This window comes from Cygnus atratus, chromosome 2, assembly GCF_013377495.2.
Source record: "Cygnus atratus isolate AKBS03 ecotype Queensland, Australia chromosome 2, CAtr_DNAZoo_HiC_assembly, whole genome shotgun sequence".
Classification (NCBI taxonomy): domain Eukaryota; kingdom Metazoa; phylum Chordata; class Aves; order Anseriformes; family Anatidae; genus Cygnus; species Cygnus atratus.
In genome coordinates, this window is record NC_066363.1 from 4214539 (window position 1) to 4286627 (window position 72089).

At 38.8% G+C, this 72089-nt stretch overlaps 1 protein-coding gene across 2 annotated transcripts; it reads right to left on the minus strand.

Annotated features, from left to right (window-relative positions):
• Positions 1-16510: 16510 nt before the first annotated feature.
• Positions 16511-41290, minus strand: GHRHR (growth hormone releasing hormone receptor). Of its 2 annotated transcripts, XM_035554424.1 has the most exons (13): positions 41246-41290; positions 34377-34479; positions 32757-32864; positions 31466-31566; positions 28271-28368; positions 26412-26541; positions 25427-25580; positions 24414-24474; positions 23595-23664; positions 21926-22017; positions 21166-21295; positions 20271-20312; positions 16511-16633 (listed from the first exon to the last, which is right to left on the minus strand). In XM_035554424.1, exons 1-13 carry the CDS (start codon positions 41288-41290, stop codon positions 16511-16513), a joined length of 1257 nt encoding a protein of 418 aa, XP_035410317.1. The 2 variants fall into 2 exon arrangements, with proteins under 2 accessions (XP_035410317.1, XP_035410318.1); XM_035554425.1 differs by lacking the exon at positions 32757-32864.
• Between the last annotated feature and the right edge of the window lie 30799 nt (positions 41291-72089).

The window sequence follows — 72089 nt, forward strand, 5'->3', positions numbered from 1 at the left end:
GTCATTTAAGAGGCCTCTGTCATTTAAGAGGACTAGACACTGCAGTGATGCTCTATGGGACCATGAATTTTGATTAATTCTTCTGCAATTTGCATGCATAATTAAACAGCTTGCCTTCATTGTCTAAGCATTGTCATCAGTGTTTGGGTTTATGTTAAGTTCCCTTACAAAGCTGCATTTTGTTTGCACGGATTTTAAATGGAATACCTCATAAAACAAGATTCTGCTGTTTCAACTTCTGCTTCTCTTATTCTCTCAGTCTTTGCTTTTCCTCAGTCTCTGAAATGCTTTCATCTTCATCCTCTTGAGAGTGAGAGACTAGAATGAAGTCTTGCTTGTTGCTTCTAACCTCCAGAAAGACATTAAAAATAAAATTATATTTTCTCATCTGTAACAATAGAAAAACATGTTTCCATAGTAGCAACAATACCATTGGAAAAGTCCTCACAGATCCCATTCAGCTCAGTTGGTTGAGCCCTGCCTTATCCTATGGCATGGCTGGAGATCACAAACACCTACATCTTTGTCATCCAGCAAAGGGGCAATAGTCCCAGTCAGTAATTTCAGTCTCTCCTAGGATGAAGTTTTCAGAATTAACCAGGAGATCAAAAAAAGACCAAACACCTAAATTAGTGATCGAGAATGGTAATTATATCTAAGTCAGTATGATCCAAAGAACAAGCTGTCATACTCTCTGGCAGCTTGTGAAAACTGTGTTAAGTCTTTCATCTTCCTTACTAAACTCTTACTCCCCTGGACATCTAGTAACTGGTTCATATCTACCACCTTGAGTAATCCAAGGCATCTCAAGTGACACAGAGGCCTCTGTGTAGACAAGCGGATCAAGTCCTTGACATTAATCTTACTTTTAGAGGTAGGATTTAGATCTAAATACAGACATCTAAATATAAGTGTCTACAATACATGCTAGTGTACTGGGTTTACACAGCAAGGTTTTAGCAGTGAGAAGCTGCAGGTGTGGCCTCTGTGGTCTGTCACAGCCAGCTCCAACCAGCTCCAAAAGGGACCCACTGCTAGCCAGCGCCGAGCAGCAAGTGGTGCTGGTTGGGCCTCTGGGAGAGCAGATTTAAGGAAGGGGAAAAAACAAACACAGAGAGCAGATCTCCATGCTGCAGCCCATGGAGAGCCCCCGTAGGAGCAGGCCCCGGGCCAGAGCTGCGGCCCGTGGAGAGGAGCCCACGCAGGAGCAGGGGGTTCTGGGGGTAGCTGCCGCCCGTGGGGGACCCGTGCTGGAGCAGTTTGCTCCTGGGGGATGGACCCCGTGGTACGGAGCCGTGTGGGAGCAGTTCTTGAAGAGCTGCTGCCTGTGGGCAGCCCCCGCAGGCTCAGTTCGGGAAGGACGGCATCCTGTGGGAGGGACCCCGCGTGGAGCAGGGGCAGAGAGGGACCGTGAGGGAGCAGCGGGGACGAAGTGTCAGGGACTGACTGCAGCCCCCATTCCGCTGTGCTGCTCATAGGGAGGAAGGAGAAGAGGGCATATGAGGAGGAGGGTGTTTTTAGTTTGCTTTTAGTTTCTCACTGTTCTGGTCTGCTCGTGTTAGATAATAAATTATATTAATCTCCCTTATGCTGAGTCTTTTTTTGCCAATGACAGTAACTGGAGAGGGTTGTCCCTTTCCTTATCTCAATATATGAGTTTTTTACTCATCATATACTCTTCCCGTTTTTTTTAGGAGGAGGAGTGAGAGTGGCATGGTGGAGCTTAGCTAGTCACCAGCATGAAAACACCACAGATAATTGTAGGGCTCAAGTCAGCTGCTTGTGCAAATTAAAAATATTCCAGAACAGTTAGTTGTCTCTTTTCTGACCTAGGTCCCATCAATCAGTCCCATAAAACTGTTCTGGAAACCCTAAAGCATCTCATATGATGAGCATCTTATATAATATTCGTGTAATAGATGACTATACTTGGGCAACTGAATCACATCTTTAGACACCACCTACTTAGCTCCCCCCATGACACATAACTCCACTCACACTTCTTGTCAGGCCACAGGTTTCATGCAGCTCCTGTGTGGTATTTGTGAACACATCTATTTGTAAATATTTTAATCATGCTGTTTGTGTATGAATTTTACAAGGTTAGGTTTAGCTGATACTAGTCCCATCTCTAGATAATATAAGAACATTTACACTCTTTTATGAAGCTCGATATAAGTGCTAATAACTACAAATTATTATTAATGGATTAGTAAGAAGAAAATTCTCTGCAGTAGTAGAATGCAGGAAGACAGAATTATTCTCCATCTCCTTTAACAAAGTATTTAAAGATTGGTTCTCTTGGTCTGACACAGGCGTCCACTTGGTTGCATTTATGAGCTTAGAGAGACAGGCATCTCCAAAGCACAATTTCTTTCTTTTCAGGATGCTACACCTAAGATCAGAACTGCTGGAAGATGCCTTCTTCTCTCCTCATCTATCCCTGCAGCCTTTTTTGACTAGTGGAGATTTAGAAGTCTAATCTTAAATTGTCTAAGGCATGTCCTACCCAGTGTGTTTGAAATGCTTATGCAAATTACATGAATATGGTTCAATACAGTTCATACTTGAAATACAATAGAAAGCTACGAAGAAAAAAGCTTGCCCTAAGGCAGCTTCAGTGTGGAGCAAAATAGAAGCCATAGAGCTGCAAATCTGACACTTTTTTTGTATATATTTTGAAACTGAACTCTTGAAGAAATATTAGAAGAGTTGATAAGGTTGTTTTTTTCTTTTTTTTTGTTTATCTTTTTAATGTAAAAAATGTAAAACTTCTTTTGATCAACACTGTCCAAGCAGAGCTGTATTGAAGAGCAGATATGAAAAATCACTTCTAAGGACCATATTTCAGATCCAACTGATATTTTTAGTTTGTTCTCTGGAAAGAAAATCAGAGCATACAGCAGTAGAGTTCTCCTCTTCAAAGTCCTAACATCTTAGGAGAGAAAGGAATAAATTAAATATCTTACACGTTGAAAGTGTTCAGGGTGGTCTCCCGCGACTTCTGCAGAGGACTGTCAAGTGAGCAGTGAGGCAAATGAGAGACAATTGAAGAGGCTTTGACACTTTTCAGGAAGTTCCCTTTGTTTCACCTGATACAGAGCAATTGCCTTGACCTTCTGTCTAATGCGTAGCATTTGTGCCTTCTGATTCTCCTTTGTGGGCAATGCCACTTACCTTCTTTCCAATGTTTTGTTGTTGTTTTGTTTTGTTTTTTCCTACTTCTCTATCTGCAATGTCTCACAAAGTACCTCTGTGCATTAGTCTGTTCTCCTTTAACTTTCGTTCTCATGCTCATTATCATACGCGCCTTGTTTATCAGAGATTGATGTGATGTTGAAAAACATTCGGCCCTCTTCCAGCTGAAGTTTAGTGAAAACAACAATAACAACAACAACAACAACAACAAATCATATAAATATAGGCAGTAGAGACAGAAGTAAACTTTGATTCCTGAATTGGGATACATATGGTGTAATTTAGATATTTAAAATTACATACCTAAAAATTAAATACCTAAATTAGTGGTAGAACCCTTTTAAAGCCACTGGTGAGTAAGAACCATGACAGCAGCATTGTTCATCTCACTGTCTTACATGTTTTGCTTAGGAAAAAAAAAACATACTCTGGAGCTACCTGTATAGCCTGTTGATTACAAAGGATGCCTGTGATACACACTTTGCTTTGGATCAGATGAAACCCAACTACATGTAACAGGATTTCTGATCCAAGATTTTATTTTTTTTAATGATTGTTTCAATTATTTCTGATTATCTTATCGAAGCTTAACAATTTTAATTTAAATTGGCCAGAACATTGAAAAGAGATTCAGAAAGGGAAATGCATGAGTCAGGATGGCTTAGGTGACATTTTAAAATTTACACACCTACAAAATGAAGAATAGCATGTATTTTTCCAGCTGTATTTTCAATCTGACTTTAACCACGAAGAGGCTAAGGCTTAAGCTTGATCTCATTTGTACTTCAAGCATTGTCTGAAAGCTCAAAACTGAAACTTTGCATTTAATTCATGTGGTTTCCAATGCACAAATAGGCAAAGGCAGTTTTCTTCAGACTTGGATTTTATCCTAGATGTCTTGGTGACATACCTCAGGCAGTATTTTAGGTCATATTGTCATCCCTTGTGGAAGGGAACACCTCACCAGCACCCACCCCATGTCGTCAGCTGCTGCTGGGGCTGATACCTGCTCCCCAGCTGAGCATCTCCAGCACAGCAGTTCATGACTGCTCACTGTGCTTGGCGGCCTTATTGTGCACACCCCTGGCAACAGGATCTTACAGCTTGTTTTCACCTGGTACATGTCAATTCCCGCAATTCCTTCACTTACAAGGTAAACACAGACTGACCATAAAGGCTAGGCACCCCCCTGCTGCCTTTTCCTCTGCACGTTTACCCAGTGTGAAATCAGCTACCTGGTGTTCGTCCTATTTTGCTGGTAAAAGCCCTGTTTTTTTCTCAATAAAAAAAAAAAAAAAAAAGCTTTATAGCACTCCAAAAAAGCTGGTTTGAGATTTTTATGAGAATCTCTTATCAAACTGTATTCCAGTGTTGCCTATATCCCCTCCTGCTGATGCTGCATACTGTCACAGCCTCTGGCTACAATTTCTTTATTGAGATATTTCCAGTGGTTACATTGTCTGGAGCTATTTTGTAAGTGCTCAGGTAAATAGACATGCAGAGGAACAGTAATTTTGAAGAGGTGAAGCTGTATGAGTACAGGAAAGAAAGCATCTCTATATAGGAAAAAACAGTAAGGTATTGAGTGAGGCAATTCTGGAAGAAGTGTGTGTGGATGCACTGTACAATTTTTATATACTGCTAAAATATAAGCCCCATTTTTTTTCCCCTTGAGGAAAAGAAAATGAAGAACTGAATATTTCTCCAAAAGTCTTTTCCTTGAATTTAAGTTTCAGTTCCATGTTTTCAAATGGTTTAAGATTAACCTGTGTTTGTGAACAGTCACTATGGCATAAACAAGGCTATATCAAGCAAATGCTTATTCCAGTAGCTCATGAGAGCCCTAAGGAAGATGCAAAAGTAAAATATTCAAAATTATTTCATGGAAGGAAATTGTATTTAGATAGTCTGATATTTGGGTCTGTTTTTTACTTTTTCAGACTGATCAAACATTTCAGCATGAATTCAAAAATCCTTCTCCAAAATCAGTAGTCTGTACAAAACATCTTTTGGATCAGGAAGGAAATCAGGAAGGATTTTTGGCACATGTACTGACCTCCAAAACCAACCAAGAAATCATTAAAAAATGTTCCAGCCAGCTCCGATGGAAAAATATTACTTCATTTTTCTTTCTGCTATTTTAATGCCATTGTTCAAATGTGTAGCTATAAAGAAAGAAAAGTGTAGTGCTGATAGAAATGTAGTACATGACCAAATCCTGAGCAGTCACCTGTGAAGCAAAAGAGCAGAAAAATTAGAGGAATTTAGCTTCCTTTTGTCTCAGTGTGTCATTATATGACTCACCAAATGTTCCCCTCCATCACATATCAGAAGTGGAGGTACCAATGTTCTGGCAGTTTTCTTGCTGGGTACAGAGGTAACCACTTCCTGCTAAAAGCATCTGAATTGTTTTCAAATAGCTGATAAGTGCAAGTGCCAAGAGGAAAGTAGGGGGGAAAGAAAGAGAAAAAAAAAAATATATATATATATATATATAAGGAGGAAAAATAAGAGAACCCGATAATTTAAATATGAGACGTGGATTAATCAAATTAAATTATATTCTCCTTTGTGTCTCTGGGAGGAAAGAAAATTACTGGTGTTCCAGTAGTTGCTACTTTATTAAAAGCTACTCTATTTTTTTTTCCCAAAGCTTTTAAAGCAGAGACCAAGATTAAAATCTGACCAGTAGTTAAAAGCTACTTTCCTTTTTTTACCAAGGTTCTGAAAGGGTACTCAGGAAAACATGCATTAAAAGCTGAGGGATGAGGATAGACAATGCAGGTACCTTTTTGCTTCAGCGTATTATGTCCCATATCCAGGCTAATGCCAGAAACAGCAATACAAAGCAAAAGCCACATGTCGGCAAAACAGGCAAGCACCTGCTTAGCTTAAGTTCTGAAAAACAAACAAACAAAAACAACAAACCTAAAACCTTTGAGATTCACGGGGTAGTTCAAAGAGAAATTTTGATATTGAAAGGCATAGGGTGTATTTATGCTTATAATAAGTCCATAATGGCACTGGAGATCTATTGACTTTCTCAACCAAGACTGGGCTATAACTTCATTTTTAGCATGAACGGGAAACCTTCTGCAATACCAGGAGCAGACTACAGAGAGCGATGGGCTATCACTTTGCTGGTCAAACGCTGTCACACGCAGTGATTGGTGAGCAACAGTCTCAGCACAGTGAGGGCAGGGTATCCTCGCTACTTGCTGCCACATGTTTGTATGCAGAAGAGCATGGTGGGAGGTATCATCTGGTTAAACTTCAGTACAGCTGATGCAAGTGGGATCATTTTATAAACCATGGTCTAGTGAGGGAAGTCTGAGATGAAGAAGGAAAGTCTTTATAAACCATGGTCTAGATCTAGTGTGGGAAATCTGTGGTGAGATTCATCTCATCTTATAGCAGAATATCTAAAACAGATCACATCTCAAAATGATCTTTTGTGACTATAAAAAGAAATGAAGTCACCAGGCCTGGATTTAGGGAGCGACCCTTTTGGTGATTAAATAATGTCAGATGAATCCCATCTCTGAAGCTGACCAAATGATCCCACTGGGATTGCTTCTCTAAAAATGAAAGGTTTATTCTCCCATTATTGACATCCAGATCCCAAAGCACACACATCTTCAGCAGGAAAAAAAAAAAAAAAAAAAGTCATCAAAATGTAACCCCATAATACACTTCTTAGGTTGATAGGTGTTTTATTTTTCATGGTGGTAGCATTGGTTGTATGCATTGTTGTATGCATTGGTTGTATGTATTGGTTGTATGCATGGTTGTATGCATTTCCTTCTCAAAGTTACAAGAGCCATTTTTTACATCAACAAAGATACACACACACAAAAAATAAATAAACTAAACAAGCAGACAGACAAACAAACAAGCAAACAAAGACCATGCTCTTTGAATTAATATAGCAGTCCCTGTTCCAGGAACAGATTTAAGCATGTGTGCCACATTAACCATGTGAGTAGGTCTGGTTGTTTTCCACAACTGGTGTGGACTTCTATACAAGGATCCAAGAACACCAAGAAATGTTACAGAGACTGTAAAATAAGTAGGAAAAAAAAAAATACTTCATCTTTCAATAAAACATTGACATTTCCAAAATTGTCCATCTAGCCCTGGTTATGAAGTAAGTAAGTAAATTAATGTTTCCAATACCTTCATAGTTGCAACCTTTTCTGTATCAGAAGTAAAAAAAAAAAACAAAACTTTTTCAGCCAGAAATTGAATGATTTTCTTTTTTTAATCCCCTGCAGAAAATATAACAGCTTTGTAATCTGTGATGGTGACGTGGAAAATAATTCTATTAACACTCATCTAGGTATAACATTTACTTGTTATTGCTTTTTTCTCCTGCATCTACCCACAAACATCCAAAATACATGTTTTTAAAATGAACTCCACAATTAAACAATTGCCTGCTGGAATCAGAATCCACCCACATTGCAGGTCTAGCCCTGTCACCAAAACCGACCCACACAGAGCACACTACAAGCCTACATTTTTTTTTTCTAAAATCCATTAAAATCTATTGAAAGAACACAAATGTACTAGTAAAACAAAATACAGACAAGGGACTAGTGAGATTTTGACACAAAGCTAGAAAAAGGGGCACCATGTGATTTTTGGACCTGACAAATGTGGATGCAAATTCATCCACTGCTGTCCCAACCAGGTGACTGAGCCACCATGGGTACACCTATGAGGTAGTTTCCTATCCACTGTAAACAGACAAACTCCTGCAGCACTAAGCCCAGGTCAGCTGTTAATATACATATATTTATTTTTCCTTGCCATTTAAGGTGGATTTTATGGCTTGAACTGAGCTCTGTCCAACTACAGCAACACTACTGGCTGTACCTGTGGTGCAGGTTTTTGTACTAAATCCACACTTGCTGTTTGGTGGGGTAGACCTAAGTGAGTCCTGCTTCTGGCAGGAGTTGTTTGCTCCCAAACACTAGCTCTGAGGCACTGATTGATGCATTCAAGTGATTCAGCCTTTGCTTTGTCAACTTTGCCATCTGCTTGCTTCTCCATTGTCTGCCCAAATGGGAGGGAATAGCCTTGCAGAATTCCTTCTCCCAGACACAACCACCAGCAATACAAGGAGTCTTGGCAGTCCCCAGAGGGATTGTAATGTGTTCCTTTCATGCCTGGAGATGTCTATAGGGTGGAATGGAAATTCACTATGGCCCGGACTGGTCTCCAGTGTGGCTGTGAACATAAAGTGATATATATTGTGCTTAGACGCCAGCCAATGGTGGCCTTGCAAAGAATTTGCAGGATGCTTTTGTCATGTTTGGTGGTCCAGGAGCCTGCAGACCATGCTCAGGGGTGAATACAAGCTTCAGCCACAGCTGGATCCACACTTGCAGTCTGAGAACCTGTTGAAGGGGCATCCTTGGTTGAGATGCTTTCCTCAGGGGCATTTCTGGCTTGCTCTACAAAGGGAAGTCTAGTGCAAACACATTGTACTACTCTGCGGACAGCCCTCCAGGTGCCTCTATGATCGTTTCTGGGATCTAGGGCAAGCAGAAGGGGAAAGAAAGGTGTAATATCCTGGCTGTAGGATGGATAGTGGAGTCCACTGGTGCTGTACTGATTGCCATGAGTCTCACTGGAAAGATGGTAAAATAATTCATCCATTCATTAGAACATCTTAATTGGTAGGTGCCAAGGGAACTCTCAAACTGTAATCTGGTTTTAGTGGGATCAGACCTATAAAGGTCCCGGCTGCCATCTAGTGGAACTGTGATGTGTCTATAGACTAAAATAAATATATAAATAGTACATGTGGGAATAATAGAGATTTTACCTGTAGGTGAAATATCTTTGTTACGTGAGAAAAAAAAAAAAAAAAAAAGTAGCTAAAAGGATGTCTAGACACCAATGAAACTGAGGACAGAATCACATCATAATCACAGAAAATGGTGGATAAGGGAATGCCAAGGCCATCTTGCCCAGTACTTCTGAAACAGTTTGAGTCTTCCCTGTCACCTCTATGGAAGAACGCACAGTTGGGTCTTCATTCCCAACTAAAGAAAAGCTGGGCTGCTTCCAGAGTGATTGTATGGTGCTTCCCTAGCTTGTTTTGTAGCTTGTTCTAATTGCAATCACAGCTGTACTTGTTTTGCTAGAGAGGGTGGCCGACATTTTCACTGAAAGCTCACTTTGCAACTTTCTGAATAGTGATGCTTGTTGAAAAACACCAATCCTTTTCATTCTCATAACAGACCAGATTGAATACTCCCCTAGTTTGTAAGTCATCACTGACAGTGGCCAGAACTCACACCTAGAAAAAAAGTGCAAGCACGGAGCAGGCACATACACTGCTTCCCTGATAACCTCCTTGACTCCAGCCTACTCACAGCTCTGGCATTTCCCAAGTTTCGAATAAAGAATTTCTCTTCCACTCATTTGTCCAATCTTGTCTTAAACACACAAAGACTTTGAATAATCTGACATAGCTTTGTAGAATAGAGTTGTACACAGGGTGAGTGAAATTTTCAGGAAAGAAACCTCTCACTTCCACACTGCGACATCATCACTGCTCATTTTCCTTTAATGTACTTTTATGTTCCCTTGCAAAAATTTTCTGTGTTTCTGTAGACCCTGTAGTTCTTGTCTAGAAACCAATCTGAGTGATTAAAACAAAACTTGTGCTTGGGCAGAGCAGGAGAGGCACTACTGCACCCTCTCATCCTTTCCTACCCTTAGTTTGGCTACAGCAGCTAGAGTGGAATCCCATTCCTATTTTAATACTGTGGTTATAGCTGTTTGTCCTGCACACGGGGAATCCAAGCTAAAGATTAGTAATTTTAGCTTCACACATTCTTTTAGGAGAAAGGGAAATGGACCGCTGCAGAGTGCTTCTTTCCACCTCCCTAACACAGCTCCATCAAATTGTAAGGTGAGTACTTGCTGTTTGTAACATAAAATATAGTTGGTGGAAGAAAGGGAAATTTTTGCTAATGTTTTAAACATGCAAAAAGCATGGAGAGATCATTCTGACTCAAGTCAAATTTGGGAAAAGGAAATGGATACCTATAGCCCTTCAGCTTTGAAGTGTTTCGACCAGAAAAAAGGACCATATAAACTAAGCTTGGAGCAGGGAATATCATCATCATCTTCTAGATAGCTCTGCATACAACTGACTACAGCATAGACAATACAATGTGTCAAGTTAAATGAGTGAAATAGGGGAAATAAGGAAATATTTATTGCAGACATTTCCGTGTACACTACAATATTATGGATTTTCTATATGTGTTCCTGTAAATAAAATAAATAAATAAATAAATAAATAAATGTAACCACTGTTTACTTTCATACATGGATTTTATACCTGGACAAGCTAGAAAAGTGGGCCCACGTGAACCTAATGAGGTTCAACAAGTCTAAGTGCAAGGTGCTGCACCTGGATCAGGGCAATCCCAGACACGAGCGCAGACTGTGAGAAGAGCTCATCGGGAGCAGCCCTGCAGAGAAGGACTTGGGGGTTCTGGAGGACAAAAATTTGACATGAGCCAGCACTGTGCGCTTGCAGCCCAGAAGGCCAACTGCATCCTGGCTGCATCACCAGAGAAGTGGCCAGCAGGTGGAGTGAGGTGATTGTCCCCCTCTGCTCTGATTTTGTGAAGCTTCACTTGGAGTACTGTGTTCATCTCCCCAGCACAAGAAGGATGTGGAGCTGCTAGAGTGGGTTCAGAGGAGGGCTGCAAAGTTGATCAGAGGGCTGGAGCACCTCTCCTGTGATGAAAGGCTGAGAGAGCTGGGGACATTCAGCCTGGAGAAGGGAAAGCACCAGTGTGACCTTATTGCAGCTTTTCAATACTTAAAGGGAGTTCATAAAATAGATGGAGAACAACTTTTTGCTCAGGCAGACAATGACAGGACGAGGGGGAATGATTTTAAACTAAAAGAGGGAAGATTTAGATTAGATTTTAGGAGAGTGCCTCACCACTCAGAGGGTGGTAAGGCACTGGCACAGGTTGCCCAGAGAAGTTGTGGATGCCCCATCCCTGGAAGTGCCTAAGACCAGGCTGGATGGGGCCCTGGGCAACCTGATCTAGTGGTTGGCGTCCCTGCCCATAGCAGGGGGGTTGGAACTGGGTGATCTTTAAGGTCCCTTCCAACCCAAGCTGTTCTAAGCTTCTATGATTCTATGGTACATCAGTTTTGTTCAATCATACATAAAATGACAGAAAGATACTATTGCTATGTAAAATTGCAAATAATCTTTTGACTTTCTTTTCTTATATTATAAAATATAAGAATTGGTTGGAATTAGATGATTTTTAAAGTCATTTCCAACTCAAACCATTCTATGATATGATTCTATGATACAATAAATATTAATATATATTAAAAATTGATAGCAATTGAGCCAAAATGTAGTACAAATAAACATTTCCAGTCATTTAATATGAGGATGTGTAATATGAACATGATGTATTTTTATTTGCTACTAAATAACTTTGATATTATGCAAGCATATAAATAATGAAATATTCATATAAAGTGAAATTCTCTTTTAAGCTCTTCAGTTATTAGATTTTCACAGTATTTTATAAAATCATGTCTGCCAAGCAAAAAAACCACCATCATTCTGTTTGAATATGCTTTGCAGTAGGCAAACTGATTAAAAGCTTTATTCTTGGTGGAATCATTGCAAGAGTTCTACCTTAAGGACACCATGCTAATATCTTAATTTGATAATATGAGAGCGCAACTCAAGCTAGACAGTGATTGCAAAGATGTGATAGTCTCTCTTGTAATCAAAGCTGGTATAGATTGCACGTCTGATCTCAGTTTTAATTTTCAGACCTCTCCCCAGTCATCAGGGAACAGCGCCATTATAATTAAAAGCCTTTTCGTGCTTGTGCCCAATCTATTGAAGATAGACAGAGACAGCTCTTTTCCGACAGATATATACAAGCAACACAAAAGATATGCAGTATCTTTTGGAACATGGAAGAGTTTCAGGCTCTGGATATTGTGTAAGGGAAAAATGTTATTAGTAGAGTTTTTAATAATAAATCTAAAGCTCACTAAACATATTGGGCTGCTTCTATGTTTTTATGTTTGTTGTTCTCTACAATGTCTTATTGCAAGGTCAATGTCCTTATAAATGCTGGGCATCCCTTGGTAGAGGTGGTAAGCATTTAATGTATTACAGTTTGAATCGTAACTTAAATAAAGCAAAACACTGAAAAGCCACATAGAATTAGAGAATCATACAATTATAGAATATCCCAAGTTAGAAGGGACATCCAAAGATCACTGAGTCCAACACTGTTCTCTCAAATCTGAAATTATTCAGATAACATCTGATAAAAACAAATATCTACCTTGATGTTAGATAAAGCCAGAAGAACCAAGGTTGTTAACTGGCAGTCATGATATAATGCATCAGTTCATTTTTTAATATAAAATATAGACTGCTAGTAGGAGGCACTTTGCCATTTCTGTTGATCTCTGTTGAGGTTATTAGTAGTTTATACACTGTTTTGAAGCAACATAAGGAACTAAGCTACACAGTTCCTATGATAAACAGTGTTAAAGGGTGATTGCCTGCCTGAGAAAATATAAAAAAAATTGAGGACAATACAGACAAAAAAATGGACAAAAGCCTAATGGAAACTATTACCTGAATGTGTAATGTAGAAGAAACTAATCACATACTCTACAATGGCATATTTCTGGTCATATAATTACATGGAAGATGAAGTCTTTAGTGATGCCATGCTGTCAAAAACAGTGTTTATTTTGGGGAAGCTGGTAGGTGTCTTTGAGGGCAGAAGGATAAAAGTTAATCAATGTTATACAATTGGTTGTGATACAACATAAAAGCCAAGTCCGAATGACTTAAGTCATTTGGCAGTGGCAGAAACTGCCATTTTGTTTGCTGCACCCTGTAGTGAGATGACCTCAGCCATCATGCCTGGGAGCTCTGTTTTACTTCTGTCTTTACCCATTACAGTGTAAACCCTGCAGCAATTTCCATACCCTGAGCATGATCCTCTCTCTTCAGGTCAATTTTTCATTGTTCTGGCCCTACTCCAAGTGAAAACAAATCATACTTAGCATAATTTATTCTTCAAAGGTCAAGGAGTTTCTGTTACTCACACTTTTCATACCTATTTTATCAAAGTTTGCATGTGACAGACAGGAACTTGCAGAAACAAACTTATGCAATAAGTGTGCACATGTTCCTAAGGTAGGGTTAAGCTAGGTGAAAATTATCTAAAGTCAATGCAATTCCCTTCCTGAAAAATTAAAAATTGATTGTTTTTTAATTTTGTCTAACACTTCATAATCAAGATTGAATTTTCTAATAATATAATGTAACCTTAATATCTATGCCATGATTAGTCATAGCTGATATTACTATTCTAATTAAATAGTAGGAGTCATATCTTCTGATTTTAGCCATTTCTGTGTCCAGTTTCAGCTATCCCACAGGAAAGTATTCCCTCTATGTTACCTATTTATTTTAGGAAGGAATGAAGTACTCTCTGAAGATTCACATTTCTGTTCATGTTAGAAAAAGTTAAAAGACTAGAAAAGGGCAAAGGTCTAGTTTTTAATGGCCAAATTTAGGTGTGAATGAATGTTGCAAATACTTGAATGCAGCCAAATATCCTCCCTATTAAATATAGTACAATACAAATCAGAATTGTTTGGACAGATTGCTGGTATACTTGATTCAGAGGGATTTGGGTCCAAACCTTTAATGCAGGCTTCTATAGAAGCAGAGGACAAGAGCCCTAAAAAATCCATGTATTCATGTGCCGCCTTATTGTTGGAGTTTAACCCGGCAGGCAGCTAAGCACCACACAGCCATTTTCTCATTCCTCCTCCAACCCCTACACTAGGATGGGGGAGAGAATGGATGGAAAAAAAAAATATATATATATATATATAAAACAGAATATAAAAAGCAATGCAATTGTTCATCACCCACTGACCAGACCATCCCTGAACAGTGCCCCCCACCCTAGCCAACCACCCCAGTTTATTGTTCAGCATAACACCTTATGGTACGGAATATCCCTTTGGCCAGTTTGGGTCACCTGTCCTGGTTCTTGTGCCTGGTTCTTGTCCTCTCCCAGCTTCTTGTGCAACCCCAGCCTCCTTGCTGGCAGGACGGTATGGGAAGATGAAAATTCCTTGACTTAATGTGAGCAATGCTCTGTAACAGCTAAAATATCAGTGTACTATCAGCATTATTATCATCCTACATCCAGAACACAGCACTATGGCAGATACTAGGAAGAAAATTATCTCAGCCAAAACCAGGACAATATCTGTAACAAAGGTGTTATTTTTAATATAATATTAATTACTGATATTAATTTAATATCAGTATCATCATGGTAACATCATTTCAGAGTTTTAGGACTTAACTGCAAGTCAGAAAATCCAATCAATATAGCCAAGACTTACAAGAGATTTAATATGACATGTTATACCTCTGGCTGAGACATGGAGAAAAGCAGAATGCCATCACACATTCAGAAACTGGGTGAGCCAGACAATGACTGACCTGTTTATTAGAAGAAAGAATTTTGTTTGCCTTTTATCTCTTCTTCTTTTATCTTCCAGTTAGACATCATGATGGTCTTCAGGGGAAATTTGCTACTTCACAGCTAGATATACAACAACAAAAATGCAGAAGCTGTAGGAAATTTTCTGTCTAAATGTCTATGGAAAGATATGGGTAAAATTTAGACTTTTTACTCTGACCTATTACTCTGGGCTTTCTTTCTAGCTGATAGAGACCGTGATCTGCTAAGGCTGAAAAAAAAAAATCTATCTCCAGGGAAGAAGACTCATTCAAATAACTTGACATTCATGCCTCTTTTTCACATTAGCAGAACGCTATATACAAACTCATCTTTCTGTTAGTCTCTTTAAACAGATCATCAGCTGCTCGACACATTTCCATCTAGCTCACCTTGAATCCCTCTGGAAATGCGAAGAAAACCAACATAAACATCTTAGGCCACACATTGCAATCTGTGTTCTAAGGAGTCACTGAAGAAGTGGAAATGAAAACCTTCCTCCCCCTGCTCTTTCAGACTCTTCTCCCACCCTCAGGTATGAATTCAGACATTGCTGTGTTTTTTCACAGACTGAAGAAAAAACAAGGAGAAAAAAAATGTAAATGGAAAGGAAGGAAGACATGCTTTGGCATCTAATTTTTATATGAAAACTAGCTAGCATAACATCTCACTTCTTTCAGTTAGCTATAATTACACTAGCTGTAATTACCTGGATACAGCAAAGCAGAAAGGAAGGCAATTCCATGTTTCTATATTACCATTTCTGTTGTTTAATAGGACTTAGCAGCTCACTGGAATGTCCTGAAGAGCAGAGTGAAAATGTATTGGCCTGAAGGTCCTCACTGTTCAGTACAGTTTAGGTTTTCTCACTCCTTTCCAAACTCTGATATTCCCAGCAAAGAAATTAATCAATCTGTCCATCTACAGATTACAACAGCCATTTGGAAAAATAAAAAATAATTAAAAAAAATTAATCTCAAGCACAAACACTGGAAATACAAGTTTATTCCCAAGCTTCTGAATATTTTACAATGCTGGAGAGCAAAAACAGTCAGACATGAGAAAATACTTAGCAGTGTTCCTAATGCTCCCCTAGCCCTTCTCCTGTAGGTCTCATTCTTTTTCTGTGCAGAACAAATTTACTGCTTTTCTTTTTAACTTGCTTGCAACTTTGAGTCTTTTTGCTTCTAAAGAGCGAATATAAGAAGATGAAAATATAAGCAAAGAATATAAGATGACTTTTTAGTCATGTGTTACAGTTTGACAATGCATTTGGTTTCCTATTTGCATCTCTACTGAATCAAAACAAGGAACAAAGCTTGAACGAGCTGGATAGATTCCAGTTCCCATTGTGTAAAGATTGAATAACAGTTTCCAGAGGTCATCTATAGTGTCACTGAAGGGTACTACTGGTGTCCACTCCCCAGACACATTATGCTCATATGTTCATTAGTAAAAGAGTGTAGATAGGGAACCAAAAAGAGGTGATATTTGTGTTTGCTGTTTATCCATGAGAAGGCTATTTTGATCAGCCAGTCAGTCTTTAATACATCACTGCAGTGCTTGTTCTGCAAGAGATAGCTGGTGGGCAGAATTTCTGCAGAAGTGGATTCTCCTCCAGTTTGCTCAGAGTAAGCTGTAATCCTCAGAGTTTTTTATTGTTGTTTATTGGTTTGATTTTCGTAATCAGGCTTCTATACATGATTACTCCAGCTTCTGAGGCTGCCTTAGCACACAGATGTAGTCATTTTTACTCCAGAACTGGTTGGCACAGTCCATCTTGTCCTTCTCCAAACTGGAATAAGTCCGTATCTCTTACCATGCCACCTCCGACCGATTTCCGTTTGCACCTCAAAAAGAAAGGAGAATGTTATTAACAAACACTGTTCAAGGAGGACATTGGTGAGAAACAGGAATGACACAAATGGTGGTTAGAGAAGGGTAAAGTATTATTCTTCCCATTTCAGAACAAGCTAGCTCCTCTGGGCTTCCTTTCTATGTGATGCAGAAAATTAGGATAGTACAAAGAGTGGTTCAGCTGGCCTGTCCCAGACTTCTGACAAAAATTCTAACGTGGCTAGCTCAGAGTTGGTCTCCTATGTTGAAAACAGTAAACAACTCCAACTCTAGCATTCAAGAATTAAGGACACACTCTCTCCTGTGTTTCTCCATAACAATTATGGGCCCAACAATTAAAGGCTGTTATTAGAGCTGTCACACGGAAGGAGGGAAGGAAGGAAGGAAGGAAGGAAGGAAGGAAGGAACTTCTTTCTCCCATCAAAGTAATTATACTTTGGTGTACTCTCTAGCACTGAAAAAGATTTTCTCCACCAACAGAATATTTTCTCAGCTTTTTTCAGTATCTTCTTTCTGCTTTTTTTTTTTTTTAATATCCCGTTGGAAATTTATTCCAGCGTTACCAACACTTCCTACACAATTAAACACATTGTCTCCACATTGCTTGCTCTTCCCAATTGCTAAGAGATGTCTTCTTGTTCCCATCTGTTTCTAGAACAGTAACATTTCCAGCAAGTTCCTTAATCTACACTCACCAATTTGTGGCTAAGAAATAATGCTACTTTGATATTTAAGATAGCAAGAGGAAAAAGACACCAGCAATCATTTTCTTTCTGTTGTTGAGAAGCATGCATGCCATGCCTTGTCATGTTCACAGAAACACACACTGGGTCCAGACTGGCAACTAAGGCCTGCTTTAGCATCTGATTCTTATTAGAAATGTGCCTTCCCAGATGCTTGATAGGAAGGAAATACCTACATTGGAGTGCTGTATGTCTGGGACAACAATCTGGATGTAAAACTGTGGAGACTATCATCAGAAGAGACTAGAGATTATTAATACACCGGTAAAGTAAACTTAAAAAGTAAACTTTAAATTGGAAAATGGAGATCTAGTCAATAAAACCAGGGGGATCTAAAAGCTGGTCAGCTCTCTCTAACACAGATGATTGATTGCACTTTGTAATTTGAATCTTTCTCTAAGTTGCACTGACTGTGATGATTAGGAATAGGATTCACCTCCTAAACACACCTTGACATCCTAGGGGGTATGTCTGTGGGAGCAAAAACAGTCTCACCCCTGTGGGGTGGCATACATGAATCAAACTCTCCTTTCTTAGGAGCAACAGGTAGAAAGTGTATGTAGAAGAGTGCTCCTTTAAGGGTAACTCATCAAGGACCTTTTCCAAGGCAACAAGGGATAATAAGAAAGGGAGGAAGTGATGGGACATGATGGTCAGTCACATTAATTTATGAGAGCATGTGAGAATGTAGGAAAGTTTACTCCAGCAGAGTTATCTGATTGAAGACTTCTAAGCTGGGAAACAAACACAAGAAACAAGCCTCCCTGTCATGCTGGTCGGTGAGCTAACAAGCTGCAGGTGCCACTTCTGGGAAGGATGAACCTTGCAGCTGATAAGATGTGAACCAAGAGTGCCCAGACTGGGAGGGGGGCAGAAAGTGTGGAGCACTGCAAATTCATGATGGTTGTGCATGGGAAAAGGGGAGCAGGAGGAGTGAAGAGTGGGGATAGATAGAAAAGGGTAGGATAAGCGCTGGCTGCATGTAGAACAGGGAGGGCCAGTGTACATGTCTGGCCAAGCCCAGTGCTTCTTAAATTTCCTCATTAAATGTTTTCTTAACTTTCACTTTGTTCATTTGCACTCTCTCCTGAGTGTATGTGTACTGCAAGTACTCTATGCCAGCTACAGGTAAGACCTGTGTGTGTGTGTCAGTGAAAGTTTGTGCCAACTACTGGAGTCACGCCAGGGGTGTAGGCCCTGCAGACTGTGGTGCCAGCTACTGAAGCAAATAAGGACCCAGCCTCACCTACTGGAGTAACTGGGGGTCTTCTGCTCCATGCCACTGGGGCAGGAGCAGTGTGTGTTCCCAAACCAGCTACTGGTTTGGTCACAGCCCGTGCACCTAGTGCTGGCTGCTGGGCATCGGGGTATGGCCAAGTGTCTGTCTTTCACAAACCTGGACTAGCCTGTGAGTAGCTGAGGACTCAGGTCCAGCCCAGAGTATCAGGCGTGTGTAAGGTCAGTGCTGGAACAAGGAAGGGAACTTGTGAGCATGGGGTGTATGAGGGATAAGTGTGTGAGTACTGCATGTTTGCAGTGAACTTCAAGCTGGACTAGCCAGTGATTAGGCAGCCTGTGAAGCAAGTAAGGGGCCTAGGATCCATGCAGGGGTGCTGTGTGGACAGAGGGGCCGCAATAGTACTCGAGGAACCCATGAACTTCAAGCTGGACTACCTGGGGATAGGTGACCTGTATAGTGGGAAAGGAGGCTTGGGATCGGTGCAGGGGTACTGGACAGACAGAAGCGCAGTATCTGCAAATAGGTGTGTGCTTGTGAACCTAGAGAGTGCTGAGTGTGTGCCTGAACTAGAGAACTTTTGTCTTTACCAGCCCAAGAGGAGGAGGGGGACTCATCTGTCTATGTCTATGGATTGTGTGAGTGTTGTGCGTCACTGCTACTGAAGGCAGCCCTTGGCTGGGGCAGCCTGTGTGACCGGTTGTGTCAGTGTCTGGTCTCTGTGTGTGTCCGTTTGTCTCCAGGATGTGTGCCCAGCTTTGCTATGGGTTGGGCCTGCAAAGGGGAAAGCAGCAGCCGTGTCCTCCAGCCTGGGCAGAGATCCCAGGTCCCCAGGCACCAGGCTGGGTCCAGCAGCCATGCAGGAGTAGTACTGGGCCCAGCAGCTGGAGGAGAAGGCCTTGCTCTTTACCTCACTTAACAGAAACCAGCAGACTTTTAGTGGAGTCTGAAACTGAATCTCATTCGCGGTTTAAAATAGCCATCTCAGCTATCGTGTATTATGAAAAGAGGGGAAAATTCCAGGTTTTCAATTTCTTCTAAAATAGGGAAGATAAATGAATTTTGTAGGCAACAGAAGAGTTCAAGATGCATCCTTATTACAATGTCTAGACTATAGAAATGGAATTGGATACTAAACTAAGTGGAACAATACTTGTCCCATTAACAATAAAGTTCTGGATTAAATATTCTACATGGAAAAACATATTTATCAATGCGAGGAAATACTGGGGAGTTTCATGAGCATATTAAAATACTAGAAAATAATATTTTGGTACTTGGCAATCTGTATAAATTTAACATTATTTACAGTTTAGTCACTTAGAAACTGGAGGTCACATTGCTTCACTGCAGCAGCTTGTACTGTCAGGTCTGGACCTAGAATGGGTTTCCCAAGCTCCACTATAGTACAAAAGCATGCAGAAATGATTTAAAAAAAAAAAAAAAGCTTGATGGAATAGCTCATTTCTCCACTAGATGGCTTCATTCACATGAAGATAATGTAAATGAAATTCATCTTCACTGATTCCCATGTTAACAGACAATCCTGCAAAACTGAAAGATTTGATTATGCTAGCTTGCATGACACTAATTATTAAGTCTATAAACCTATCAGTGAAATCAATATTGTAAAGAATATAGTTCCCTTACCTCTTGGTTCAGGAAACAGTAAAGAACTGCTACAATAAACCCCTGAGGAAACACACAAACAAACAAAAAACAACAGTTAAGTGTTAGCACAGCTTGAAAAAGCCACTTGCACTATCTGAATCCATGATAGTAGTGTGTATGTGAATCAATTTAGTCAGAGTATTTTTACAAATTTCTTATGTATCAGCAATAAAGCTAGTCAGATAATCAGCTAGCTAATGGCATTTCACCCAAGTCAGAAAGGCCATAGGAATTCACAAGAACAGGTGATATGACAAACTCCCAGGTTATGTTTACAAAAGCATGTCCATTCTACAGCTAAGAAGCTCCTACAGCTTTTAAGTCAAGTTTTGTGCCGTTATATCAGGTGAGATAAAATTCTGGCCTGCTGAATATATTTTTTAAGTTTCTGAACTGAGATAAAGCCAAGAAAATCCTAGGAGGTCAATGGACCTATGTGGTCAGATACTCACTAAACACCCAATCATTTTATTCAGTTTACCACCTTCTTACATTATTGGTTAACAATGAAGAACAGATCCAAGTATGGAGGCTCAAGAATAAGTTGTGTGGGATGGATTGTATGGGATTGACACAGTGAATTAACTGATGTTAAAAACTGAACTGAAATGTCTGAAGTTAACCCAATGTCAAGCTTACACATGAATATGAAAGGCTTGGCCTTGTATTGACAAAACCTGCAAACATACAGTCTAACCTACAGCCAGGTAGGATGTGGGTCACATCTTCAAATTTGTAACACAGAAAAGAACGTTGAGGAGACATTATTATCGGTATATAATTATTTTTTTGTTTGCTGCTATTTGTCATACAGAAACTAGATTAAATGAGAAAATCTGCTACGAAGGAACTGAAGATTCCTCTGTGATTTTACCTGAAAAGATCCAATGCAGAGCTCTAAATAAAGCCGAACCCCCAGGCTGGTATATTCCGGAAGAAAATTGAAGACGATATAATGGGTTCCAAATAAAGGAATTAGAAGCAGAGTTGACCTTGAGAGACGTCTAGCACGGGGCATGAGAAGAAGTAAGGTAATATTATTTTTCCAGACTAAAGACCAATGCATGCAATACATAATAGTGATGAACAGAAGTTAATAATGGGATCTAAATGTCTAGGTGTGAAGTTCTTATCTCTTGGTATGACAGTGCTGGAAAGCATGATGAGAAAATATCTGGAAAAAGTTTTCTCATGCTTATTACCTTATTGGCAATACTATGTTCATGACTTTTTTTTACTGTATTAAGTATTAAGAATTATAAGTATTATGAATTATTATAATTCACTCTTTCTGAATGTGATTGTAGTTCAGAAAGACAGAAGCAGTAGAATATATTTTGAACTATCTGAGCCGTTGAAAATTTGACATTTGTTTGTAGACAGATACAGAGGAAGTAATATGCAGGCTCCTTGTATAGTCCATGTCCAGAGAAAGACACCTCTAGAAAACAATTTACTCCTTTGACTAGTTTCCTTAGGAATGGGGTAACATTGGGAATTTCTAAAATTAAATGCCAGTCAAACAGCCTGGTTTTGGCACTGGATCTGTGCTTCTGTTTAGAAAAGATGATATAAACTTTTGTGACTTAAATCAATGATAAATTCTTTTTTGTTGTTGTTGTTCCATACGCTACCTGTACTGAGATGAGTTATTGAAGTTGATTTGTCTAGGGTCTAGTTTTTTCAGCAAAATTCTGATGATGTTGATAAATAGGACAAAATTGACCTGTTTAAAATATTTTTGGGGAAAAAAAAAGGTTACTTTCTCATATGAAACTTTTCAATTACAATCATTATTTGACTTTATTATGTAATTTGTACCATTTCAATGAGACCTGTGTGTAAGATGATTAATATAATCCCTGCTGGCAGCATTCAAGCCTCTCAATAGGTTGCATTCCTTCTTAAAGAAATAGATCAGGCTGAGAGCTTGAGAATTTAACTCTGTTAAGCAAACTATTTTTGTCAATATCTTGTGTGATTTTTTTTTTTTTTGTAGCTCATATCTTTTTCATTCTTCTCATTTGAGATGGCTATTGCATTAAATTTTGGCTAATATCTTTAGACATTATTAGTAGAATCATCTGGTTAAATATAGATATCTCCAATGACATGGCTGCATCTGGTCCGATCACCCTGTTCTCCCTTTGTAGTCCATGGAGTGTGAGCCAATCAATAGAGCCTCAGGTGGATTTGGGGATGTCATCTCCTCTGAACATCAACATCTATTGTTAGGTGAGTCACATACCAAAAGTGCCTGTTTGTCTTTGTTGACTCCAAAAAAAGCTGAGGAGCATTAGCTCAGCTCCAAAGCTAGCTAGGGTCAATCCTAACCTGCAAAGATAATTTTCTCCAGTTGCATTTTGACACAGCTGTACTAATGTCTACGGAGCTGCTTAGTGCTCCACAGTCAAAGAGTTTCTCCACATGCGTTTTGTGTCCATAGACACCAGATTTTGTTTAGGTGAGGCTAAATGCTTAATTTTGCCTAAGAATGTACATATTTCACCAGAAGGTCTCATTTTATCCATGAGTGATATGTTAAGTACATTCCAGCAGAAATATCATCAGTATGATCCCCTGAATCCTCTTAACTCCAAAAGTGAATGTGAGGTGGGCATTAGTAAGCAGAAAACTAATGGAGGTAGAAAGAAATGCAATATTTTATTGAAACACAGTAAATTATGACCAGAATTCACCGTGAGATTCTCCATGCTTGTTGTTTACCTATATATGCCTTATTTGTATGCATCTGTCCTCCAATTAAATTAATCTTGTGATAGATGGTCTTAAGGCTGTCCACTAGCTGCTATCTCACACATTTCTTGGGCTTAATGATATGTGGGAGTAATCATGCCATAATCATTTAAGGCCCATCAATTTATTCAATATCCGTCAAGCTCAAGAACTATTATTATCACCTGTGAAAAGAACTATTGCTTTTGAAATTTTATATTGAAATTTGTCTGATTCTGGACTCGTAGGCAAAAATTCTGTTATCATATACTATAAGAATCGTTTAACCCCACATCTGCCATTAATTTCAATCAGACTGAAAATTCTATGAAAACTTCCATTTCTTTGAACAGTGTTTGCTATGGGTGATAGGGAGAGGGCTGTTCTCTGCCTCCTTTTGGCCTACATTGTTTGTAGGTAAGTGATAAAATATTTTTACAGAACAAATTCTACCATTCCTCTTCCTTATTAAAAAAAAAAAAAAAGTTTAGCAAACAGTAACTTTTTTTTTGCATTTGAAAGTCATTTTTTCTTATAACTGTTGTTGGCAGAGTTAGAAGTACCTACCCCAACAGAAATTATAATAGGTCCTTTGATTAGCCACCAGTAAGGAGAGCCCTGATTAATATCCCAGCATCTGAGAAAATAACAGCAAATTTAGAAGAGAGGTATGTGTAATCACTACAATCAAGACACCACACAGCAGTGCCAGTAAAATTCTTAAAAGATACATTTTCATGGAAGTGTCAGTATAGTGCAAGTATATAGATATTTAAGTTCTGCTTTGTACAGGACCTGCTTTTTATAGATTATTCTGCCCTTTTCAAAAGGATATAGAGCTTTCTCGAAGTGTTAAGTGAGACATGGATGAAACAATTCCAACAAAAGTTTTGAACAGGTGATGCCATGACTGATAGAAAGATATAGCTTTGTTCTTCATAGACACTTATTTAAGACATGAAAAACGTTTTGTCTGTGTAAAGTAATGAGCACTCCAGCCTTCAAAAATATCAGAAGGTATTTTGTATCAGAAGCTCCAAAAGTTTTGCTTTCTCACTCTGTTTATCTGATTGGAGTCCCTTTTTCTTTTGCAGCTGAAATAAATATTTCAGCTTCCTGAGAAGCATGCCCTGCACAATTACAATACCACTGCCATATTATTCTCTAGTGGACACTGTAAATCCCTATTCACTATGTCTATACTGAAATGGAAATTCAGAACTCCACCTCGGGCACTTATCTAAATGGTAATGTAGGAATAGGAAAGGTGTGTAATATACTGATATTATTTTCCCATGTCATTGAAATGGCATGAGCCTTCATCACTATCATTATTTTAAATATATAATTTATGTATGTAGAATAATGTAAGAAACAATGACTTACTCCGTGTCTTCAAAGTAGAATTTTGCTAATATCCATATAAGGGTGAAAAGTGTTGGAAAACCTGTCAGACAATTAAACAAAAAAACTTTTGTTGTCTAGTTTCATCAGATAATCCAAATCTTTTCCACTGAAATTCAACTATGATGTTGCAGGTCACCTTTTTTCAGAACTGGGATTATCCTTTGTGGTCTACTAATACCCATGATGAAATGAAGCACGTTGTAGCATTGACTATTTGGTGATTATGCATCAGTGTGAAGATGTAAAGGGATACAGAAGCTACTTCGCACATGATGCAGTGCTGCCAGGAAGGCCTGAGCTTGCATCTTCCTACCTTCGTGAGTGCAATTCACATGAGTGATTTTACCTGAAGTTAGCACTTGAATGCAGATAGTACGTTAAAACCCAGATTTTTGTTGTGTGCTTTTTGCATGACAAAATATTAGTGAGTATTGTTTATCAAATCCTCAAGTAATAGCAATATGAGCAGCTTATGAATGCAGACTGTGATACCTTAACTTTCATAAGATGGCACCTAAAATCTCCTAAAACACAAAGAGCAATTCAGTCTTCTTAGTTGTAATGCCTACCTTAACCTTAGTGTCAACATGCATGGATTGCCTTCCTGAACTGAACAAAAATTCCCCCTGGGCAAGTACATTCACCTGCCATATATCCTCAGGGAGGAGTACTCTGATTTTTCCTTTACACAGCAGGTTTATATTGGCAGTCACTTGGTTTGGATCATCAAGTGTACTTAGTTTTCTACATATTTCACAGGGACTTTAATGCTATACTTTTAAAATCTTGATTGCTCTTCAATACTCCATGTGTAAAAATAAAAGCAAAATCAATGCTTTGCTTTTTTATTTTTATTTTCATTTTTATTTTTTATTTTTTGCTAGCTACTTCAGTTAGGCAAACTCAGTTCCACATCTAGGATATTTTACTGGGTGGATAAAGCCTTTAGTAACATCTTGCCTTTATTCATTTCATGTAAAATCCTTACTTACCCCAGCCAAAGAGAACCAGCCACCAAAAATATCTTTTTCCATGAGAAAGGGATGAGAGTAGTAGACAGTTTAGGTAAAGAGCCTCTACCAGCAGCCACATGAAATTGGTCATCATGAAGTAGTGACAGAAAACAACTGAGATCTTGCATTCAGTCTATAGATCAAGAAAGTCATAGTTTTGGCATTACATGTGCATACATATTTTTGATTTGCAGATGTAGTAAGCATCTGTAATTCTGGCTGAGATCTAAAAAGAATAAGATCTCACAATTACAGGCATGTTTAAAGGGAGATCATCAAATGTAATGTGGCTTTCTGAATAATAAGACTTCAACCATCATAGTAGCTTGGAATCTCTGTATTTTGCTTTATATCTCTGCTAGAAATACAAGCATACAATTTCTCCCATAAATGCACCACTTTCAGTGTAGTATATACAAGTAGACTCAAATGCTCAATAGCCTTTGGACAAAAGTGTGTTCTAGGACCCATCATATTTCACTTTGCCTCCTTATGCTCAGTTTTAAGTTTTTGTGTGGCCACGAGCAATGCAGAAGAATCAGCTGATAAACTGTCTGAAAACCTCTTTATTGCCAATATATGTGGGTGAACCAAAGCTAAGTTGATTGCCTAGTATCTTGCATATCCAGTGCTCTACAATTCAGAGCTTCTGGTGAAATCCAGAATTTCCAAAAGAAACATCTTTAAAAAAAGATGTTACAAGATATTCAGAGATCTTTGGTTTTAGGCTTTAGGTCATAGAAGGGTAACAGCATAATGATACTACTTTTTTTTTTTTTTTTTTTTAAATATAGCATGGTCTAAATATGATTCAGACTACTGCATTAATTAGTGTTCACTACCACATCAGAAAAAAAAAAAAAAAGGTAGTAAAAAGTAGAAGGAACAATGAAAAGTGAATCCGTATATAGATGACATGTAAAAACATCTAGTACCAGAGTATCATGCCTTTTCATGTGCTTACTGTAGAGAAGCTGCAATGGTCAATGTCTTCTTGAAAAAGGACAGAATCCTTAATGAAAATGGCAATAGCTTTTAAGATAAAAGTGAAAAAGAGCTGTATGTGGATATAATTTCTGGGACAGCGAAGCCTCCTGGAAGAAAAGAAGAAAGGTTCTTCTGAGGTAATTCATTGACTTGTGCTGGCAATAATTCAGATATGCAATAAAGCCTTATTTCATCTCAGGTACTCCCAGGTACGTATAGAAAGTAAACTTTAATTCACTGAGCTCTTTCTGCTAAACAGGCAGAGACAGAAACCTTCCTCATGTAAAGCAATTCACCCACAGTCTGCATTTTAATCTCTTCTCTTGTTAGGTGGGGTTTCCTTATTGGCCTGATGTCGCTTCTGGTCTGCCAGATTCCAAGAATCTCAGCTTTGTTATGTGTTCAGTGTGCCTGAGCTGAGATGTCTTTTAGTTGGCATTATTTTGGGGCAAAAAGAAACTTCCATTTGAAGAATCATTTCCATCAATATAATTATGACTGTAGCTAAATCACTCCCAAGAAAAGAATGCAGAGATATTCTGGACTAACTAGAAAGTTTTCTCAATGCACAGGGTAATGATTAGCAAGATTTCTACACATCAAAATACTGTGGTTGAGTTAAATTGCATTAAATGTCTGTGTAGGCTGCCTTATCCAGAATTAAAGAATACTTCCCTAGATTACCAAAGTTATTCTTATGAATTAAATGAATAATTGCTTTAAAACAGTTTGGCACATCTTTAAATTTTTAGATTCAGATTTTTTTTCTTATTGTTATTATATACAGACTTTTGGAGGGAGTTATGCAATTTCAAGTTTTCATTTGGAGCTGAAGACTTTAGATAATTAGCAAAGAGCCCCGTTAAAAGCTGAATTCCCTCCAGATCCAGTAATCTCAGGGTCACCTAATCTAAAAGCTCAGTTAGTGTGCAGAGTTTTACTACTGAACTGAAATGCCAACCCCATTGTTGAACTGTAACTCTCCTCCCTATTGCTAAGTTGTTTTCTGTCAATTGTTTCTTTCTTTCCCCTTATTTGAGTTGGTTTGTTTTCTCAAGGTCAGAGTAGATGTCAATACACATAATCTGTTGACTTCCAGACGTGAGTTAGGAAGCTGCAGAGGTCAAGAAACTTTCCCCACAGAAAGCTGATTCTTACAGCATAATAATAATATATATATTTTGTACTTTTTTTTCAGTTTTGCACAAATGCAAGAAATATAGATTCATAAAATAAATCTTACATCAGCAAACATCAAATCTACATTAAATAAGAAAACAATTTTTACTCAAAATTCTGTACATTATACATGAGAGCATCTAGTAGATGGGCAATTCAATGGGCAAGAGATCTTACCAAACTTGCCAAATTCAGACCCTAACTTTCAAAGTATGTTTTTTGTTGTAAATGTTTCAATAGTCATATATACAGTGCCATAGGAGCACTGACTCAGAATTGAGGTCTCTTATATTCTTCTTATTAATATAAAATTTACTGAGTCCACATATGGCAAGAATACATGTTTTTTTCAAAAATTAACTTGATTCCAGCTAAAGCAAGCAAATATATGTATTGGTTGTTAGGATCTGAGTTGATGACTTCTGCCAGCAAACAGCCAAGGTTTATTTCACAGTTCTGATTCTTCTTATTTCTGTGTTTCTCTGATAATCTTTCATTTGTAGCCCTCAGTTTAATATGATTAAACCAATACTGCCTGAAAGTTTTATTTTTATTCTTCTGAATTTCTGTCTCTTATTACTTTATGTCTAATGTCTCATACAAACTAAGATATGAAGAACTTTTAAATGAATCAAGTTAGAAGATAACTTCACATACCTGAATGTAATAAGAACTGCCACAGCAATAATAAGTGAGGTGATAGATACACTGTATCCTACAGTATAGATGATCTTTATGGTAGAAAAGTAGGATTGCTATAAAAGAAGAGAATGATCCATCATAAATTGCAGCCAAATGACAGCTATTTAAATGACTTTGGCAGTTTTGCTTTATTTGATGCTTCCAATCTGTTCACACCCCTGAGTGCCTCTTTTGTTCCTTTTAATTCCGCAGCAAATTTCAGCTGAAATTAATCATTAATGCTTCTTTTATGAAGACCCATTCTATGGGTACGTGGATATTGCCCAGTTTGATAAAGAACCATTTATTGTTTAAGATGGTTTCAAGCTCATTCATAAAACCCTGAAAGACTAAGTGAGTTTTTCAAGAAAACATTGTAAAAACTCATGCATTTTTTTAAGCATTTTATTTCACATTCTGTTTCTGCACAGCAGTAGTGGAAGCATAATCCTTCTGGCAGCTGGCTACATGATGAATACAGAATGCTGTAAGCCTTTCCTTATGCCTCTCCACTTTCTTTTTCTGTTTTCTTACTTAGAATTTTGCCATCTATTGTCTTTTCCATTTTTTTTAAATTCTTATTGTTAGCTTTATATTTTTTCCTGGGGTTGTATTATTTCCTCTTTCTGCTTGCTTCCATATTCAACTTTTACTTGAGTGTCAATCACAATCCATTTCCATTTAAATGGAACCTCTATCAGACATGATCTCTGAGTAAGGGTTATCTGACTTCAACTATTATGGATGGAAGCAGAAAACAAAATGAATAAGCTCTAGGCTGCAGATCTTTCCCTTTGAACTCATGTGATGTGTCTCTTGAGCCCCAGCTCAATATTTTGATGTCCTAACATCCATGCGGCTATTCCATGCAATCAGCTTCACTGTGAGGAAGAACACATTTGTTTTGAGCCTTAAGTATCACCAAGGTCATTATAAGGCTGCAACTGGGTAGGATTTATTTCATTTGTTTTAGGTACTTAAAAGTTAACTTTCTAAGTATAAGCAGCTGAGTCTATAGTAAAATGAGCAGCGTGAGACCATGGTCCCAGGATTGTGCTGCTTGGTTGTTAACACAGTTCCATTTCTTGAAGGCTCCTTTTCTATTTAGGGAAACAAGCACATCCAGAAGGCAATTCATCTCATAACATGAGGCCGGATCACTTTCCATCAGCAAGAAAAGTAATCTATCACTATGCCTACCTTAGTAAGTGGTGCAAGGCAATAGCTTTGGTTTAGTAGGGTGAAACCTTTGGTGCTGAGGACCCAACATGCACATTGTGTGCATTTCTGACTAGCCATTAGTCAGCCAAGTCCTGTAGGCTGGACTTTTCTTATTGCTCAGAGCACACTATGTGCAACATGCATTTGTCTTCTAGTTTAGTGTCATCCATACAAAACCAGATCAGCCTTTCTCAGAACATGTCTCAGTATAAATGAAATTGCAAAAAGTGCCAGAGATTTCCTTGAAAAGCTCACGCCTGATCATGACCACAGCATTAATGTAGGTCCACCATGTAATCATTAGGTTAGACTTGCACAGACTTATTTATTTTATTTTATTTATTTGAGGTTGGTAAAGTTAAATGATATGGAAACTACACAGTGGCCTTTTCTGTCTTGTGGATGAACTATGAATTGTATATGATTAGCCATGTATCTGACTACACACATTTCAAGCCAGAGATCAGAGAAGGTCCTGAGAGCTACAAAGCTATCCATTAAGTCTGCTAGGCACTGCTCCATAAGTGTGTCAAAGCTGTGCTGGGCCTGTCTTAGTTGGCAACTTCCACTTAGAAATCAAAGATGAAAAACATAGCAAGCAATAATCAAATCCTTAAGTAGATAAACATACAAATGGGGAGTTCACCGAAAGGTAAAATGTGAGTTACTGCTTAAAAAAAAATCGAAAAAAAAAATCTGTAGACTAATTTAGGATTGCTTCTACAGAAGAAATACAGGGAAGTAATAAAAGAAAGAAAGAGAAGAGCAGAACGCGTTTCAGTGGAATTGTTATTCATGGTAAGCAGCAGGTACCATCCTTCAGAGGCTGGAAAGGAAGTCTGAGTTAAACAGCACGACAGCAATCAGTACAGAAAGTAATGGGAAGACAAGAGAAATCTCTCCATAAGCGCACAAAGTAAGCTCCCTCCTGCAAGTTGAATGTACTTAGACAACTACAGTATAAATGTTAGTGGGCAAAATAAATAAATAAATAAATACATACATACATAGTATTCACATTACTTATAAAGATAAAAACAAAAGTGCAATTTAGCCTGTACAAAGGGGGAGGCAGAGGTCTAGAGTTAGACAGGACAACTGATTTTTAAGGATGTAATATTCCTACCTCCTTCCTATCAGTTTTAACCTGGTGGACATATAATCTGATTCTTTCCACTTAGCTATTCTTCATTTTCTCCACAGCAGCTAAAACCAACGGAGACTTTATATAACTCTAATAATTTTTAGTATTGTGTTATTTTTCACTAAATGATGTATCTTTCAGTATTTTAGCTGGCTTCTTTTCTCTGAAAAAAAAATATATATACAATATTTTTGCATCCTTATTAGATCAAAAACTATTTTATTTTTGTTTTTTTTTTTTATATAGATAAATTCTAAATGTCTCTGAGTGTGCAAATCTAGCTGAAGCAATATGTCAAATATAGATTTTAAAATATTCTTTGTATTTATTTCCTTGTTGAAGTAGATATTTTATGTTAGTCAGGATGAGAAATCATACACCCCTCTTGTCCTTAAGTATTGCTGAGTTTGGAATAGTGATGTTATAACAGCACATTTTCCGTATTGGTGCTGTGATACCACAAAATGGTCTTGCTGATTGGTCTTATTGAAATGTCTTAATCCGTATTTTATGAATATTTTGGGAGATAGCCTTAACTGTAGTATCTGTAAGCAAGTGCAACAGAACTGCATGATTTCATGGAATTGGCAGATGACTTTATTTTCATTGCAATCTTATACCTGAAAAAAAAAATGTCATCAGTAGTTCTCCAAAATATTTGATCGGAGTAAAATTTGAATCACGTTCCATACTTGGTAAGAAATTTTAGCTTCAGCTGAGTTTTCTTCCCTAGTGGTCTTCAGGAATAGAAAGGAATCCTGTAACGTCAGCACATCACTCACATATGTTTATTTAATTAAACTTACTTCTTCAAGGGGAATCTCATCTTCAACCGGACAAGCAATATGATAGGAAGGGAATGGGTCTGACCAGCCTTTCTTTGTGCAGTTTCTTCTTACTATCCCAGCTGAAACAGAAACGCTTAGTTTTACGAACGAAGAGCTACATAATGCAGAAAATAAAAGCCAGGATAAGGTCTCTTGCTAGTATGAAGGTTATACTAGGAGAAGAGGACCATCTCCCTTATCCCACAGAACTGACAGGAAACTTTACATGTGTACATCCAGTTAGTCAGGTACAAAACTTTTAGCATATTTCTGCCGATAAACAGCAGGAAGAAGTGAGAGAACCAAGGAGACAGAGGTAGAGGTGAAGGAGCAAGGATGAAATTATATTAGAGACAAGGAACCCTATTTAAGAAGAATGGGAAGCACTGCCCCATAAGACTAATTCAGAGCTCACCTCTCTAATGTACCCCTTCTCACTGTCATCTTTGTTGGGGCTTACTCTTTCCTTGGAGATCAGACACTGGAATAAGTAGTTTGTTCTCTAAGGACAGTAGATTTCCATAGAAAGATTTATGAGTCAGATGAAGGATAAGTAAGAGAATCCCAGAGCAGGAAATGAAGGTACACAGATGAAAGGGATTTTCCTTATCCTTCATTTATAGCTAGCGTGTTCTGGGTGAGGCAGAGGTTGGAGTTTGCAGTTTCTTTTTCTTGTGAAACTGCCAAATGTAGATCTCTCTTGGAAGATAATTTCCTCCTTGTGGGCTTGCGGTTTGTTCCTGGCCACATTTGCCCAGAGAGTAAACAGTCACAAAGGCATTAGTTTGCACGGTCTTGCATTTGACCAAACACATATGCTACTTTAATGACAAAATCCTGCTTTGTATCTCCAACCTTGGTCTTAAAGAACAATCACATTATTCATTCCTCAGTCTTTGATTTCATCCCACACTAATCAAAGCATAAAACTCATAAAGACCCATGCTTAAGTTCTGACCCCTCTGCAAGCTCTGTAGAAAACTTACCAAGCAAGCTGATCTTGAAGCTCATGGAAACCAATGGAAATCACTCCATTGATTTCAGTCTTCTTTGGCTCAGGTTCTCATCATAGTCTATGGGATTATATCCAGTTATACATAGTGCATGAGATATGAGATGGACTGCAAAGCACCCTCAGATCTTATTGCATGCTGTGTAGTAAGTCTTTGAGCAGGAACTTGGAGTAGTCTGTCTTTACTATTCGTTATTGGAAAACCTTGTGCCAGGCATGCAGCATAATAGTAGGAGTACAATCAAAAGAGTACATCACCTGTCTCCTTCATGAAGTGAAAGAGGATATTTGGGCATGGTAAGGCAAGAGTCTCTCCAGCATCTGCCTCTGGCCAGCACAATAATTTGTCCCAGGTTCTCTTGCAACCTCAGATAAAAGTGAAATATATTTTTAAACTTAATTATGTCTGAGCAAAATGAAAGATTTTTTTTCTAACTTTGATCCTCTGCCCCTTACATTTCTTATAAAAATAGTTAATTCTCAAATTTTGTTTTATAGTGAAAGATAAACACCTCCAGATGTCTACTTACTCTAGTTAGACACCTTTTTCAGACACAATGCAACAAATGACAATGTGCCATGGAAGTGGGAGGAAGAGTGTTGCTGGAAGACAGACCAGGTTATGGTTCCTGTTAAGTGGTTACCATGTTGTTAAAGGTCAACACATCTCCACTAAAAAGTATGATGCCATGATAGCACCTAGTCAAAATCATAGAATCACAGAACGGTTTGCGTTGGAAGGGACATCAAAGCCCACCTAATTCAACTGCCCTGCCATTGGCAGGGACCCCTCCCACCAGCCCAAGCTGCCCCCGGCCCCATCCAGCCTGGCCTTGGGCACTGCCAGGGTTGGGGCACCCACAGCTCCTCTGGGCAGCCTGGGCCAGGGCCTCACCTCCCTCTGAGTAAAGGATTTCCTCCTAACATTTAATCTAAATCTACCCTGTTTTAGTTTAAAGCCATTACCCCTTTGTCCTATCCCTACACCCCCTGACCAAGAGTCCCTCCCCAGCTCTCCTGCAGCCTCCTTTAGGCCCTGGCAGGCCGCTGTGAGGTTGCCCCAGAGCCTTCTCCTCTCCAGGCTGAACAACCCCAACTCCCTCAGCCTGGTTCCACAGCAGAGGTGCTCCAGCCTCTGAGCATCCTCGTGGCCTCCTCTGGACTCACCCCAACAGGCTCCTGTCCTTCTGGTGCTGGGGCCCAGAGCTGAGTGCAGGCTCCAGGTGGGGTTTCACAAGAGCAGAGCAGAGAGGGACAATCCCCTCCCTCCCCTGCTGCCCACGCTGCTTTTGGTGCAGCCCAGGACACGGTTGACTTTCTGGGCTGCAAGCACATGTTGCCGGCTCATATCAACCTTCTCATCCACCAGCACCCCCAGGTCCTTCTCCTTAGGGCTGCTCCCAACCCATTCCCCACCCAGCCTGTGTTTGTGCTTGGGATTGACCCGGCCCTGATGTAGGACCCTGCACTTGACCTTGTTGAACCTCATGAGGTTTGCAGAGGCCCACCTCTCAGGCCTGCCCAGGTCCCTCTGGATGGCATTCCATCCCTTCTACACCACACAGCTAGGTGTTGTCAGCAAACATGCTGAAGGTGCACACAGTCCAACTGACCATGTCACTGACAAAGATCTTCAGCAGGGGGAGGGAATCGGACAAAGACATAAGTTATATAGACTGTCCACATTTGAACGTGAAAAAAATTTGAAAAAGAAAAGAGAATTGAAGGTATGGGAGTAGGTGGAAAAGAGCTGAGTAGAGCCCAGGGATGTTGGACAATGAGTAAAGCATTCAAACATGCATTGGCAGCATGACTGTATCCTGATTTTGGTAGGGTGTTGCTTCTCTGTCACTTATTTAATCTACCACTCATGGATACCTGTTGTTGCATTGCCATGCCTTTCTGACTCCTCCAGACATTCAGCCTCCTTTTTCTTCAGCTCTGTTATAAAATCACATTCTGGATGGACGTTCCCAGCAACCTACAGGGAGAGGAGTTTCAGGTGATTAGGAAGAAGGTTTCGGGAAGGATCTCACGAGCAGCCATGAAATCTAGCCCTACACATGCAGCTAACAAGCTGTGTTAAGGACACAGAGCATTGGCTTAGTGCTTAGTATCCAAAGAGACAAAGCTCTGCCTGCTGACAGACAGTGTCTCTGCACAAACCATGATGTTCACAGCAGGTGAACGCAGCAGAGCTCTGTCAAAGGCAGCTGAGCTGTGCTACTGTCCATCAGAGCAAATCCTTAGGCAGCATAGCTGTCAGAGGATGATAGCTACAGCTCTGTTTATAACATTTAGTTTATAACATTTCTCTGGTTACATTCATACTGAAGAGCATCTCTGCTAGGGCCCAGGTATGAGTGCAGGACTTAATTTGCACCCTGACTTTAGCCCCACCAAATCTGGATCCAAGAAACTAGAGTGGTCTTGAACAGACTCCTTTTCTTGACGGTGGAGGGCATACTGCAGAGCCCACCTGCTTCTGGGCATAGATATGTCCCTGCCAATCTCCAAATAAACATTTTGAAACCACATGATTTTTGCAAAATTGTCTTCTGAATGAGTTCTTCGCTCTAAAAGGAAAGAATCTGATCTCGCCTTTCTGCCATCTGCCTTTCTTTACACTGGGTGGGAGACAAAAACTTCTTTGGAATAAAATTCTGCACCAAAGCATTTGTTGATTTGGTGTGATGGCGTAGAGGAAAAAATGACATCTAGAGTTTTAACATCTGGGAATGCTGCATCCCTTTGGTTGTTTTAGTCTTTATTAGATGTGTGCCTACATGGACACCATAAGAGAATTTGAAGGGATCCAGAGTAACCTTGGCCACCAAAAGACACCGTCTGCAGCAGGTTGTTACAAAACAGTCACTGCGGGTGTCCTGACCATAGGTGCCAGTGTGCTCAGTATGTGTGGATATAGATATAAACACACAGATACACACAACAGAAAATAAACTCAGGATGAGAGTTGCATGGTAAGCAGGTGGTTGGCATATGGCTCAGCTTTGTTCTATCCAGGGAAGATTAATATTCAGGGAATTTGGGAAATAAATAGCTCACTTTCAGGTCATTCAGAGGGCGGGTCCTATCAGTTCCAATAAGCATTGTTTCCCCTTCATGCTAATATCCTTATCGCAAGTGGATCTGCAGATCATTTGAACTGCTTATTGGCTGAAAACTCAAGGCTTTCAGCCTGCTTGTATGGACAATATTGGATTCATTGCAGAGCCTTTGGTCTCCTGGGGTTTGGACCCAGGCAGTTGGAAATGGCATGTATCCACATTTCTGCACTTCAAGAAGCTGTTTGCTTCCCATTTATTGCACTTTTAGGAGGTGGTTGTTTTCCTGCCAAACTGGCAGACAGCAGTGCCATGGATCAGTTCAAGGCAGCAGTGAAAACACAAGCTCGATATTCAAGGTTAAATGAAGCTTGGTGTATGTGAGAGGAGGGTAACTATGAGTGAACGGGGCAGAGGCCAGCTCTTGGCTTAGCACCAGGAGGCGGAGATCTGATGTGTGGGATGCTCACTGATATCAGCCATCATCAGTAAAAACAGATACTCCAGGGAACCCCTCCTCTCCACGCTATTAAGAAATGCAGTAGTAGGCAGCATGAAAGAAAACTGTGATCTGTCTTGAACACCTCTGCTCATCTGATAGCTCTTCTTATGTCAACATGTATTTTATTTTTCCTTATACTCACCCTGGACAGTGAAATTCATCTATGCTGAAAAGCTCACTACATGTCACGTACAGCAGCTATTACAAAAGTAGCTTGATTAGTCATTAGTAAAAACAGTCATCCCATTTTACTGAAAAACCGTTTCACAGCATTCTCTTGGACTGGTGAACTGCCCAGAAAAATCTCAGCACACAATAAATGTACTCATTTGTACAGTCCTAAATTATTTCTCCTGGCAAATAAAATGACTAGATCTTGCCCGTGAAAACTGTCTTTGCTCACTGAAATGTTCATGGTGAGAACAACGAATGTTTGGCTTATTCACCACTCCAGAAAATCTTTATCTTTCTGTCTCCAGACTTGTGAGAACACTTTACCACATGCTTCTGAAATAAAAAGGTGAGGCTGATCAAGTGCCAGGTATTTAAATTATTACCTCTTCATCCAAGAAGTCTTGATCTTAAGCAATGCTTTCACAGTTTATACTCAAGTCAAAGGTAACTACTGCTTAAACAAACACTGAGTACAAGATCTGTTATGACGGAAACAAAATAAACTGAAAATATTTATCCCACTCCTGGGCTGTGTTCTAGGTATATTCGTACCCTTGGAACATTTGACTACCACTATACTTTTAAACAGCTCTGAATACTAATCTGAAACAAGGGATAGAATTAGTTTCCAAACCAAAACATTTATAGACTTACTTGCTTAATCCCATTGTATATCTTCTACCCTTCTGACCATCTCTGGAAGCATTAAATCATGGGGTAGAGGTATGAGCCATTCTTTCAGAAAAGAATAACTGTGCATATATGTGATTCATCTCCCGTTGGTTTCTATACCTACAGAGACATCATCATCTCATCCAGCCATTTTTGGTTCCTTTCATGAAAATATACAAGAGATGATAGCATTTTTGTGCATAGATCAACTGAATTATCTTATACATTTACTTTTGGATGAAATGAGCTATGATTTAGTCTCAGTTCACTAGGATTCCCCTGACTATTAAATTCACTGTTACTCACTAACTTTGGGCTTCAGCACTGAGTCAGATGAATCCCACTTAACTACAGCTACTGGCATTATGCAGACTCATGTACGGATCATCACTGCAGAGCTATTTTGCCTGGTAGCTCAAATGATAATAAGCCATGTTACTGGTTTGTAGGATCCCCAAAGAAATGAAACTCCCTAAAGTTATTTAGTTTGCCATTTTGCTGGTTCAGTTGCCTTAGGATTGTCCCTACAGAAGCTCCCTCTGTAGGTCGCAGATCACAAAATCAAAGAATCACAGACTGGTTAAATCTGGCAGGAACCTCTGGAGATCTTCTAGTGCAACCCCCTGCACAACATAAAGTCTATGTAGAGCAGTTTGCTCAGGGTTGCATCCAGTTGAGTTTTAAGTATCCCCTAGGATGAGGACTCCACAGCCTCTCTGGGCAGCTTCTTCCAGTGTTGTACACCCTCACAGTAAAAAGAGGTTGCTAGCATTTAAGTGGAAGTTTTGGTATTTCAGTTTGTACTGACTTCTTTGTGTACTTTAATTGTATAGCACTGCCAGAGGGCCATTCAGATTACCTAGGAGCTGAGTTGTCCTCATGAGAGATGCCTCTCTCAATCAACTGATGGCATAGCCCTGAATAACTGCAATCTTATTTTAGGATCTTCAACAAAATGTTTACCATTATGGTATATGAGAATGGATTCTCCCACAACAGGTAGCCTCTTGTTTTGGATAGGTGAGACAACACAGGAATCCAAACTTGGCTTGTTTCTTTTTCTGAATTCTCTAAATTAGTAGAGGAAACATGAAATAGAGGTTCTAGTAAACTTCATGGTTATTTATATCCATGAAGATGGACAGATTTCAAGCGCTACTTCTCTAATAGACTTTAATAGGCATCTGACCTAATAGAAGCATGACAGTTTTGAAGACATTGCTGAATTAAGGAACATGCTCAGGAGAGAATAATGTCTGATGTGGGAAGAGAAGGCTGAAGATTTTTCAATCAAATACATCCACTCGTGATGTCTTTGCTGAGTCAGTGACCTCCAAACACCTCTTCCATCCATTTGTAATCTAGAATCTATAACCCAGATTCTTCTCTGCAAAGTGATTAGCTGCAAACATTTAACAAAGCTGAAATGCTTTTAAAACTGTGCTTCCACCCAATGAATTGCTCACTTTTTAAAGATTATGAAAGGTTAAAAAGTTAATCTAGAAAGCATCTTCAAATCTCTATGAAACTTGAATAATTTTCATTTCCCATTTTTCAGGAGAATAAGTATCCCAGTACGGCTTTGTTAGGGAGAAGATTCATAGTCATGCAGTGTGAAATCGTTCTGTATCTGCACATGCAACTTTCAAGTAAAAAAATGGGATGTGCCTGATGAATTTTGGTAACTATTAGCAAAACTTGGAAGAGGAGAAAACAGAAGGAGAACAGATGGATGGCAGTTTTGGGATGTACAACCCCAAGTTCATGGCAGTCTAAAGACATCAACTTTGGAGCTGGTCTTTTAAAAGACTTTTTGTTGTTCCCCACAGTAACTACTGTTTGGCATTACTGATGGGCAAGCTTAGGACCTCTTAGAGGGCCATGATTTTCCAACAGCTTTACATTCCCAGAATATCCGTAACTGTCCATTAAGACACAGCCTATTGGCCAGCAAACTCATTGGATGCAAGGCACCTCTTAAGGACGTGTTGAAAAGTCAGCTGCATCTTCGTGTTTCCACTGGCCCGATGAAGAATAAAGGAATAATGGCTTAATGCCAAAGCTAAGCTGATGTCAGTGCCCTTAGTCACTCTACCCAGCCTGCCCTGGGGACTCCCACATGTGCCCAAGATCCCTTTTCAGCTCAGCCCCTGCCCCAGTGATGCTACAGGATGATGGACACAAGCTCCACCACAGCCCTGCTCTGCCCAGCCATAGGCTTCACTGATGTCTCAGCCTGACCTTGGCCCAGTGCTGTCCCCATTGCCCTGTCCAGTAAGCCTGGGCCATGTTTGACCCTGATTCCCTCACGGATCCTGATCCTGACCACCCACAGAGTGCTCTGCTTCCTTGTTGGAAGTGGTAGGCTGAGTTTTGGCTGGCAAGATCCACCTCTGTGTGCCAGCTTATCACTTAGAGTATAAATACAGCTTAGAAAAAATATAAGTGCTTTTCTTGTGCTCACGTGCGTATGCTAAGGAAATGGGTATTTCCCCAAATCATTTTTGAAGGGCAAAAATTAAAGGAATTGTGTAACAAGAGCCAAACTCCTTTTTGAGAGTATCATAGCTAATATTTCAGGTTGCCCTCCTGAATAACTGTATCCACAATTCTCCGTACTGATGGGGAAGACTGAAACTGAAAATGAAGTAAACACTGATATGTTCCAAATAGAAGATGAATTTGTAGTTGCTGCATCCCTTAGTTACTGTATTAATGAAGCTATGGGTTAGCATAACCTCTGAAAATCAAGCAAATCTTTGCCTTTGTCAGAAGGCCCCAGCTGAAAGTCCTATTAGTGCAATAAAAACAAAAACACAAACTGTACCAGATTATGCTCTTCAGAGGGGCATGAAATGCACAGATAGGAAAGAAAACTTTTTTTCCCCCCTGTTATTCTAGGTTTTTTTTCATAGCATTGTGCAAAATTTACTGCTTTGTTGTTACTTCTCCTCTGTTTTCTGTCATATATATCAGAATGGCTCAATATTTGCATTCTTTTCACATTACAGTAAGCACCACACAAGTGATGACAGTAAAAAAACCCTCAGTTTATAGAAGGTGAGAGTCAGCCTCTTAAACATTTAAAACCTCTCCAAAAGTTGACTTCATCTCTTCCAAGGAAAGAATGCTGTTAAGTTACACTAACAATGAAAAGAGATGTCTGCTTTTCCACCATTTGCTAGGCGAAATAACAATTGTTTGCCTATCCTCTGTTACAGTAAGATATGCAAATACACAATAGGAGATTTAATTTATACACTTATACATAAACGTGTGGTGTTTGATCGGTGCATAATCCCATCATAACCAGCATGACTATGTAGAAGAAAATGCTATTTCTCTTGCATAAATGGGACAGGTTCTTACAGAGACCTTCAGTGATATTATTGCCTATTAGCTCTGGATCCTGATATTCCTTTTATGAGCATTCACTCTCCTCACACTACAGGGAAGCAGAGTTTGTCACACAGGTGATGCAAATGAAACCATACCCTTGCATGACCAAAAAGTATTTTCAGTCATTTCAAGGTGCTTTGTTTTTCTTGATCCATAAAGAACAGGCTGCTGTGCCATCCCTTGCAAAATGCTTCATCAGAGAAGAGATTCTCTGGGTTATGATTCACAGCAAAAAGGGAAGGATACAGCAGAAGTATAACAAAAGGAAAATGCTGAAAACATCATTAGTCTCAGAAGAAAAGCAAATATCCTTCACCCACTTTTGACATACCTTTCCTGATATTTGTGTGATCCTCAATGCTGTTTTTCTAATCATTGCCAGAAGCTAAATATCAGCAAGACCTCTAGGCTATTTAATGGCACTGGACATTTCTAATTCTGCCATAAGCAACCCTGCTGATTCAGCTTATTTCTTACCTGTAGTATCTCAGCTGCTCACATTAGATAATATTCCACCAAAAAGGCAAATGAAATGATAACTAATAAGACTGCATATTGTGAAATTTAAGAAAACTGTCAAGAGTCAGCTGCTCGTATGTAACAGCTCCAGTTTCTTCTACTTAGTTACTGTCTTTTAAAGCCTACACACACACACACAAACAGGGCTTATGCCGATTATGTTGTTTCTCCTTAGCCAGTGTGTGGTAAGAAAGCAGTGAAATGCATTGATACACAGATCCTACAAATTGTGTCCCTTCTGCCACTATTCACACTATTCATAGCATCTTGGCTTGTTTAATTGGAATCCAAAGCAAATAAAGAGAAAAAGCACTCATTCAAAGAAATAAAGCTCTATCCAACCGTCTGCTCCAAGTAGAAAACAAATAATTATTGAAAAACAATGATGTAAAAGCTAATTTCATGCAATTACTCACAAACACTGCAAGAGTCAAGGTATGCAGGACACAGTGGTATAACATGCTAGAGTCCATGTTCCAAAGAAAGAGTTAGAATTCACTTCTTTAGCCTTCCTTAGCATCTTTCACCTTTTTGACTTCCCTTTCTCCCATCAGTTGCTGATCCGAAGCATTTATCTTTTTGCACAGAAGTGACGTAACAGTACAGTGAAGTGGGAAATAAATATTAACAGCTCTCTAAACTGTGTTTAACCCGCTTTCTCTCTCTCTCTCTCTCTCTCCCTTTTTTTTTTTTTTTTTTTGTACTTGTTCAAAGGCTGGAATGGATTATTTGAGTGATTGTTCCCAACATTATGAGAATTGGAGAGGCATCTCTTTTACTTCTCCGTAACACAAAATTATTTTAAGAGGGACGAACAGTTCAAAATATTGCTAATCCTGCATAATAAGCATGGTTCACATAAAAAAAAAAAAAAAAAAAAAAAAACTCTCCTAACAGCTATTGTTAATATCAATTTATTTTAAGAAAACATGCTTCTTTCTGTAGCTTCACTGTATCTGTGTGTGGGCATGTTTATATGGAATATAATAACCATGGGCCTACATTTTAAAAAACAAGGTCAAAATCTACTCACAAACATGTGAACACAAGTTGTGCTGGATACATTTTGTACGTTGATTTGAAGGCAAAATTCACAAGGAGTTCATCTCACTTTGTTTCAGACTTTTGAACATTCAGTGTCTAAATCTGAACCAATAATCCTCTGTGTTCAGAATACAGAAATATATACACTCAGTTCATTCATCTCAGCCAAACATGAGCTTTAAGACAGGTCAGATGAATGCCACTCCAGAAATGCCCATTTTGCTTAATTGACAAAAAAGGCAGTTTCACTAGGTGCTACATGTGTAACTTCTAGATGCCATAAAGTCTGATGTATTCTAGCCATCTTGTGTATATATGAAATTTTGTCTATCAGTACATACTGTCTTGAAGGACACCAAATTCCATATCAACGTTAAGCAAATGTTAATATGGCAAAAGCAGAGGCACAAGATATAAAATACTTTTAAATATTGATCTTTGCTGTTCTCTCTCCATATCATGCCATTCCTCATAATCAGTCCTTAACCCCAGATCCATCTTCCCACAATGGTCTATCCTACACACCTGTTTTCACCTCTAACACTGCTTTTTCTCCATCTTGCCCAGCTCACCTTTCTGCAGTTAAATCACGTGGCTTCTTACTGTTTGTCTGCACAGCTTGGGTAGGGGAATGACAAGACCTAGGAAAGGAGCTGCCCAGCTCCTAGAGCCACCACAGCCATAAAGAACACCTAAAGTTGTGCTTATGTGCACCTGAACTACACTTGGAAACATCCGTGGTGATGAAGCAGTCAGGGTTTGGTTGCAAGTTGGAGCTGCAAGGGAAGTGAGCCTGTGCTGTACAGAAAGTATCTTCGGAGAGCTGAAGTTGGCAAGCTTTACTTTCAGTGTGTGCATAAGGATTTTTTTCCCCAGAGCCTTTTACACTGCCTAAATTGGGGAAGCTTTCGCAGAACTGTCTAAAACAAAATTAGAGCTATGTTACTGCCAACTTTCTTCATCTGGTTCCAGAGGATGAAGCTCTAGACTTTGTAAATGAACACCCGTTAAGTGCTTTTTGTCATGGTTAAATTCCTATATTTTTCCTAATCTCATTTCAGAAGCTACAAAATCTGGAGAGCTGAAAGATTTCCCTGCTGAGGAATATCATGAAAAAATAAAAATAAAAAATCAACCCCTAGTGTTACATCTACTTTTTCATCTGGCAAGGCTATGAAAAAAGTTGGTAAGAGAACTTTAACCTACAGTGTCTTAATTCATCATGGCACATGATTTCAAAATAATGTCTGGCAGCAATATTAAATTCCTACCAGTATTTTACTGATTACCTCAAATTACTATTTGAGGAGGTAGATGGCTGAATATTTGCCCTACTCAAAGTGCTGTCAGCAGTAAGACTAGAACAGGGAGTTTTAGCAGTCTTACCAATATTTAATATTGTTGTATTACTTGAAAATCTTGTAAAACTGTAGCAATGGTTGCTGTCATCACAAGCTCATGCCAGTAGAGGCTGTGTTATAGCCTCTCCTTTCCCCTTCACATTCCCACTCCTTTGCTCTCCACAGAGATTCCAGACTAAAGGAAAATCCTTGGCTGAGCATCCATCAGGCTTCCTGTAATATATGCTATTAAGACCAATAGTCTTCATATTCAGACTATATCACAAATGGTCTAGAGATAGAGTGGCCTACAGCCATGTCAACTAGTGTTTGAATCAGAATCATAAACAGTCCTGCTTCATATGAGTTACACCTCAACATTTCACAGGGATGCACTTTTTCGGCCTAAGTATTAGGAAAAAAAAAAAAAGTTGCTTATGAGTAAGCTTTTGGTGTACATATCAGAAATTTCCATTTCAGCCACAATATCTGAAGTGTTTATTCAGTGCTGTCGAAGTCATGCCTATAAAAAAAAACACACAGAAGACATTGCTTACCACTTTCCAATGTACCAGAGCACATAGAAAGCCCTATGTAAGACAGCTGAAAAGGCTTCAATTTTTTAGGGTCAGGAAGCACTGATACAGAGAGATTTTGCTCACTCTGAAATTCACCATATCGAAATACTTGTGACCATGGTTCATTTCGGAAAACGCTGCTTTTCTGATTTTTTAACTTTGTTTTGCCAATCTGCAGCACAGACATTCCATTAAAATGAGTTCCTTCCTATTGTTGCTGTTCTGTGCAAATTTGCAGCTGTTTGTGATTAAGAAGGACTTGTCTAAGAAAGATGGACTTATGTGTCCTTTTTTCCTTAAAAAATGATGATTTTGACATTTAAAAAAAAAAAAAAGTTTCCTCAATAACTTGCAGAACTTTGAGCTTCTTTGTTTCACCATAAAAGCACTTCTGAAGGACTAGTATGCCACAAGCACAGACAAAAGTTATCACTTCCCACCAGCTCTATCCAAGCTTTTCACTCTTGAATATCACCACCCCTGCAAGTCCACTCCCACACTTCTGAGCAGAGACAACTATTTGATGCATCAGTAATTACTACATCTTCTCTCCCCTTGTTGTTCTGACTTCCATGATCAATGTACTCCCTGGTGCATGATGCTTTTCTGCTAAGTTCTTTCTAGTTGTGGCAGATTGCTTTTAGGATGGCAGAGCTGCAATGGAGAGATTGAATATGCAGCGAAGGAAATATGCTTCTCCCCACGGGATCTCCAAAGGTGAAAGCCTGACATTTTCACAGCTCTTTCAGGGATTCTCTTGTTGCTCTTTGTGGAATGGCTTTAGGCCAGCTTATGCTACCAACTCACTTAGTTTGTAAGCTGCCAGCTGCTTACATAGCAGCTTGTTGCCTGCTCCCAGCCCTCCCACTGATTCTTCCATCTTCTCCCTACACATAGAAGAGCACCCCCCAAATGGTTCTAAAACCTGTTTTTTTCCTCCCATTTTTTCTCTCTCTGCATGATCATCTCCGTTACTGAGACCACAAGGACATTTACACAGGGATCAGTCCAATAAAGATAAAATGCAGCTATGTATTTTATTTAAACCATTTTGTCTGTGGCTGGCATGGTTTGGTAGGACCCAATTCACATTTAGTTGGTGGAGATTGTGATACAGTGAATAGGCACAAAAATGTAAAAACAATTTACCCAAAGCTAGGTGGCATCACTAGATAGTGGCTATATTTTCTCAGGCAGCAAGAGCAAGGTTGTAATTATTTTAGACTTTGTCTTTAATTCCTGTCCTTGAAAACTCGGTATTCATTCACAACTTTTTTGGTTTAAGCAAGATTCAGAGTCTTATCTCCTGTCACCTTAACCACCATGCTACTGCAGTTGCATTTAGACATTTGAGAGAGTAAATTGTTTCTTCCACTGACATGCAAGGCTGGATTCATAGCATACAAGGTGCTGGGTGGTTGGGCTAAATTTCACCTATGGTACAAAACATTAACCAGCACAATACAATCTAAGAATTATGAAGAACATTTCCACAGCAATTAGTAATATATAATTGTCTCATGCCACTGGAAACCTGGAGGAAGCCCTAATAAGCGTACAATAAATGAATTTGTCAAGACCTTACCATTTTACATTAAAAAAAGAGACAGTAACAACTTATTTTACTGACATTTCCAAAGTTAAACATAAACAATTTGAATTAAATAGTCAAGGCTTCTTGGAAGATGCTGCTATACTTTCATGCCCCAAAAAAGGTATTAGAATTCGTCATTGAGAAAAAATCTACAAGTAACATTTTGCCCTGAAATTGTTAGTCCCATTAGCATGGCCAAAACTAAGTGGAAATGGACTCAGGACTACTTTTGTGGTCTACCAAGGTCAGACCCATGGGCAGATACCATCATGATGAAGTCTGTAATACTGCAGGCAAATCTACTGTGGAATAAATGGGAATTTTCTGTCTCTAAGGTTGTCTTTCCAGAGGTTCTTATTGCCATGACGATTCTTTAAAACTATTGAAATTTAGAGGAAAGGTGTGGGAGGGGAGGGGGGGAGGAAAGTTGGGTCTAAGTCATTTAACCACAGCTCCAAGAATAGGCAATTTTGTTGTGCAGACGTGACAGATGAATGTTTAGTTTCTAACAAACAAAAAAAAAAAAAAAAAAGGAATGCTTGAAACAGGGCAACACAATCCAGACTTTCAAAAAGCTTTAGAAATAGAGCTTTGAATTATCATTTAAATACTGAAGAACAAAAATATGCAAAGTCATAATTATGCAGGGAAATTATTTTTTCTTTCCAACACAGTGTGAAATGATGATTATTTTACTTGCATTTTGTATGCAATGAACTCATGGATTTTAATAAATGCTGTTTCAACATAACACAAAATGTAGAGCATTAACTCATCATCATGTTAAATAAAATTAAATCTGTTTAAGCATTTGTATACTAGGGGTTTGCACCAGCATGCTTGATTGATTTTGTTTCCACTGGGATAAATTTTTTAGCTTGGCAGTAAGCTGTGGCACAGTTATTTGACCACAGTGCTAGCTTCAGCACTTCTTTCCTCTTCCCTTTCAACTTTCTTTGGGCTGCTTATTCCCCGCCAGAGCTATTTGTGGGCATAGTGGGGAACTGGAGCAGGATCCAGACTAGAAATAAACATTTTTCACCCCAGAAGAATCAGTTCCCCATCCACCTCACCATGTGTTGTGAATGCTGTCAGTGTAACAGAGAAGGCAGCCCTTGGAAGAGGAGCCGGGGCCAGTTTTGGGAGAGAGCAAGCACCACTGAAACAAACCTGAAACCATATCTTGCGGCTACCTAGGGAACATCAGGTGATGTTTTCAGACACACACCTTGTCATTTGAGTGCTGTATTTAAAACCTGTCTTAGGGAGGGGAAAAAAAAAAGAAAAAAAAGGTTTTTTACATGCAGAAATGGGAGATAAACTCATGCACATGATCTGTGTAAATGATCAAAATAGACTACTTAGCTTTTAAAATGGCAATCTACTATGGAAAACTATAGGTTGAAGCAGAGACATCATGTACATTTATTGCCTTTGTCTTTGGTACACTCAAAGGTTAAGTCAGTGACATTTGACTTGACTTTCTTATTTACACGTTAAAAAGTTTCCTTTCGTATGCTTGTTAAGAAAAGTCAAGGCTACAATTCAGTGGTAGGGCTGTTAGTTTTCATATGATAATGTAATGAGAAGGTTTTTATTCTGCCAGATAGTCTACAAAAGTCTTCATCAGTTACAACACATTTCATAAAACTTATATGATATCAGACACTTACAAAAATACCCAGAGCTTGAAAAAGTTATATGTATATATATGTGTGTGTGCATGTGTGTGTGTGCGTTTGTTTGTTTTACAGTGCAAGTAGAAATTTTGGAGGAAGGAAGTTTTCTATTTCACAGGGAAAAAAAATCAATTAAAAAAAAAAAAGAAGCTGAAAAGAAAGATTGGTTTTTTTTTTGTTTGTTACCAAAAATACCTGAATATAACTGTAAAACAAAACTTTATAACATAAGGTTTTCTTTTTAAGAATTACAAAAAAGTACATGTTTATTAGCTATGATGGGTTTATTTCATATTTTGAGGTGGGAACATCATTCTCCTCTGTAAAATCTTTGAACGATCACTTGTTTGACTTGTCCATTGATTAACTGTTGTCTAAAGTCCACCACTGACTGTCTATTGTGCCACAAAAAAAATAGCAAAAGTATTAGTTTAAATTTTTAACAAAATTATTTATTAATCAAATAATCAATAAAAATTGTCTTTAAAACATTCCCCTATTTCTTATGAGTTCTGCAGAAGATTTCAAAATTTCTAGTATAGACCATCAGAAATTTTCTGTCTTTAATTTTTTACTGGTTTCTCCTGTTCTCTTTTATTTGGGCTTTACATCAATAGATGAATGTAATAAACACTCATTTCCAAATCTAGTTGTTATCTGGAATCAATAAAAAAGGCTTTGAAATTTTTCAGTTGAGGAAATTTAATTTCATTTTTAAAAGAGAAGTTGGCTCAGATGAACAGAATGTTCATTTCTAACAACAACAACAACAACAACAAAATTACTTTTTCCAGACAGAGAGAAATATTAGTATTATATTATCCAAAATTACTCTCTCTTTTGGTTCTCATTTAATCAATTGCTCATGGAGAACCTTCAAGATCTAAAAATGATCCTTCCTTAATTCATTGCCCATTATTATCTGCTAGTCATATTCCAACAATTCCAACATTAGAGGAAGAAAGTAATCCATTTTCTAAATGAGTATTTTTAGGGTATAATTTAACATAAACAACTGCAAAATGCAATACTGGGCTGTAGAAAATAAAGTACATAAACACAACGGATGAAGTTGCTGTTTAAAGAGCAGCTCTCCAGGAAAGCATCTGAGGGTCAAGGTGGATAAAAGGGTAAGTAAATGATGTCGTTGATGCTATGGGACAGAAAGGCAAAATTATTGGGTGTATAAATGAGGGTATCAATTATTACATGTATAAAACAATGCTTCATACTGGTGGGCAGTCAAATGGCCAGAACAAGAGGACTGGTCAATGTTTAGAGCTATTTCTGAAGTGCCATTCAGGAAAGACTTCGATGTTCTGGAAAGAATCTAAAGGGAAGCAAAGTGAGCATGGAGAGGTTTTGCCAAAATAAGAGACGGTGAAGGGGACACATGACAAGTTTTGCATTGTAAAAAGACCTTTTGAAATGCAACAGGAATAATTTTGCCCATGTCAGACAGGACAAAAAGAAACTGGCTAAACCTACCATAAGAAAGTTATCGATGGGATGTCTGCAAAAAATATTTCTTACAGTAAAATCAGTAAAGCCTTTGCTAAACCACAGAAAGCAAATATAGACTCTCCATCTTCTAAGGTCTTTTGAAAAGTGTCCGAAAAACACCCATGGGAGTGATGACTGAGACTGCCTTGGGGCTGGAAAGTGGATTGGTTAATGTCTTGAAATCTCTTCAAGCCATGTTGCCCTATGCTTTGAAGGACTTCCAGCAGTCAAAGGAGATTGATCCTCAAAGTGCAGTACCAACAAAGATCTCTTCAAGGGTGGGCAGAATAAATGGCCTTTGAAACAAATAAGAATTACAGAGGATTTGAGGTATATAAATTTATAAGTTTATACATGTGCAATATTTCCTGTTCCCTAACAGTAATACTTTTCCTGTTCAAATTGGCCAAGAAAATTGATTTAATTTTTCCTCCTTTTTTAAGAAAGATTTTGTTTTGTTTTGTTTTGTTTTGTTTTAGAAGTTAATGGGAGAAAGTAACATTCTTTTTTCCCCTTAGAAAACAAATAAAAATCTGGCACTACTTACTATGCCATTGAGATGAATTTCAGTATGAACTCCATTATGCAATTGTTAAAAATCTTACAAAATCACAAAATGTCTTCACTGAAGTGACAAACAGGATTAAGGTATCAAGCTTGATATTACTCTGTGAATTTAATGGAACAGTTCCTACCAAATAAGTACTAGTTGGGGGGAACAAGAGTGTCAGTCACACTCAGTCAGGAGGAAACCTCTGTGTGCTTGATACACAATACTCTGAAGAGCAGTATCCTGTCCTTAGCTGATCCCTCTCCCAGAGTTGTTCTCCTCTCATAAAGATTCATCTAATCTCACTGGTGCAGAGAATGTGTGTAAGGGGACCATGGCTAGAAATGTTTGGTAGACCACGTTGCTGATGGAGACAGAAGATGGTGCTGTACTTGGGAGAATTCTGCTTATTGCCATGATAGCATGAGTTTTCTGCATTTTAAGAGATCTTGTGGAAACTAAAGTCTATGTATTTGTTAGCTGAACACAGTGTACTTCGTCTGCTACCTGTGTCTCTGTTTCCTCTTCTCACAGTGAGAACAAGAGTGATCATGGAAAGTGTAGAGAAGATACAGTGTCACATTATCACAAAAAAATTTCTGTGTTAATGTAATTGATTATTTATATACAGTATCAATAGAAAATGTGGAAAATAACATTATAAGACAATTTCCCATAGATTTAAGATAGATTTAGGGAAAATGTTATGACAGTAGGCTTTTTGGACTAGTGTTAATACCAAAGAATGCCAGAAGAGCATGTAGCAAAGGATGTGCTAGTTTCTGAATGCTGAAGACTAATAAAGAATAGAACAGTTATTAGTACAGCCGCATACAATACAAGGAATCATTTACAGCAGCAAGATGTTAATAATAAATGAAAAAGCCCCACAGAAACAGATATTGTTGTTTTTATATTTTCATTGAACAGACCAGTAGTGAAGTATGATTTTTCTTACTACATTCTAATAAACAGCTGTTGTCATGACCAGACACTGAGTAAAAATCACAGATGAAGGAGCATTTACTTTTAATTAAGAACAGGTGGATAGTTACTTCATTACCTTAGCAGCTGCTAATCACCAATAAAGATTGTTATTCTTCTTGCCAAGGAAGAAATTTTGGTAATTAAATCTACTTTGAAAAGCATAAACTAAAGGCTTTTTTGTTTTGTTTTTGTTTTTGTTTTACAAAATTTCTTTCGAGCCACTGCACAGTCTATTTTTACCTTGGGAACTAGGAGTACAAAAAGGGATTTAGGACCTCACGGTCCTTCTGTATTGCTCTCTGTGCTGCCCATTACCAAACCTTATTCTCTTTGCTGCAAACACACAGATTGCTCCTATCTTGTGATCTCGATTTACCAGTTGTGTGATTTGACTCCTGCTTGTTAGAGATGGATGAATCTCTTTTGGCAGTGAATTTTTTTTTTCTTCCTAATGGAAAATTTCCTCCTTACATATTGAAAAGATCTCCATGGACTTTAATGTGAGTTCTGACATCTGGGACAGGATTCAGTTACCTGAACATATGTGGCTATTGATATCTTAGATGTTCTGGTTCATCCTATTTAGCTTCCATCTGGTCAGGAGCAGCACAGATGCTCCCTAGAACCACCAGTGTGGGTGTCTTCAGTAACCTGAGGTTTCTCAAGTATCAATAGATGCCATATTAGGACAAGTAAACTGAGCACCTGGGCCAGAAATTTCATCTCCTGCATACCTATATTTAGATGCAGAAAATAAGTTGTCCAAATCTCAGCGTGGCTCTTGTCCCTAACCTAAAAGTCTAATTATGATATTCTTTTTCTAGATTAAAGTGAGTCATCTCCAGAAGGAACATCAAACAAATTGGGTGAGTTTCCTTATTTTCTTCTTGTTCTTCAATCTTAAGTCTAGGGACTTAGAAATTAGTAATCAGATGTATACAGTCCCCAGCAGAATGGGAGCTCAAACTGGAAGAGGAGCTAGCTCTTAATGCAATCTAAAAGTTACAGCAATACCCAAGTGGTGGTCATGATGTTGACTATGCACTGTTAACACCAGCGCAAGATGAGTTAAGTCAAGTGTTTGCCCGTGGTGGTCCTGGGACCGCAGATAAGCCTGAGTTTGTGGTTATTCTGCAGATGGCTTAAAACTGTAAAAAGTTTGGCCAAAAAGTAGGGGTTCTGTTTGCATTGGTTACGGTAGTAATGAGAAGAGCAAGAAACATATTATTATTATGATTACACAGTAGTAACTGAGGAATTACACAACATGGTAATTCAGGAATGCTTAAAGAGAAAAGGGAACCATAATTAACTAGTCTATCTTGCAACACAGTCCCTTATTTGAGGAAATGACATAATAACATGGGAGTAATCTCTCCTTACAAACCTAAGTACTATAGAAATGGTTCTCAGCTCAGACAATTTGTTCACGTTAGGGAAATAGTGGCATAATGCTTTCTGAAGGAGAAAAAAAAAGTATTAATGAGCGTGGATATGGGCTAAACTATGATGGTTATTATATATTTTCAAGTTTTGTGAACATTCCAACTGTTTTCCAACTGGGCATCAGATTCAATGTCTTTTCATGTACAGGTTGAAAACTCCTTTCAGTGTTTTATTTTAATTTTGAAGACTATATAATTAGAATCATGAAGCTATCTTCAGGGTTCAGGAGAAAGACCAAAGATGAAATTAGCCCAATAAACAAAAACTGTGTTTTTGCCGTCCCAGCCTCTATTTACTCTTTTTTGTTTGTTTGTTTGTTTTTTTAATGTCTTTGTTTCAGCTGGGATAAAGTTAATTTTCTTCACCCTGGCTGGTATGGTGCCATATATTGGATTTAGGAGGAAAATAATGTTGATATACCAATGTTTTAGTTTGTAAGAGGTGGGTTAGACAGTGTCTGTTATTTTGTAATGAGATCCAGAGACCTTCTCTGATAGTGCTGAATAGTGTTGAACAGGGCTCAGTAAGCATGTGCCAGGCCCCAGCATGTTGCAGTGATTTGTGTCTCTCTGGAACTGCCAGGGTGACGGCATACTTTTTTTCCAAATGTTTTACTAGTTTTTCAGGATTCTGCACTTGTTCATTCTATCCCAGACATAACCTGGACAACTTCTTAATTTATATTTTAAGACTGCAGGATCATCATGTCACAGAGTGCAGGATATCTGTGATCTAATTGTTATGCCATCTGACCCCTGAACAGACTTAACTCCATCATTTAATGAGGACTTTATATATTCTCAGGGGTTCTCTCTGTAAGAACTTTTTTTATTTTTATTTTTTTTCTACAAATTCTCTATTTTCCCACTCTTTAGCACTATATATAAAAATTAGAATTTGTCAACCTTGTTCTCTTTGCTTACTCCACAAAGCTTCTAGTACCTCCCAGAAGTATACATGTTTCTTGACTAAAGCCCTAAGTAAGAAAAATAACATCCATACTTGCCCTGGAGAAAAAAGGAAGAGACATCTATCAAAATAGTGATACTCATGAAACTAGCTCAAGAAGTTTATCCATGGACAAGTTCTGAGCCTTGCATCTTTCCAATATAATTGAAATGTCACATCTAATTGAAGATCTTCCAGAAGTTGTTCCACAACTGAGGAACCTCTTTGAAATATATCAACACACTTCTATATCATCCTTGCAGATCCTCATCCACCTACACATTATATTTGCCATATTTTGATGTCTTTCAGTGACAGATAAATAGCAGAAAAAACAATAAGTACCAGTTGTTTTATTATTACAGTCCCCCATAGACACGGGGAATAACAAAACAACCAACCAAATAAAACAGGTTTCTCTTGGATTACCCATAACTACAAATACCAGTTTTGCAAGCCTCAATCTAGCTACAATAACTAAGGCAACTATTTTAACCCCTCTTCTAACACTACGACAATGCTGATTTAATTCTTGTATGACAGATGTCTGCTGAATTTCAAAGATCTGCACTGATAGCTTGGCAGCCAACTCCACAGCCTAATCCTTCTAGTTATGAAGTTTTTCCTAATATTTGATCTAATGCCTCCCTGCTGTCTTGTAAACCCATAACGATGAGAGGGAATAACTGATGCTTGTCTCTTTTGTAACATCTCTTTTAACCATTCCCAGTTAATCACCATCTCCTTTTCTCTCTGGAATCACATGCCCAATTCTTTAAAGCTTCTCTCTGAGGTCTTATTTGCCCAGCTTCTTCATTCTAACAGCTTTCTCTGAGCTCCCTCTGGTCCCTCTGTCTTATTTAATAGCAAAGTTGCAGTGTTTACAAGCATATGGTAACAGAAGGAAAATATAACAGAAACAGAACCTTAAAAAGTAATAAAAGTAATCCTGGGGTATTTGCTTTATTTTATTTTATTTTATTTTTTTTACCCTAGATCAGTGCCAGGAAAAAACAGCTCTGCAGAGCCACTTAATTTTGGAGATTTCTTTTGAATGCCATGTTAAAGGCTGCTCTTCTATTAACACCTAAATATGATCAAAAGGGCCATGACACTTCACCTGATGATGGCATAAAGAGAGCAATAAACAACTCGGGGCATTTTACACATTATTGCAGCTATAGCTCTGCCCAACAGACCTAGAGGAGTTCATGCAAGGATTCAAGCTGTGCTGCAAATCAGTGTCTTCATTCTTGCACTCATTGAACTTGAATCTGCAGTTGCTGAGGTGTTTCAAAAACTGACAGAGAAACATATGCTCAAAAAGAGGAAGTAAAGTGAAATATATTTTTATTTTAGTGTATGTGCACCATAGCAGCTGTGCCAGCAGAGACTCAAGATGAAGTTTAACTCCTCCAGGCAAGGCCTGGATGAAGAGACCATGTTTGGGAAGAATTGATATCTTCCATCTTCCACCTACAAGAATTTCTCTCACTTTTTCTCTAACATGTTTGAAGTGTTATGTGGCCATACCTGTAGCATCCTGACCTTCAGCTGACTTGTGCCTGCTGCTTCTCTGCAGCTCCCTGGCCGCTCCTGCTTACTGAAATCATCAGTTTTGTAGCTTTGGGGTTTCCAGATCAGTGAACTGTATAGAAATATTTAACATTTTTGTCCAAAAGAAAATGACTCTACCATTATTATCTTCTATCTGATCAAAAGCCTGCAGGAAGTTGGACTGAGGGCATTATCTCGATTTTGTGGTTTTCTGAGCTTTGTTCCTCATAAAGACAAAAGGAGAAGGTAGAGAATGACTGAACCACACTATCGGGAATGGACAGTATGACCAACTGACGTCCGAAATAGCAAAAGTCATAAAACTTCTTATTTGTTCTCTGATCAGAAAGGGGGAAATGTAGTAATTTCCCCCTCCGATTCCCCTCTCCCTGTGTCAGGACACCCACGTGTTAGCAAAACAGCAGATCCATACCAGGGTGGGGGCACAGACTTGTGCAGGAAGAAATAAACTGCAAACAAAGCAGACTGGTAACCTTATCAACGAAGCTGTGTCAGAGGCAGGAAACTATTTACAAATCTAGTCCACTGCTGGGAAGTTGGTGTTGTCAGACGTAAGTGTGGCAGAATTTGTGGCAACGGCGATTCTCCTCTGGTACGTTTTCGGTGGATGAACAAGGAGGTTCAAAAACTGCATTATTTGTCACGTGCAAATGTATGACACATTGCAATGACGTGCAGTAATCAGCATCAACAGGCAGTAATTGAAGATTCAGCATTCATTGTGTAATAGGAATAAACAGCATTTCACATGGCTGGTAGTTGCAGTGAGCTGTGTTGCTTTGCACTGAGGAGTGCAAAGAAATACACGTTTCCCCCTTATGTGAACAACGAGGAAGATGCAGCAATCTGCCTGCCAGTCTGATTCACCATTTCTGTTAGTAAAACACCGCGTATCTCATTTCCTGGGAAGCTGCAAGTAGTAAAATGATTCTTGATGCGTAGTTCTTACACGCGAACCAGTAATGACTAAGTAATCTGGAGTTTGGATGGGGGTAAGAGGGCAAAGTTTCAGGAATGGCTTGATTTGTGGGACATAAGATGCTTGCACTCTCAACTGCAAAGGGTGTCTCCATATCTGCAGACTTTGGTGTTTACATCATGCATCTCACCATGGTTATTAGATCAATGTTTGCCTCTGATCACACATTCACACAGTGTTACTGAAACTCTTGAGTATCTGTACAGAAAGAAGTTTGCACATTATAGCACCTGGAACTAAGTAAATTTTGAAAACCTTCCAGATGAAGTTGTTGGCTTTTGTTTTTTGTTTTTGGTTTGTAGCTTTTTGTTGTTGTTGTTGTTTTATTTTTGTTTTCAACACAAATATGACCAGTTTTAACTGTCATTTTTATTTTATTTTTTTATTTTTTAGGAAACGTTTTTTTCCGGGATGTTACCGTAGTATGCATATTCCTTTAGATGCCTTTTTCCACAGACCATGTGAACAATATCTTCATTTTTTTCAAGTCTGTTTTCCACTTACTATAGAATAAACAGCATTTATGATGGTAAGTTTGTTTGCTTGTTTATTTATTTATTTTTTATTTTGGAATTTCATTTGCCCAAAAGTAAGAAAAAAATTGACCTTTCATCTGCTGCATAAACTACACAAGTTACAGGAACCTGGTTTCCTTTTGTTTTCACATTACCTTATTGATAGAAATAGGTGAAAAATGAGTCCTGGGCCATATCACTGACCCTCCATTCTGTTATAAGACATTTCCTGCTCTTTAAGTGAAGAGGGACAGTTTCAAGTAGAAGCAGTGGGCAACCCTAGTACCTCGTTGTGCCTCATAAGCTCTGCTCCTTAGGTTCAAATAATGAATTCAAGGTATACTAATTAATTTTGCAAAGTAGATTTACTCTACCAGCTATACTGAAAAATTCTTTCTGCCCAGAATATGCCAATCAGTGTTTAGTGAACTCTCATCAATGATTTACAAGCTGAAATGGTCCTCAAACTTCACCTCATCATACCAAGCTCTGGCCCACTGGGTAAAAGGTGCCTGTTCTCACAGACTTTTGTGCAAGCTGTGTTTTCACCAGCTCTGAGTGTGAATTAACTTCATTAGGTTCAAATTAGGTTCATCTGATTCACACTGACAGGACATATATGGGCAATTACCAGATGTCAGGTGATAAATTTGCAACCCTGACAGTTTCCCAAGAATGTGTCAGTCTGTGCGTTAGGTCCTCTACTACTAGATCTATCTCCCACGTTTGAAAAGGCCAGAAGTTCATTCCACTTGACTCAGGCAACAAGAAAATCTTGCAATCAAAGATGAGAGATTGAGCAATAATTTTCAAAAGGGTGAAGAGCAACAGCTGTGAAGGAAGGGAGAGCACTGTTTATACAAAGTGGTTTGTTGTAAACCTTCAGTGAGATCAGAGCAGTGCCAGCCCAGTGGTTAAAGGACACAAGTGAGTTGGAAACTGTATTTAAAAAGAACAAAACAATATAAGCAGTATCTTCATCTGCTCAGAGCATTTATAACATTATGAAAGAGTGATGAAAAAAGAAATTTCAAAAGGCACAAAGTACTTGATCATAGTGCTATGAAGAGAAAGTCAGGCATCTTACATACTCAAATATATGATGCTTATTGGGTTTTATGTCTTTGCCACCCTTCTAGCATAGACAAGGAAATTAGAGTAGCTTAGCTACATACTTTCAAAGCAACACTTTATTGTTTCTTCCTTTTTCTTCCTTGATATTGGTTTTCAAGAGAAGAGGGGATACAGAGTTCAGCAGGTAATCTGTTGGGGCCTTTCAAACGGCCATTTCAGAGAAAAAAAAATAATTAAAAAAAAAATAAAGCTAGGAGATTGCAAATACAACAACAACAACAAAGTGGTCTGCACAAAAATTGTGGTGAGGGAAGAAGAAATTTCATATCAAGTGTGACACCAGAGTATCCTTTTAAAGAGGTATGTATTATGTTGTGTCACGTACAATGCAGAAAGACATTCCCCTGTTCTTTGCCATATCTTATTATAAGAAGTATAGGTCAACGAGGATCATGTTTAAACCCTCAACACCAGAGTGTTGTGGTTTAGCCCTGGCAGGCAGCTAAGTACCACACAGCCCCTCACTCATTCTCCCCACGTGGGATGGGGGACAGAATCAAAAGTAAAAGTGCAAGAACTCTTGGGTCGGGATAAAGACAGTTTACTAGGTAAAGCAAAAGCTGCACACACAAGCAAAGCCAAACCAGGAATTCACTCACTACTTCTCATCAGCAGGCAGATGTTCAGCCACTCCCAGGGGAACAGGGCTCATCATGCATAACAGTTTATTGGGAAGACAAACACCATTGATCCAAATGTTCTCCCTGTGTACCTCTGCTTTTGTTGCTGAGCATTACCCCATATGGTATGGGACGTCCCTTGGTCCGTCTGGGTCACCTGTCTTGTCTGTGTCCCCTCCCAGCCCCTTGTGCACCCCCAGGTATCTCACGGGCAGGGCAGCACAAGAAGCTGAAAAGTCCTCGGCTCCGTAAGCAATGCTCTGCAACAACTAAAAGCATTGATGTGTTATCACCACTGTTTTCATCAAAAATCCAAAACACAGCATCATATGAGCCTCTACAAAGAAAATTAACTCTGTCTCAGCCAAAACCATGACGCAGACTTATAATAAGCTATAAATACTGTCTCTGACTTCATCCTGTCAATCAAATAATAACAATAAGCATGATCTGAAAACTATAGCTCAGAGTATTTACAAGTCAGGAAGTAATTAAACTTCACAGAACCTTTCAGAGATAATAAAAAGTTATTTTTGCAGTTTTAATAATAAAATAATCAGGCAGAGCTTGCTGGTAGTGTTCTAATTGCTGCATAAATAAGGGTAATTAATGTCTATGCACATTCTGCTCCATTGGCATAGGCATTCTCTCCAAGTCAAAGAGAGGGAAACAGAGGCAATAACATATTACAGGCAAGGTTTTCAGAAGTATCTGAGTGAATCAGGAGCAGAAGTCCCTGGAAAATAATATCCAGATTTGGGTTCCTAATCCAGTCCAGTGTCTTTGAAAATCCCACCACAGGGAAAATAAATGAAACCTGGGTGCTAATCTTGTAAATTCATATTTCGGTGCATATTGCGGTTTGACATTAGAGTGCTCTGAAGTTCTGCAGACATTCTCTGATTTTGTTTACCCGCTCTTACTTGGACATCACATCTTTCTTCTCCAGGATAGCAAATATTGCCTAATGTAGTCTGCCGAAGACCAGAAATGGAATTGGTGACTGGGCCAGAAGCAAAATCCAGGGCCCTTCCTCTGCTCCCATTTTCTAGACATTAGCTCATGTTCTTTGTAAACTACATGCTTCAAGTTCACTGCTATCACAGCCTGCATTAAGGTTTAATATGGGATGACTTGGCTTCTGTTGTGATTAAATTGAACTCTTATCATAACCCAAATACAAGTTCTCGCTGTGTGTTTTCCCAGAACACAACAATATTGGCTTGATACCAAGCTGGCACTTGGCAGTCTTGACCTTGGCTAGGAAATGATATTTACAGATATGTACACATGCGAACACTCCTATATACACATGCACATACACCCTCACACAGGCACATCCGCACACTATTTCAAGCACTGAGATAAGACAGTGACACTGGGGACCAGGAAATCTCCAGAAGATGCATGGAAGCTGCACGTTTATTTGAGATGTCAAAAAATGCCTTGATCCAGTTTGAAACACCCAAACACCTGTCCCCACTCTTGGTGGTTGAGAAGCAGCCAAAGCCTTTCAGAGACTGGCATTGAGTCCATATAAGAGAACTGCTACAAATCTTTAAAAAAAAAAAATTAAAATATTATTTTTACCTTTTCTTTGTCTACAACCCTGGTGGTACCCAAGGTGGTACCTTCTGCCCCTGCTCCCTTCTTTGCTGGGTACATTCATTAAAAGCAGGCAGCCCTGCTTTCCAACATTTTGGGAGGAAGGGTGGAGAAACCACACTGAACATCCCATCTATTTGAATACCCTGACAAGTCACTTGGGGCTCACTCTCTCCTTATTATTCTCATTTGCAGGACCTATGTTTTTAAAGAATGGAGCCCTTCAGACTGATTAGTAATGGGCTGTGTGTCCAGATGCCAAAGGGACAACACAGTGACACTTTGTACAGACATGGGTTGTCTGCCTTTTCTACTCAAAGGGAGAAGGGCCTAGCCCAGAAATGCACTTGGATGGCACTGAAAGCAGTCTGTCAAACCGTTGAGGGGTCTCTGCACCTTGTTGGAGGCAGTTTGGGGAGAGGGAGGAGGGAAATCTCCATCCCAAGACTGTCTCTGTCACACTGGAAGATCTACAAATTAACCTTTGATCTTGGTAAAAGTTGGAAAGGAGAAGGACAATTGCTGGGAGAAACCTTACTGTGTTCAATGCACTTAGGCCATCATCCTGGCAATTTATCCTTAGCTTGGCAAACCCTACTTATCTTATTCTCCCTGAGATCTTCAGACTGATTTTTGATGGCCTTCAAAGGGCACTTCTCCTCTGCTGAGTCACAGCGTGCTTTGTTCAGCCCTTTCTCAGACAGTAAAAAAGGATGCTTTGCAAGAAGCACCCAAAGGAGCTAAATGTAATAAACAACCTCAATGCAGGAGAGCAACTGTCTCACAGGACTCTGACACACAACAGATGTGAAGGCTGAATACAAAATGCACTTTCCACTACAGTGAGCCTTTGCTTGGCAAAGCTTTTACATGAAATGACGTATCTGTGTGGGCAGCAATACTTCCCTCTCGGTCTCATTCTTCCAGCCTCCCTCTCCCAGATCAACCATTGTCAACATTTCAGTCACAACTGCAACATAGTCTACTAGTGGTCATTTCTTGGCCTCATTTCAGACCAAGACTGTGTTTTTAAGTTATCTGGCAAATCTCTATCAGGTTCACAAGGCTCTGAAATGACTTAATCTAAGGAGAAAATGGTTACAGGTTGATAGTGGAGTAAACACTGGTTTTAGATTTCCTGTCTGTCTTTTAGCTCAGATGAGGAGGTGTGTTCCCCTGTGCCATAATGCCAGCAAGCAACAGACTGAATAATGTATCCACCCTATGGTGTGATTTTCTGCTGCACACAAATTTGCACTGGTAATTATCTGCAAGGGGCTTACAAGCTTGAGGTTCTTCCCTGACAGGCTAGGGCTGTGGTTTTCTCTTCATTTTTGTACAGCAAAAATGTTCCGTAGATGTCTAGCAGCAAAAGGATCACTCATACAGGCTTGATCACTCCAACTTCATTGAATGTTTGTCGTTAGCTGGATGTGGGCTTTGCCACCAGGTAGTTATGTTTGTGCTATGTTCCCATTTACTTATCAGACCAAGTTCTGTAGGCACTTCGATTTCTGATGAGGTGGTTGGGTAAAAGAATAAAATGAAGCAGAATATCCAGGTATTTTCAGCCAGCTGTTAGGCAGTTATTAACTGCTCAGTGTGCTATAGAAATGCCCCATATAAAAAATAAGAAGGAAAACCAAGTATGTAAAATGCATTTTTCAACCTGATATATTTAGGGAAGTTTGCTTCCTTCTGTGACAAAAGAAAATATAAAGAAATTCAAGCATAACAGAAACAAACAAAAGGCTCCGTCACGTATGGTCCTGGTCAAAGCTGTACTTCTGGGAGCTCTACCAAAATATTAAGGAGGGAAAACACAAGGAGAGGATGATCAAGTGTAAGTAAATGCATAGTACCATCAAAAAATGGCTACAGAACCCAGACAGCAGGTACACGTATCTGCGTGTGTCATGTGTGTTTCTGGAACACATTAAGAACCAACAGATTAACTTCATAAATTAAAATTTTTGGTTTCTTGCCTCCTGTCTCCAAAGAGAGTTGTATATCCACCCTCCTCCCATTTAATCATCTCTTACCACCCTTTGCCCTGCATTTTGTGCCTGAAGTAATTAGACAACACTTGTAGGCCTATGTATATACACATATATTTCAAGAGCAAAGGAGTAGGGGGAAATTTCTTACTGAGATATCCATGTTATAGCACATGGGACCCCAGGCACCAGGGTCCCAAGACATCAGCAAGGGAAAGGAAAAGGTGAAAGCATGTTCCATTTTAATGGTAAGAGCTAGTGTTCCTCAAAGGACTTAAAGGAAAGCATACATTATTTGTATCAGCTCAGTGGGACCAGACTGGATTCAAGACAGCTATTTGCACTGCCTTCCACCCCGATTAGTCCCAGATTCTGCAATTCCACACATCAACACAATCCAAACTTAGCCTTTCCCTTTTCCATCTGCTCCTTGTCCAACCTTTCATTCTTCAGTGACTCCTCAGGCCGTGGTATTATTTCTTGCAACACCTGTGGAGATGATTAGTGAAAATTTGGAGTCAGGAGCTTGGAGGTACATTGTATCTGGCAAATGAAGAAACATTAGAAGTAAGAGTTTTGAAAAAATGTGAAAAATTGTATATAAGTGAAAGTCAGGTAGTCTACGAAGTGCCTAGAAATTGCCTTAACCAGGCTGTTCCATGGAGGCTGTCTGTATTTCAGCCCAAGTCTCTTCAAGCGCTAATCATTTTTATCCTTCCTTTCAGCTTCTACCCCAGTGTTTGACTAGTAAATTTTCCCTACTCCCAAATGTCTCCTCTCGGCAGTCTGGGCTTTAATCCAGCTCTGTGCTCAAGTCCTTTGCCAAGTAGGGGTATGCTGGAATTATTGGACTCAGTGATGATCTGAGAGAAATGGGGATTAAAAAAAAAAAAAAAAAAGTAGAAAGGGGGACGAGAGTTCAGGTTCAGAAGCGTGTTTGATGCAGGATAGAGTAAATCCAGAGCATAGTGAGTGTTCCAGGGAGATAGTATGTCCTGAAATACAGAAGGTGCCAGAAGCCCTTTGGAAAGGATGGGATCTGAGCAGCACAGTTCCTGTTTGTGAGGTGTGCTGATGGATGAGGAACATCTGCTCTGAAAGGCAAAGAGGAAAGATGTTGCAGAATAAATGTTAGCTGAGAGAACAAATTCCTGTTAAGGCAGTGACAAAGATGTGAAATCCACTACCATCGGGGCCAGGTACTTAGCAAAAAGTACTGATCCAACGATATGTTCAGGCATAAAGCAGAAGAAAGGCAAATCATATTGGGATAAATAAACAAAAAAGACCTGCAATCAAAGAGGATGGAAAGTTACAGGGTGCAGAGAAAAGCAGAGATGCAAAAGGGATAGTGTTTTGACCCAGGATGTTCTTCTTGTTCTTCTGCAGCAAACTCAGTCACATCTCCAGTGTGCTGAGCTAAAGGGAACAAAGCAGAGAAACCTTTCTTACAGTGTCTGCAAAAAAAAAATAAAAATAAAAAATCAAAGAACGGTTCCCGCTGTGGCTCATTTTTCAGCCTCCAGTTCAAACACACCACGGCATATTTGTTCCCACAGTGCAAGGCTGACCTTAAAATCTTTCACGAGCTTTTGCTAACTGCAGCCCAGCTGGCTGCAACGTTCCAGCCATCTGCTTCTATTTTTAACACCCCAGGTTGCAGACAGTTTTCTTTAGCCTTAAACAGAGCTGTACAAAGCAGCAAGGCCCCCTGTTAACATACCTGGGATCCTGAGGGATTGAAGTAGAGCAGAGAAGAAGGCAGGACTGATCTTGTGCAAACAAGGATGTTTAATGGAAGATCCATTCCCAGAAAATCTCAACTCCTGAGGGACAGGGAGGATTCATGCTTCAATATACACCCACCAGGCAGCAGTTAAACCAATCCAGTGAAGTACCGGCTGAATTTGGGAAAAGAAAATGTGTAGCCTAGCAGCTCATAGGCTGCCCTTCCTACTTACATCTCTGTTAGGATCCAAGCACTCCAAGTTTAGCTTGGATATCTTGTCCCCTGTCTTATGAAAGACCAAGATCTTGAAAATATTAACAGAACAGTCAAACTATTTCGACCAGCCAAAGGGACAAATTAATCAGATGACAGTGTACTGACATGTTAGTGTTCTCCTGGTTTTCTGTTATAGTGTAGTCATAAAATCATAGCGTCATCTAGACTGGAAAAGACCTTCAAGATTATGGGGTAATGGCCATAAGATGGAGCACAGGAGGTTCCGTACCAACATGAGAAAGAACTTCTTCACGGTGAGGGTGACGGAGCACTGGAACAGGCTGCCCAGGGAGGTTGTGGAGTCTCCTTCTCTAGAGATGTTCAAGGCCCGTCTGGATGCCTACTTGGGCAGCCTGCTCTAAGGAACCTGCTTTGGCAGGGGGGTTGGACCCGATGATCTTTTGAGGTCCCTTCCAACCCCTTCAATTCTGTGATTCTGTGATTATCAGCTCCATCAAGCATCAAGCTGACTTACTGAGTCTCATCATTAAACCATGTTCCTTGGTGCCACACGATTTCTATCTAAAATTAGATATAATTAGAAAGCTGTTGACACATTTGAATAGAAAGTCCTTTCTCAGACTGGCTTTCTTGACAAGACTACACTGAATATCTTGTCTGGTACTTTAAATTCATCATGGTAAGGAAGAATATTTTATCTTTGGTAATTTATGTATTTGCCTTTAAGATGTTAAACTGAAATACAAGTTTTCAAAACTAGAGTGTAACAATCAAGGTCAAGTATTGTAAATGCTCTTATTTTTGTTATTTTTAATGAATTTTTAAATATTTTATTTAAAACTACAGGTCCTGTATTGGTATTCTTTTTCCATGTATACGTATAGGCATATGCAAGTGAGACAGGTAACTGAGAACCTTTTAGTTAATCAAGGCCTCATCAATACTGTCAGTGAAATCTTCAGTTAATTCAGTTAACCTTAATTTTTGTCATCTGAATAGCTCTTCATGCTTTGCTAACTGAAATCAGTATGCATCCAGTGACTTCAGTGGGAGCTTAGAAAAATCACATGTGGACTCCTGTTTGGAAAGGCCTAAATTTAGGTGACCTGGCTTGTGAGTCAAAACACATCTCTGGAATAATGGAATTCCATTCCATCTCAAACATTAAAAATGAAACATTTGCAGAATACAGTATGAAAAGATCATGTTTCCCTCTTCCGTAAAACCACAAGAAATCAATCAAACAATCAATCAATCAAACAACAACAACAACAACAAAATAAAACAGATCTCTTTGAATCATTCCGGTGAATACAGAATCAACTGCAATCTGAGTCTCTATCGAAACTCACTTAAGAACTGTGTTAAAGTTTTGCTGGGGTAACAGGAGATAGAAAAGTGTGTTCAACACAGATTCATTAGTAATTTTATATAACTCTGGCCCACATACATGGTTTTCCATATGTATTGCCACATGCATTAAAGTTTATACACCTACACATACACACTTTTTACTGAGTCACATGAAAGTCACACACCAGCCTGAGAATCTAGTTTGGCACAGTGTGCCTACCACAACAGAGTGTGATCCCACTGTGTTTTCCATATCTCAGCTATTGCTCATCTTTGGCAATTAATTAAATCTGTAGACTTTGTAGCTCTTTCATTCCCATTCCATTTTCTTTATGCATACAAAACATTCAACTGAATTTACTAAGCTATGCCCATAGGATTGGGCACCATTTAAATCAATTGCCCTGATTTATATTTGGAAAAGAAGTACACTGGTGAAACTCCATAGTTTTTCTAAGGCCATTATTAAAAATTAACAATGATTTCAATGTTTGAATGGGCTCAGGAAACAGCTATTATTTATTGAGAAGCTAAAGTCAAGGCTTCTTAACAATATTGGACAAAACTGACTAACTGGACAAACAATCCTTTAAGGAAAGAAAGAAGTTATTGTTCATACAGTGAAAACCCTAACATAATAATTAATCACTCTGAATGTTTTGACAGATAGTCAGTAGCAATAGAATTCCAAAATGCTTGAAAAGTCATGTGAAAAGTTCTCATATGACAAGCCAATGTACTTGAAAGTGGACATAACAGAACTCCAACACATAAGTCTGAAGTGCCTAAATCACCTAAAAGTTTACATAAAGTACAGATTGCCTTTCAGGTCCCTCAAAGCCAGAAGTTCGAGTTCCAACAGATCCACACCTTCACTCCTGCCAAGGCTCAGTCAGGAGCCAGAGATCAGCTATAAGTCCTTTGAAAAGAGACATTCCCAGATTGCATTTGATCCATATCAAGAGGATCAAGACTTACCAAGCTGTCATTTACTTTGTTTTATTTTAGTTTTCTAAAAGCTTATTTCCATGTACACACTGGACAGAGAGAGGTGAAAACTGAGAGCAAGTCATTCTTTACTAAAATGTCACAGAGACATGCTCAGTTAATTCTGAATATGCTTGCAATAGTAAATAACATTGGCCAGTGCCTGTCTGCTGGGCAAAGAGCAAGTAGAACAGTACGATTTGCAGCCATACAGCTAAACTCTCCTCCTCCCAGTCCAATGTGGCTTCTTTCAAACTGCACATTTAGAGCAACTTAGGCACATGCTACCTCCTGACGTGCACTGTATGAAACAGAGCCAACTTACACCTGCTAGGAATTAAGTGTCTGGACAGAACCAGGACAATGATAGAAGCCCTGGTCTTAGTTTGCTACTGTACATGCAGTCTAAAAGAACATCTGTAGACCTCTAGGAGAAAGAAGGGGTTGGGAGCAGTCCTGAAGGAGTTGGGTTTGTTTAGGCTGGACAAAAATTAGGTTAAAGTAGCACCTCATCACAGTCTTCCACAACTTACAGGGGGTTTAAAGAAAAGGAGAAAAATGTTCCTCAAAGGTGCATAGCAAAATAATAACAATAATAATAATAATAATAATAATAAAAAGACAAGAGACAGCAGACATAGCAAAGACATCCTTATGAGACATAAGAAAAAAATTTAATTGAAAAAAAAAAAAAACAGTCTGAGGCAGAATGGTTAAGGAATAGGAGTGGTTTCCCTTTTCCAACAGGAACAATAAGCATGTTTTGAAATCTTCACCACTGGAGATTGTCAACATTTAACTTGAAAAGACCCTTAGACATCTATTATAATAGTGAAGCTAGATCTGCTTTGAGCATGAGATTTAACTAGAGACCTCCAGATATCCCTTCCTACCTAAATTATTTTATAATTGTGTGAATTGTACCCTTATCTCCATTTGTTATATTCTAGCAACTAAAAAGTTAACTAAAAAGTTCCCTTGGGGAGGACTAGTTCAGATGTAATGGTACTCACAGTGGATGTCTTCATCTAGTTAGGTGGAAATTCTAGGTATGTAGAAGTCTTTATTGACTTTAATCTTGAGATTTCTACTCCTATATAAAGGGGTTATATAGCTCCTAGATATGCTTTGAGTAAACATATAAAATATGTTTATACATATATATTCTATATATCTATTCTAATTTTCTTAACTTGGACTGTCTTCATTTCAGTCAGTTATTCAAAATTTTTGCCTTAACAGAAAATTTACACAATGTCAAGTTAGATTTTTAAACACTGAAGAATACACTAAGTCGAGGGATTTGCAAGCTGAAACCAGCTGATACGAATTCCTTAAGAAAAGTGTTCTGTATCTGAAGAAAAATGGTGGGTTTTGGCTGATTGGACTTCAGCTATTTTTATTAATAACTTTCTAGAGTGTCATTGCATCTGAATGTATTGCTTCTCAACCCTACACAACCATTACTACTGGCATCAGACTATTGTGAAGTTGTTAACATCTGACTTTATGAGGAGGGAGGCAAAGGCCAAGGAAGAGTAATTAACATACGATGTCTTCAGCAAAGCAGCTTTTGCAGAAAATCATAGTTGATTCATGGGAATGACTACTGGGATTTATGCTATGCTGGGATTTATTTTTTTTCTTTTCTTTTAAATTTTATTTATTTATTTATTTATTAAAAGAACATCTTAGATAAAAAGATTTTCTTCCATCTAACTATAGTCAGCTAACATCCTAAGTAGCATATGGCAATAATTTTCTTGACAATCACAAAACCAGTGAGCTTTCTTGAATTTTTTTTTTTTTTTTTTTTTTAAGTAGTGAATTACAGGTTTTACATTCCTTCCAGTCTTTTACTTATGAGCCATGTAAATGGAAAAGTGAACCCAGATCCATAAACCATTCCCTCTGGATTAGACAAAGGACAATGCAAAAAGAGGTAAATCTTCCAGCCTCAGCAATGACAAGAATGAAAGAAAAATTTACCCTAGAGCCAAAATACCGATCTGTGGCAAATAAATCTCAGTCTGTCAGTTCATGTGTCCTTCATCAATAACCTATGCAAAGAAGGACATTGAAGCACACTTTGAAGATTAACAGAAATGAACTAATGTGGATTTGCAAGGAACAAGACCTCCAAAACCAGAGTTCCACTGGGTAAAGAAAGCTTCTGGTAAGATTTTCCTTACACAAGCAATAGATGTGGTAGTGCTGTTTGGGAACAAGGTAGCATATCAAACTGAAATATCATAGATCATTCAGGGTCTCACAGATTCAAGTAAGTGCCTAAGATTCACTCCTGTGCCTGGCTAACAACCCATCAGAGCTGAGATCAGATCTCCTACATCAGACATGAAAGTACTGATGCCTGCTCTCCAGTATCACAAAAGGCACTTTACACTACCCTAACAATCCAAAACCGTATGAAGCCAGATAAGAATGTAATTTAGCTCTTCTTTTACTGCTCAAACAATGCAAAAAGATTTTGGAGCAAATCGGATTTGGCTCCAAGATGAAAATAGGCACAATACATGCAAACTTTCTTCCCATACAGGGACCCATATAGGTAGATCTATCACTTCCTCTTCTCCCCTTTAGTTCTTCTTAAGTAATAATATGAAATGGTGAAAAAAGAAAAAGTTAGAGAAAGCAAGTGTGTACTACAGGTTGTCATTTTTATAGCCACATCTGCCTTTTGCCCAGATTGCTACTTGCAAGTACTCCATTTACTCTTCAGGAAAAAAAAAAAAAAAAAAAAAAGTATACTGATTCCAGCAATTGCACTTAGCATCCAGTTTTTGCCAAGAGCTGCTGTTCGGCTCCCATGCTTTCAGAGGACATTGTTCGGTTTATATTCAATGGCAGAATAAATAAATAAATAAATAAATAAATGGGGGTGTGGGGGGAATAATTAAAAGCTTGTCCCTTGAGGTTTTTGTCTAGGGGTAAGGATACACCCTTTAAAAAACAGAATTTACCACAGGGTAAATGGAGAATTGGTCAAATGAAGGGACAACCATTAACTGTTAGTAGTCCTTCTCATGACCTTGAAAATTAAAAGTGTATTAAAAAAAAGATAAAGGGGAAAAAAGCTTTTAGAAATGGGCAAATGGTATCATTACATTGATCATTTTTCACAAGCTGCTTAATTCCTGCCCTAAGACAAAAATAGAAACAGAAAGGAGGAAATGGCACAATGAGGGCAATTCATGGTAAATTATAGAGCATGACAAATCAGGAAGTTCAGGGGATCATAAAAAGGGGAGTGTGTTGAGTTTCTGGATTCTTTCTCTTTTTTTTTTTTTTTAATCAAAATCTACAAATCTCATAACACAAAGAGTGAAAATGTAGAAGACTTTTTATTGAAATAGGCATGACTTAGACAATAGAGTGTATAGTTCAAGCAGAGTGAAAAAAAAAATATTCCCTTTGAATACTAACAAAATCCGCAGATGGGTTGCCTTTTCTGCAGTCTGTCACTTCCCTCCATGCATTCTTCATTTCTGTATTCATTTTGTGCTCTGCCTCTTTTCTGAATTCCGAGGTGTACAGTATTTATTACATTATTACTGGCAATGGGGCTGACGTCCTTTGTTAACAAGTTTGGAGTGTTTTGATAAACAGAGTTATATAAGGGTTACATCATTGTTATATTCTACCATACTCCATTTTATTCTCTTCTATTTACACATTGTTTTTCTTTATTGCCATAGAACCCACAAGGCTTCCAGCAGTACTTTATGGCTGGGGACAACTGTATTTCATGTCACATACATGACATTATTTTCCTCTCCCTTAATGTGGATGAGAAATATGTTCAACAAAGAATCTTGTCTGGTAAGCTAAGTGCTAAGTTTGGCTAATATATGTACTTTTAGAAGCTGTACATTTGCAAGGTATTTCTGTCAGAGGAGACAATGTGAAGTGGGAGGTAGGGTCATCTGTTTGGACTTCATTCTTAAATTCTTTAGGTTCCTTCTAAAATTTAGGATCCATCTGTACTACAAAAAATGGATCTTGATACAAAGAAAACTAGCCAAGGTAGTGTCAGAGCTGAATTCACTGTGATTATATTAGTTTGGTGTACTGGCTAATATTTGCAAAGAATAGGCACAGTATCATCTCCTTCAGCTGTACTATGAAACTCTGATTCTATGACATATCTAATACAGTTATAATACAGACATCCATAATATTGTACATGCTTATCTTCCATCTTCTCTGTATTTCATCTTCCTCTATTCTGTGTGAATATCCGAAGAACTGGTTGTGGTTCTCAACATAGTGTTTGAGGAAGTTCACAGTTTAGACAAACGAACATTTTGAAGATCAGGATCAAGATCATGAAAGTGATTTGATATTTTAGACAGAGCAAACATCAGAGCAGATTTAATGTGTTCATGATATCCCTGATTGCTGAAATACTCTACTGACTTATTAGTTGGAGTCTCCCCAGCACTGAATTTCTCATGCCCAGGTATGTCATCTGGATGTCATTCAGGTTAGAGCTGGCTCCAGTGCGAAAGACAACTTATTACTCATGCTTCAGGAAGGGACATTTCCTAGGCAATCAGTAATGATAGGAAGCATCATTTAGGAGTCCTGTAATAAGACTTCAGTGCTAGTAAGGATTCAGGAATATGCTCCAGATATGGATTAACTGTGTCAATTGTAGGATTGCTCTGTCTGCCAAAGGAAAGGTTGCACCATTCCCCATCCTTTCCTCTGCCCACAGTTCCTCCACTTCTTTCTTCCTCAAGCACATTCTCAGAGAAGCCTTTCTACATTCCTCAGCTATATTTGTCAGATCAACCAGTCTTAAAACTATGATACATTCTTACTTGGTGAAAGACAAGTAAAGTTTGCAGATTATCTGCTCCTGACACAGCACTCTGCACTGAATCACTAGGATGAAAAGGAGAATAATTGCACAGAGTTCCTCAGGACAGAGGCATCAAAAGAAACAATGGGAATCTGAAGACCCTAAAAGCCCAGGTAGCTGACTAGCTCTGCGAATCACAGTTACCTGCCCATCTCTCCCTGCGGATGGCTTATACAGGCTGTAGAAGAACAGGAATGCACAAGGGCAGGCATCCGTGGTTATATGGAATTGTCTGATTATCATATCAGTGATCCTATTTAAACAGAGGTTTGAATTGCAATTAAGGTTTGGAAAGCCTGTACAACAGTGCATTTGTCCCCAGAAATAGTTCTGGGCTAAATAATTTCTGTACTATCTTGACAATTTATCTTATCTTGACAAACAGAAAACGTGGTCTTTTCAAGGACATCAAGTTTAAGTAAAATGAAACCCAGAAGTATTCTTGACACAGATGTTTACTAGAGCCCAGAGTTCAATTGAATCATAACAGTTATATTCTTAATGTGACTTTATTGTGTGACTTTTGGCACATCCCAGCTTCAGCTGGGTAAAAGGAGGGAAAACACTGAAATACTATGAGAAACTCTTTATTAGTATTATTGTGTTATTTTAAATTTTAAAAACATTAAGCTGTGAATTGTGACTGGTGCAGCTGGTGGATATGGAAAGACAATGGAAGCTTCCTGGCTTATTGGCTGTCATTATGTTATATTTCAATCGCCTTTCTTTCCTTGCATGTGTTAAAAGTCGATGCAGAGTCAAGCAGTATGAAATCTAAAATTAAATTGCCACAGTTACAATGGGGAGGTGGAGCACGTATTTACTTCTAAAGATAGATGACTAAAGTTAGGATCGATATCTTCCTAGATTGTGTATAAAATCAATGGAGTGGCAAAGGTTCCTCCAGAAGTTAATACAAAGCACTTTGCTTAGGCTTCTTCTAAACTGTCTTGTGTTGGAACATGTAAGAACCAGATGATCCTTGGTTCCTGAAGGTCAGGAACTATTAGTGCATACATAATGGGAGCTCTTTTAAACAACTCTGTTCCAGGCTTCCCCTTGACTCCAGGGAGATTTTGCTGAGTTTCTGGGTGACCTCCTGTAAATACATTTCTCCACTTGACATTTGATAGTGGGTTTCGATACTTGCTGCTTCATGTTTTTAATTCCTTTTCTGGGTATCCTCCAAATATTTTAATGTATACTGATAACTTTTAAGTGTGCTTGTGCAATACAAAGCAAAACCATTTGTGCTAGGAGTGGGGAGACCATTAGTAGCTATGGCGTTGTATTGTTTAGAAACTACTGTTCTCAAGTCAGGATCTAAGTACTACAAAAGCACTTTATGTGAGCAATTAAGGTTTTCCTTCTTTAAAAAGAAGGAGTGTGGGGGTGGGGATTAAGACTGGAATTCTGCTGTAAAGTGTTTTCACTTAATTTCCAGGATCTTTGGAAACATTTTCACTGTGAATAAATATACCAACAAATCACACATCATTTACCTTGCCCTATTTTTTTAGTCTCTTCACTAGCAAAGTAGTTATTGTATATCTTTGCTTCTATTTCCTTTATTACCAGGATGATCATAAACAGCAGCTAGAGCAGTGAACGTGACATAGGTTTATTACAGACCTAAGACAATGGCAATATTGCTTGTCTTCAATGTTTTGTATCTTGAGGGGGTAGAAAATACTCCAAGAGCATTTCTTTGTGCATGAAGTAGACTAAAGACCAAATTGTGAATCTCACACTTTTACCATTAGTATAGGCGTTGAGTTAGAATCATATTATCATAGAATATGCCAAGTTGGAAAGTACCCACCAGGATCGTAGAGTCCAACTCCTGGCTACACATGGAACCACCCCAAAATCAGACTGCATATCTGAGAGCACTGTCCAAACTCTTCTCAAACTCTGGCAGGCTTGGTGCCATGACCACTGTCCCGGGCAGCCTGTCCCGGTGCCTGACCAC

What these genes read in the sequence shown, in the direction of transcription:
- GHRHR (XM_035554424.1), bottom strand. Translation starts at nt 41,290, where the DNA reads ATGTTATACCACTGTGTCCTGCATACCTTGACTCTTGCAGTGTTT. An exon ending in GCATGGCAATGCAACAACAG is followed by an intron (nt 32,865 to 34,376) that starts GTATCCATGAGT and finishes CTTTTATCTGAG; the next exon opens with GTTGCAAGAGAACCTGGGAC. An exon ending in GCAGTTCTTATTACATTCAG is followed by an intron (nt 26,542 to 28,270) that starts GTATGTGAAGTT and finishes CTTTTCTTCCAG; the next exon opens with GAGGCTTCGCTGTCCCAGAA.